This window comes from Rutidosis leptorrhynchoides, chromosome 2 (genome assembly GCF_046630445.1).
Source record: "Rutidosis leptorrhynchoides isolate AG116_Rl617_1_P2 chromosome 2, CSIRO_AGI_Rlap_v1, whole genome shotgun sequence".
Classification (NCBI taxonomy): Eukaryota; Viridiplantae; Streptophyta; class Magnoliopsida; order Asterales; family Asteraceae; genus Rutidosis; species Rutidosis leptorrhynchoides.
The window spans coordinates 22,036,009-22,108,097 of NC_092334.1; the positions used below are offsets into that span (position 1 = coordinate 22,036,009).

Below are 72,089 nucleotides of genomic sequence, written 5' to 3' on the forward strand. Positions count from 1 at the left end.
ATTTGGGTACCAAAATTTGGAGATATGAGAGAAATGGTACTTAGAGAAGCTCATAAAACCAGATACTCAATACATCCTGGAACGGGGAAGATGTACAAGGATCTTAAGAAACATTTTTGGTGGCCAGGTATGAAAGCCGATATTGCTAAATATGTAGGAGAATGTTTGACGTGTTCTAAGGTCAAAGCTGAACATCAGAAACCATCAGGTCTATTACAACAACCTAAAATCCCGGAATGGAAATGGGAAAACATTACCATGGATTTCATTACTAAATTGCCAAGGACTGCAAGTGGTTATGATACTATTTGGGAAATAGTTGATCGTCTCACCAAGTCAGCACACTTCCTGCCAATAAGAGAAGATGACAAGATGGAGAAGTTAGCACGACTGTATTTGAAGGAAGTCATCTCCAGACATGGAATACCAATCTCAATTATCTCTGATAGAGATGGCAGATTTATTTCAAGATTCTGGCAGACATTACAGCAAGCATTGGGAACTCGTCTAGACATGAGTACTACCTATCATCCACAAACTGATGGGCAGAGCGAAAGGACGATACAAACACTTGAAGACATGCTACGAGCTTGTGTTATTGATTTCGAAAACAGTTGGGATCGACATCTACCGTTAGCAGAATTTTCCTACAACAACGGCTACCATTCAAGCATTGAGATGGCGCCGTTTGAAGCACTTTATGGTAGAAAGTGCAGGTCTCCAATTTGTTGGAGTGAAGTGGGGGATAGACAGATTACGGGTCCGGAGATAATACAAGAAACTACCGAGAAAATCATCCAAATTCAACAAATATTGAAAACCGCCCAGAGTCGACAAAAGAGCTACGCGGACAGTAAAAGAAAAGATATAGAGTTTGAAATTGTAGAAATGGTCATGCTTAAGGTTTCACCTTGGAAAGGCGTTATTCGATTTGGTAAACGGTGGAAACTAAATCCAAGGTACATTGGACCATTCAAGATTATAGATCGTGTCGGACCAGTAGCTTACCAACTGGAGCTACCTCAACAACTCGCGGCTGTACATAACACTTTCCACATCTTAAATTTGAAGAAATGTTTTGCTAAATAAGATCTCACTATTCCGTTGGACGAAATCCAAATCAATGAAAAACTTCAATTCATTGAAGAACCCGTCGAAATAATGGATCGTGAGGTTAAGAGACTTAAACAAAATAAGATACCGATTGTTAAGGTTCGATGGAATGCTCGTAGAGGACCCAAGTTCACCTGGGAGTGTGAAGATCAGATGAAGAAGAAATACCCGCATTTATTTCCAGAAGATACGTCAACACCTCCAACTGCTTAAAATTTCGGGACGAAATTTATTTAACGGGTAGGTACTGTAGTGACCCGAACTTTTCCTTGTTTATATATATATTAAATGAAATTGTTATTTACATGATTAAGTGTTTCCAACATGTTAAGCAATCAAACTTGTTAAGACTTGATTAATTGAAATAGGTTTCATATAGACAATTGACCACCCAAGTTGACCGGTGATTCACGAACGTTAAAACTTGTAAAAACTATATGATGACATATATATGATTATATATATAGTTACCATGATATTATGATAAGTAAGTATCTCATTAGGTATTTTAACAATGAGTTATATACATAAAATTGAGTTTATTGAATTAAGAAACTCGAAACGGTATATATAACGATTATCGTTATAACAACGTCTTACTAAATACTTATGAATCATACTAAGATATTGATACACTATGTTTAATCATGATAAATGATAAGTAAACATGTCATTAAGTGTATTAACAATGAACTACATATGTAAAAACAAGACTACTAACTTAATGATTTCGAAACGAGACATATATGTAACGATTATCGTTGTAACAACATTTAACTGTATATATATCATACTAAGATATATTAATATATCATAATATCATTATAATGTAATAATTTAACATCTCATTAGATATAATAAACATTGGGTTAACAACATTTAACATGATCGTTAACTTAAAGGTTTCAAATCAACATTTACATGTAACGACTAACGATGACTTAACGACTCAGTTAAAATGTATATACATGTAGTGTTTTAATATGTATTCATACACTTTTGAAAGACTTCAAGACACTTATCAAAATACTTCTACTTAACAAAAATGCTTACAATTACATCCTCGTTCAGTTTCATCAACAATTCTACTCGTATGCACCCGTATTCGTACTCGTACAATACACAGCTTTTAGATGTATGTACTATTGGTATATACACTCCAATGATCAGCTCTTAGCAGCCCATGTAAGTCACCTAACCCATGTGGGAACCATCATTTGGCAACTAGCATGAAATATCTCATAAAATTACAAAAATATGAGTAATCATTCATGACTTATTTACATGAAAATAAAATTACATATCCTTTATATCTAATCCATACACCAAAGACCAAAAACACCTACAAACACTTTTATTCTTCAATTTTCTTCATCTAATTGATCTCTCTCAAGTTCTATCTTCAAGTTCTAAGTGTTCTTCATAAATTCCAAAAGTTCTAGTTTCATAAAATCAAGAATACTTCCAAGATTGCAAGTTTACTTCCAAGTTTTCTAAATCCATTCCAAGTAATCATCCAAGATCAAGAAACCTTTGTTACTTACAGTAGGTTATCTTTCTAATACAAGTTAATAATCATATTCAAACTTTAATTCAATTTCTATAACTATAACAATCTTATTTCGAGTGGAAATCTTACTTGAAATTGTTTTCGTGTCATGATTCTGCTTCAAGAACTTTCAAGCCATCCAAGGATCCTTTGAAGCTAGATCTATTTTTCTCATTTATAGTAGGTTTATCCAAGGAACTTGAAGTAGTAATTATGTTCATAACATCATTCGATTCATACATATAAAGCTATCTTATTCGAAGGTTTACACTTGTAATCACTAGAACATAGTTTAGTTAATTCTAAACTTGTTCGCAAATAAAAGTTAATCCTTCTAACTTGACTTTTAAAATCAACTAAACACATGTTCTATATCTATATGATATGCTAACTTAATGATTTAAAACCTGGAAACACGAAAAACACCGTAAAATCGTATTTACGCCGTCGTAGTAACACCGCGGGCTATTTTGGGTTAGTTAATTAAAAACTATGATAAACTTTGATTTAAAAGTTGTTATTCTGAGAAAATGATTTTTATTATGAACATGAAACTATATCCAAAAATTATGGTTAAACTCAAAGTGGAAGTATGTTTTCTAAAATGGTCATCTAGAAGTCGTTCTTTCGACTGAAATGACTACCTTTACAAAAGTGACTTGTAACTTATTTTTCTGACTATAAACCTATACTTTTTCTATTTAGATTCATAAAATAGAGTTCAATATGAAACCATAGCAATTTGATTCACTCAAAACGGATTTAAAATGAAGAAGTTATGGGTAAAACAAGATTGGATAATTTTTCTCATTTTAGCTACGTGAAAATTGGTAACAAATCTATTCCAACCATAACTTAATCAACTTGTATTGTATATTATGTAATCTTGAGATACCATAGACACGTATACAATGTTTCGACCTATCATGTCGACACATCTATATATATTTTGGAACAACCATAGACACTCTATATGTGAATGTTGGAGTTAGCTATACAGGGTTGAGGTTGATTCCAAAATATATATAGTTTGAGTTGTGATCAATACTGAGATACGTATACACTGGGTCGTGGATTGATTCAAGATAATATTTATCGATTTATTTCTGTACATCTAACTGTGGACAACTAGTTGTAGGTTATTAACGAGGACAGCTGACTTAATAAACTTAAAACATCAAAATATATTAAAAGTGTTGTAAATATATTTTGAACATACTTTGATATATATGTATATATTGTTATAGGTTCGTGAATCAACCAGTGGCCAAGTCTTACTTCCCGACGAAGTAAAATCTGTGAAAGTGAGTTATAGTCCCACTTTTAAAATCTAATATTTTTGGGATGAGAATACATGCAGGTTTTATAAATGATTTACAAAATAGACACAAGTACGTGAAACTACATTCTATGGTTGAATTATCGAAATCGAATATGCCCCTTTTTATTAAGTCTGGTAATCTAAGAATTAGGGAACAGACACCCTAATTGACGCGAATCCTAAAGATAGATCTATTGGGCCTAACAAACCCCATCCAAAGTACCGGATGCTTTAGTACTTCGAAATTTATATCATATCCGAAGGGTGTCCCGGAATGATGGGGATATTCTTATAATGCATCTTGTTAATGTCGGTTACCAGGTGTTCACCATATGAATGATTTTTATCTCTATGTATGGGATGTGTATTGAAATATGAAATCTTGTGGTCTATTGTTACGATTTGATATATATAGGTTAAACCTATAACTCACCAACATTTTTGTTGACGTTTAAAGCATGTTTATTCTCAGGTGAATACTAAGAGCTTCCGCTGTTGCATACTAAAATAAGGACAAGATTTGGAGCCCATGTTTGTATGATATTGTGTAAAAACTGCATTCAAGAAACTGATTTCGATGTAACATATTTGTATTGTAAACCATTATGTAATGGTCGTGTGTAAACAGGATATTTTAGATTATCATTATTTGATAATCTACGTAAAGCTTTTTAAACCTTTATTTATGAAATAAAGGTTATGGTTTGTTTTAAAAATGAATGCAGTCTTTGAAATACGTCTCATATAGAGGTCAAAACCTCGCAACGAAATCAATTAATATGGAACGTTTTTAATCAATGAATTGAATCAAAGTTTGTATATGAGTATTACCTTGATTTAGAATGATATCTTACTATAAACAACAAGGATTTCTTGAGGTTGGATGATCACTTTACAAGATTGGAAGTGAGCTAGTAAACTTGGAAGTATTCTTGATTTTATGAAACTAGAACTTGTAGAATTTATGAAGAACACTTAGAACTTGAAGATGGAACTTGAGAGAGATCAATTAGATGAAGAAAATTGAAGAATGAAAGTATTTGTAGGAGTTTTTGGTCGTTGGTATATGAATTAGATATAAAGGATGTGTAATTTTGTTTACATGTAAATAAGTCATGAATGATTACTCATATTTTTGTAATTTTATGAGATATTTCATGCTAGTTGCCAAATGATGGTTCCCACATGTGTTAGGTGACTCACATGGACTGCTAAGAGCTGATCATTGGAGTGTATATACCAATAGTACATACATCTAAAAGCTGTGTATTGTACGAGCACGAATACAGGTGCATACGAGTAGAATTGTTGATGAAACTGAACGAGGATGTAATTGTAAGAATTTTTGTTAAGTAGAAGTATTTTGATAAGTGTCTTGAAGTCTTTAAAAAGTGTATGAATACATATTAAAACACTACATGTATATACATTTTAACTGAGTCGTTAAGTCATCGTTAGTCGTTACATGTAAATGTTGATTTGAAACCTTTAAGTTAACGATCATGTTAAATGTTGTTAACCCAATGTTTATTATATCTAATGAGATGTTAAATTATTACATTATAATGATATTATGATATATTAATATATCTTAGTATGATATATATACAGTTAAATGTTGTTACAACGATAATCGTTACATATATGTCTCGTTTCGAAATCATTAAGTTAGTAGTCTTGTTTTTACATATGTAGTTCATTGTTAATACACTTAATGACATGTTTACTTATCATTTATCATGATTAAACATAGTGTATCAATATCTTAGTATGATTCATAAGTATTTAGTAAGACGTTGTTATAACGATAATCGTTATATATACCGTTTCGAGTTTCTTAATTCAATAAACTCAATTTTATGTATATAACTCATTGTTAAAATACCTAATGAGATACTTACTTATCATAATATCATGGTAACTATATATATAATCATATATATGTCATCATATAGTTTTTACAAGTTTTAACGTTCGTGAATCACCGGTCAACTTGGGTGGTCAATTGTCTATATGAAACCTATTTCAATTAATCAAGTCTTAACAAGTTTGATTGCTTAACATGTTGGAAACACTTAATCATGTAAATATAAATTTCATTTAATATATATAAACATGGAAAAGTTCGGGTCACTACACGTTAAGGATAGACAACCAAATATTTTAGAAGACTTACCAGGGGATATGATTGATGAAATCTTGTCTAAAGTCGGTCAGAATTCATCGGCACAATTATTTATGGCGAAATTAGTTGTAGGACATTTGAAAGACGTTCCAGGCATGCCTTGGTTTATAAAAGGCTTTCCTTTAATAGATGGTTTATATCACATTGGGGAGAACCTAAGTTACGCCGTGTTTTCTTTAAGGCATTAAGTGCGGGAAACCCTACTGCAACTTTCCACTACGGGTTGAGAGCCTATTTTGACTCCACATATCCCAACATAGGACTTCGTTCTTTAGAAAGAGCTTCAAACATGCAACATAAAGAAGCATGTTATGTTTACAGGTTAGTGATGTTCGCTTCTCACCAAATTGAGAAAAAGAACATTGGGTTGCAACTTCTAAATAAAACATTCCCACAAGTGACGGATTCAGTAGTTGAAGTGAGAAATAAGGTTTTTAGATTGTTACGGGGCTGTTGGGCATTACGTAACCCTCTTCCTTTTGATGACGTTACAACATGCTGCCTAGCCAACGGCCATAACTGTTATTTTCCACAAGACCAAGGATGGGAAATAGTATTAGTAAAACCCGAATGCATGACTTGCTTCTGGACCTATGAATTACGTATCTTTATTGCCTTCGCGGAACGACTTGCGTTAAACTAGAATTGTCTTTGCAATTGCCTTGTATCAAAGTTATTGTGTGCTATATTTCATGCTATATGTAAAATAGCGGTATTGTACGTTTGTAATTTATTGTATAAAGTTTGAACGTGAAATTTATTGTAATCAGTTTTTCATATAGAATTGTAGTAGTTGAATTGTATGTTAGCTACTAAGTATGAACTTAACGGGTAGGTACTACCCGAATTAAAACTTATAAAACGCTAATATGAAGAAAAAGCTTTTATAAATAAGTTCATATTATGCTACGAAATACTATTGACTACTCTTAATATTCTATATGATTAACTCAATTCTTTTGGCTATTTTTGAAGGAAATTTCACCGACGACTCGTCAGAACTTAAACATGAGCGAGGAAGACTTCCGTACTTTTCTTGATGCGAACATAGCTGCAGTGCAGGCCGCAATGCAAAATAACAACAATAACTCCGGATCTAGCAGTGGAATTAATTCCACAAGGAATCGTGTAGGATGCTCCTACAAAGAATTCACTGCCTGTAAACCTCTAGAATTCGATGGAACCGAAGGACCAATTGGATTGAAGCGGTGGACCGAGAAGGTTGAATCAGTGTTTGCCATAAGTAAGTGCACTGAAGAATACAAAGTAAAGTACACTACTTATACCTTCACAGGTACTGCGTTAACATGGTGGAACACCTATCTCGAGCAGGTGGGACAAGATGCTGCTTACGCACTACCGTGGTTAGCATTCAAGCACTTGATGAACGAGCAGTATCGTCCTAGAAACCAAGTCAATAAGCTCAAGGTAGAGCTTAGAGGATTACGAATGCAAGGTTTCGACATCACCAAGCACGAACGGCGATTCACAGAGTTGTGCCTATTGTGTCCTAGAGCATTCGAAGATGAAGAAGAGAAGATCGACGCATTTATAAAAGGGTTATCAGAAAGAATTCAAGAAGATGTGAGTTCACACGAACCCGCCTCCATATAAAAGGCAAGTCGAATAGCTCACAAACTCATAAATCAGATTGAAGAAAGGATTAAAGAACATGCGGCCAAAGATACCAACACAAAACAAGTCAAGAGAAAGTGGGAAGAAACCAGTGGCAAGGGTCACCAATACAACAACGACAACAATCACAATCACAATCGCAACAACTATCCCAACAACCGTAACATCAACCACAACAACAAAAATCGCAACCCCAACAATAACTATAACAACCGATTCAACAACAACAACAACCACAACAACAAACATCCCAACAATAATAACAAAAGGCAGAAGCCATGCCAGAGGTGTGAAGGATACCATCCGACTAGGTTCTGCCCGACAACGTGTACTAAGTGTAAAAGAAGTGGTCATGGCGCGATGAAGTGTGAAGTCTACGGACCGGTGATTAACAAAAATAATGCAACAAATAATGTCGGGACAAATAATGCCGCCTTTATTTGTTATGGATGTGGGAAACCGGGCCACGTCAAGAGTAATTGCCCAAACCAAGGGAATACAAATGGGCAAAGTCATGGAAGAGTCTTCAACATCAATGCGGCAGAAGCGCGGGAAGACCCAGAGCTTGTTACGGGTACGTTTCTTATTGATGAAAAACCTGGCTATGTTTTATTTGATTCGGCTGCGGATAGAAGCTATATGAGTAGAGATTTTTGTGCTAAATTAAGTTGCCCAGTGACGCCTTTGGATGATAAATTTTTACTCGAATTAGCAAACGGTAAATTAATTACAGCATATATTATATGTCGGAATCGAGAAATTAAACTGGTTAGCGAAACGTTTAAGATTGATTTGATACCAGTAGAGTTAGAGAGTTTTGATGTGATAATTGGCATGGACTGGTTGAAAGAGGTGAAAGCAGAGATCGTTTGTTACAAAAATGCGATTCGTATTGTACGCGAAAAAGGAAAACCTTTAATGGTGTACGGAGAAAAGAGCAACACGAAGTTAAATCTTATTAGTAGTTTGAAGGCGCAAAAACTAATAAGAAAAGGTTGCTATGTCATTCTAGCACACATCGAGGAAGTCAAACCTGAAGAAAAGAACATCAGTGATGTTCCCATCGCAAAAGAATTTCCTGATGTATTTCCGAAAGAATTACCGGGACTACCTCCACACCGATCCGTTGAATTTTAAAAAGATCTTGTACCGGGAGCTGCACCAATAGCTCGTGCTCCATACAGACTCGCACTCAGCGAAATGAAGGAACTCCAGAGTCAATTACAAGAAATTTTAGAGCGTGGTTTCATTCGACCAAGCACATCACCGTGGGGAGCACCTGTTTTGTTTGTCAAGAAGAAAGATGGTACATTCAGGTTGTACATAGACTACTGATATGAACAAACTTACCATCAAGAACCGTTACCCACTACCGAGAATCGATGACTTATTTGATCAACTACAAGGCTCGTTGGTTTATTCGAAGATCGATTTACAATCCGGATATCATCAAATGCGGGTGAAGGAGGATGATATTCCGAAGACTGCTTTCAGAACGCGTTACGGTCATTATGAGTTTATGGTTATGCCGTTTGAGTTGACTAATGCACCAGCTGTGTTCATGTACCTCATGAAATGAGTGTGTGGACCATATCTTGGCAAGTTTGTCATTGTCTTCATCGATGACATACTTATTTACTCTAAAAATGATCAAGAGCACGAAGAACAATTGAGAAAAGTGCTAGAATTGTTAAGAAAAGAAAAACTGTATGCCAAGTTTTCAAAGTGTGCATTTTGGTTAAAAGAAGTTCAATTCCTCGGTCACATAGTGAGCAAAGAAGGTATTCAGGTTGATCTAGCAAAGATTAAAACCGTTGAAAAGTGGGAAAAACCCAGACGCAGATACGCCAATTTTTAGGATTGGCTGGTTACTACAGAAGATTCATCCAAGATTTTTCCAAAATAGCAAAACCCTTGACTGCATTAACGCATAAAGGAAAGAAATTTGAATGGAAGGATGAGCAGGAGAAAGCGTTTCAATTGTTGAAGAAAAAGTTAACTACGGCACCTATATTGTCATTGCCTGAAGGGAATGATGATTTTGTGATATATTGTGACGCCTCAAAGTAAGGTCTCGGTTGTGTATTAATGCAACGAACGAAGGTAATTGCTTATGCGTCTAGACAATTGAAGATTCATGAGTAGAATTATACGACACATGATTTGAAATTAGGCGCGGTTGTTTTTGCATTAAAGACTTGAATACACTACTTATATGGGGTCAAAAGTATCATATATACTGACCACAAAAGTCTCCAACATATATTAGATCAGAAATAGTTGAACATGAGGCAACGTAGGTGGATTGAACTGTTGAACGATTACGACTTTGAGATTCGATATCACCCGGGGAAGGCAAATGTGGTAGCCGACGCTTTGAGTAGAAAGGACAGAGAACCTATGCGGGTAAAAGCTATGAATATAATTATTCGTAATAACCTTACTACTCAAATAAAGGAGGCGCAGCAGGGAGTTTTAAAACAAGGAAATTTGAAGAATGAAATACCTAAAGGATCGGAGAAACATCTTAATATTCGGGAAGACGGAACCCGATATAGAGCTGAAAGAATTTGGGTACCAAAGTTTGGAGATCTGAGAGAAATGGTACTTAAGGAAGCACATAAGACCAGATATTTAATACATCCCGGAGCGGGGAAGATGTACAAATATCTCAAGAAACACTTTTGGTAGCCGAGTATGAAAGCCGATATTGTTAAATACATAGGAGAATGTTTGACATGTTCTAAAGTCAAAGCTGAACATCAGAAACCATCAGGTCTACTTCAACAACCTGAAATCCCGGAATGGAAATGAGAAAACATTACCATGGATTTCATTACTAAATTGCCAAGGACTGCAAGTGGTTATGATACTATTTGGGTAATAGTCGATCGTCTCACCAAATCAGCACACTTTTTGCCAATGAGAGAAGATGATAAAATGGAGAAGTTGACACGTTTATACTTGAAGGAAGTCATCTCTAGACATGGAATACCCGTCTCTATTATCTCTGATAGGGATGGCAAATTTGTTTCACGATTCTGGCAGACGTTACATCAAGCATTGGGGACTCGTCTAGACATGAGTACTGTTTATCACCCACAAACTGATGGGCAAAGTGAAAGGACGATACAGACCCTTGAAGACATGTTACGAGCATGTGTCATTGATTTCAGAAACAGTTGAGATCGACATCTACCGTTAGCAGAATTTTCCTACAATAACAATTACCATTTGAGTATTGAGATGGCGCCGTTTGAGGCACTTTATGGTAGAAAGTGCAGGTCTCCGATTTGTTGGAGTGAAGTGGGGGATAGACATATTACGGGTCCAGAAATTCTCCAAGAAACTACATAGAAAATCATTCAAATTCAACAATGGTTGAAAACTGCCCAAAGTAGACAAAAGAGCTACGCGGACAGTAAAAGAAAAGATATAGAATTTGAAATTGGTGACATGGTCTTGCTTAAGGTATCACCTTGGAAAGGTGTTATTCGATTTGGTAAACGGGGGAAACTGAATCCAAGGTACACTAGACCATTCAAGATTATAGATCGTGTCGGACCAGTAGCTTATCGATTTGAATTACCTCAACAACTCGTTGGCGTACATGATACTTTTCACGTATCGAATCTGAAGAAATGCTTAGCCAAAGAAGATCTCACTATCCCTTTAGACGAAATACAAATCAATGAAAAACTTCAATTCATTGAAGAACCCGTCGAAATAATGGATCGTGAGGTTAAAAGACTTAAGCAAAACAAGATACCAATTGTTAAGGTTCGATGGAATGCTCGTAGAGGACCTGAGTTCACCTGGGAATGTGAAGATCAGATGAAGAAGAAATACCCGCACCTATTTCCAGAAGATACGTCAACACCTCCAACAGCTTGAAATTTCGGGACGAAATTTATTTAACGGGTAGGTACTGTAGTGACCCAAACTTTTCCATGATTATATATTATATGAGAATAATATTTACATGAATAAATGTTTCCAACATGTTAAGCAATCAAACTTGTTAAGACTTGATTAATTGAAATAGGTTTCATGTAGACAATTGACCACCCAAATTGACCGGCGATTCACGAACGTTAAAACTTGTAAAAGCTATATGATGATGATGATGATATATATATATATATATATATATATATATATATATATATATATATATATATATATATATATATATATATATATATATAGTTAACATGATATTATGATAAGTAAGTATCTCATTAGGTATATTAACAATGAGTTATATACATAATAATGAGACTACTAAGTTAAGAAACTCGAAACGATATATAACGATTATCGTTATAACAACGTCTTACTAAATACATATGTATCATATTAAGATATTGTTACACTATATTTAATATGATAAAATTATAATTATATATATCATTAAGTATGTTAACAATGAACTACATATGTAAAACAAGACTACTAACTTAAGAATTTTGAAACGAGACTTATATGTAACGATTATCGTTGTAACGACATTTTAATGTATATATATCATATTAAGATATATTCATACATTATAATATCATGATAATGTAATAATTTAACATCTCATTAGATATAATAAACCATGGGTTAACAACATTAAATGAGATCGTTAACTTAAAGGTTTCAAAACAACACTTACATGTAACGACTAACGATGACTTAACGACTCAGTTAAAATGTATATACATGTAGTATATTAAGATGTATTAGTATACTTTTGAAAGACTTCAAGACATATATCAAAGTACTTCTACTTAACAAAAATGCTTACAATTGCATTCTCATTCATTTTCATCAACAATTCTACTCGTATACACTCGTATTCGTACTCGTACAATACACAGCTCCTAGATGTATATACTATTGGTATATACACATAAAAATCTGCTCCTTAGCAGTCCTAAATGATTAATAACATGTGGGACTCAAAGCTTTGTCATCTAATACCAAATATCTAACTAGAAAACAAGTTACATGTTTTATATCATGAATTATTAAACTAAAATACAAACTAGAATTTCCTTTAAATCCCATCCGTGATTCACGACCAAAAACACCTACAAACACTTCCATTCTTCAATTTTCTTCATATAATTAATCTCTCTCAAGTTCTACCTTCAAGTTCTAATTATTCTTCATAAATTCTTTAAGTTCTAGTTTCATAAAATCAAGAATACTTTCAAGTTGCAAGTATACTTCCAAGCTTTCTAATCCATTCCAAGTAATCATCTAAGATCAAGGAACCTTTGTTACTTACAGTAGGTTATCATTCTAATTCAAGGTAATACTCATATTCAAACTTTGATTCAATTTCTATAACTATAACTATCTTAATTCGAGTAGAAAATCTTACTTGAATTTGTTTTCGTGTCATGATTCTACTTCAAGAACCTTCAAGCCATCCAAGATCCTTTGAAGCTAGATCATTTCTTGTCACTTCCAGTAGGTTTACCTACTAAATTTGAGGTAGTAATGATGTTCATAACATCATTCGATTCATATATATATAACTATCATATTCGAAGATCTAAACTTGTAATCACTAGAACATAGTTTAGTTAATTCTAAACTTGTTTGCAAACAAAGTTAATCCTTCTAACTTGACTTTTAAAATCAACTAAACACATGTTCTATATCTATATGATATGCTAACTTAATGATTTAAAACCTGGAAACACGAGGGCTGTTTTGGGTTAGATAATTAAAAACTATGATAAACTTTGATTTAAAAGTTGTTCTTCTGGGAAAATAATTTTTCTTATGAACATGAAACTATATCCAAAAATCATGGTTAAACTCAAAGTGGAAGTATGTTTTTCAAAATGGTCATCAAGACGTCGTTCTTTCGACTGAAATGACTACCTCTTACAAAATTGACTTGTAACCTGTATTTTCGACTATAAACTTATACTTTTCTGTTTATTTTCATAAATTTCAGTTCATTATGAAACCATAGCAACTTGAATCACTCAAAACGAATTTAAAACGAAGAAGTTATGGGTAAAATAAAATTGGATAATTTTTCTTGTTGTAGCCACGTGAAATTTGTAACAAATCCATAATAACCATAACTTAACTAACTTATATTGTACTCTAACATATTATGTAACCTTGATAGACCATAGACACGTATGCAATATTTTGACATATCATATTGACGTCATCTATATATATTATTTGGAACAACCATAGACACTCTATATGCGGTAATGATCGAGTTAGCTATACAGGGTTGAGGTTGATTCCAAAATAATATATATACTTTGAGTTGTGATCGAGTCTGAGACTTGTATGCACTGGGTCGTGGATTGATTCGAGATAATATATATTGATTTATTTCTGTACTACTAACTATGGACAATTATTTGTGGACTACAAACGTTGGACTATCAACTTAACAAACTTAAATCGTTAAAACATAATAAAATATGGTATAATTATATTTCGATCATACTTTGATATATATATATATATATATATATATATATATATATATATATATATATATATATATATATATATATATATATATATATGTTATAGATTCGTGAATCGACCAGTGGCCAAGTGTTATTTTCCGATGAAGTGATAATCTGTGAAAGTGAGTTATAGTCCCATTTTTACTATCTAATATTTTGGGATGAGAATACATGCAGTTTTGTAAATGTTTTACAAAATAGACACAAGTACTTGAAATTACATTCTATGTTGGATTATGAATACCGAATATCACCCTTTTAGCTTGGTAACCTAAGAATTAGGGAACAGACACCCTAATTGACGCGAATCTTAAAGGTAGATCTACGAGCACTAACTCCCCCCATACTGGAAAATGGTATGCTTTAGTACTTCGAGTTATTAATACAGATGGATTTCTATTTTGGGGATATTCTGTATGCATTTTGTTAATGTCGGTTACTAGGTGTTCAACATATGAATGGTTTTTATGCAGTTTGCATGTTATTGAAAAATGAAAATGGAAATCTTGTGGTCTATTATTACGATTTGATAAATATATAGGTTAAACCTATAACTCACCAAAATTTTTGTTGACTTATAAGCATGTTTATTCTCAGGTGATTATTAAGAGCTTCCGCTGTTGCATGCTAATTTAAAGACAAGAATTGGAGTCAGCATGCTTGTAATATATTGCTTAAAAACTGCATTCGGAGATTTAAATTGATGTGTAATATTGTTGTAAACCAATATGTAATATTCGTGTGTAAAACCTTATCTTTTAGATTATCATTACTTGATAATCTACGTTATGGTTTTTGAACCTTTATTGATAAAATAAAGGTTATGGTTTGTTTTAAATAAAACGAATGCAGTCTTTGAAAAACGTCTCATATAGAGGTCAAACCTCGCAACGAAATCAATTAATATGAAACGTTTGTAATCGATATGAACGGGACATTTCACAAACCCTTCTGGTTGTCTCATATACACTTCCTCTTCCAAATCACCATTCAAGAATGCTGTTTTGACATCCATTTGATGGATCACTATATCATACGTAGCAGCAAGTGCTATCAATAATCTAATCGTAGTGATACGAGCAACAGGAGCATATGTAGTGAAATAATCAGTGCCCTTCTTTTGTTCAAAGCCTTGGATAACCAATCTAGCTTTAAACTTGTCAATTGTACCATCGACTTTCATTTTCTTCTTGAAGATCCACTTGTTTCCCAAATGTTTGCATCCCGGTGGTAAATCTGTTAATACCCAAGTATTATTCTCCAAAATAGAACTCATCCCGTCTTGAATTGCTTCATTCCAAAAAGCAACATCACGAGATTTCATAGCCTCATCAAAGGTTCTAGGATCATCATTTATACTATAACAAAATGAAAATTGTGATTTAACACAATCTCTCGATCCTTCAACTAAATTGTAAAATAACATCTCCACGACCAAGAACAGGAGTGACTGATTCGTTCCCCATGTGAAGCACATCATCATCAGGTTGAAATGTCATAAACCAACAACGATCTTTACATGCATGACATGTGGCCCCGGAATCAATCCACCACGCAATGTTATCATCCTGCACATAAAATGCTTCAGAAATATGTGATACATAATTCTGAACAGAATTTACAAAACAATCAAAATTCTGACCTTGGTTAGGAACTTGGTCCTTAGACCCGTTTCCCGAACCCGAACCGCTTACTCTATCCTTGTTCTTTCCAACACGACATTCTTTCTTAAAGTGACGAGGTTTGCCACAAATCCAACAAGATTTCTTATCCTTCTTATTGGAACCATCGTTTTTACCTTGAAACTTACGTTTCTTTTCATTAAACTTTTTGTTGTTTTTGTTCCCACGTTTACCATCCTCAATCATGTTAACACCCTCTTGAACTCGTATTGATTCCTCAATACGTAGGGTGCCTTCCAATTAAGTCAAGGATAATTCTTCTTTCTTATGTTTCAACATGTGTTTGAAAGTCTGCCATGATGGTGGCAGTTTGTCTATTATTGAAGACACTGAAATGGATTCATCCATTTTCAAATTATGTTGTGTAAATTGTCCCAAAATTCGAAGAATGTCGTGGAATTGTTCCATAACATGCCTTAAATCCACCATTTTGTAATAATTGAAATTACTCACAAGAAACTTCTTACTTGAAGAATCTTCGGCCATGTATTTGGATTCAAGTGAATCGCATAATTCCTTTGCAGTTTCTACAGATTGGTAAACATCAAAAAGAGCATCAGACATACCATTTAGAATGTGGCCACGACATATGAAGTCATCGTTATCCCACTTGTTTCCTCTCCTGATTTGATCCACAGTTGCATCATCAGGAAGTTCTGGCATGGGGGTGGGTAGAACATTAACAACCTTCAACGTTGTTAACAGAAATCGCATCTTCTGCTTCCATCTTCTAAAATTAACTCCTTCAAATTTCTCTAGTTTTCCAAACTTGCTTGTCATCTCTTTCACCGTTTCCCCATACATGATTACAAACAGAATACTTTATAGATTTGTTAGAAAATGGGTATGAATTGACTGCCTGGATTAGTTCTTGAATCGTGTGTTCACTATCTCTATAAAGTATTTCGACCCAACGATTGCCTCGGTTGCACAAAATCTTTACAGGGATAAGACAAGAACACAATTAGTGGTTTTGGCAATGAAATCACCAATCAAATTATCTGAGAGATTGTGTGTGTTTTCTGTTGGTTAGAATGAATGCAGAATGAACCAAGAAACGTTCATAAAACTGTTATAGAAAACAGTTAGAAAACGAAAGGGTGTATCCCTTCATTTTTGGCGGGAAAATCGGTTATACCGAAAAGGTTTAACTATTGGAACGCACCTTTTCTAAATAACGAATAGTGCAAGGGGCAGCCCCCTTGACCCCCACAATTACGCGTCAGTTAGTAGCCAACTCTTACGGGCGTGTACTCCACACTCTCCGAACCCGTTGTTAAGTAAAACTAGCTAACTCTTGCAATCTTGCATTCAAGTAAATCGCAACTAACTAAAATGCATGTTGGATGACACTAAAATCACCAACAATTGGTATATATAATAAATAAATAAATTGTCATTGTATATTATTGTTATTATATCGGTTACTGGTTATTGTTATTCATGTTTCAAGATAAATTTCTTCTTTCCATTCAACCCAACTATCTCCTTTTTCATTCAACTAAATCGGTATCTTTTGAAGTAAATTAAAAGAGATCATTCATACTTCAAGACATAGAACAGAGACCTTTACTAAAAAAATTAAGACATAAAATAAAGATTTGAACACCATATAAGATACATTTTAAATTCACATTGATATAAAAGTGATGAAATTTATATTGTTATGAGCTTTAACGTCACATTGTATCCCACACTAATTTCTCTGTTAAAATTATATCATGATTCAAGCTTAGTTTATAACTTAAAGTTATTATTTGGACCTTATTTGTGGTTTTCTAGATGTTTTTGGTTAACAAAGTTAATGAAGTTAAGACCGGAGGATTGCACATGATTACAAAGTTAAAGCTAAAGGACTGCTGGCAGTATTATTCAGAAGATGGAGGACTTGGATGTTAATGCTTCTAATTGGACTTAAAGACATGGTGGACTGATAAGAGTTTTGGGCTTGCTCATTGCTAATGGGCTTATGGTTGTCAAAGCATGTGTTGGTTGACTATACCTGACAAACGGGTCGAGATGGGTCGAGGATCAAATAGGTTTGGGTCGAAATGAGTCATGGGTCAAAATGGGTCAAATTTAAAATGAGTCGAACAGGTTGGGTCGAGACCCGGGTCGGGTTGGGTCGAGACCCGGGTCGGGTTGGGTCGAGACCCGGGTCTATTGGGTCGACTTTTTTCCTATTTAATAATATATGCTTCCATAGTCACAGCCATCAAACCACTAAACTTTATAATCAATAGTATTTCTTATAAGCTTGAATTAACGCGTTTTACATTTCGAGTTAATTTTGAATTAATCTAGCACACTAAACTACAAACAGAGATTAACTATACGACGAACCACCGAGGCATTTGCCTGAGTGGTATCGCGGTGGTGTTTAACACCCTCGCCGGGTAAGAGGTCCAGGGTTCGAACCTGGCTTCTGAATGACCAAATTAAACATGGACTGAAATAGGCTCCATTGAGGTCAGCCTAAAGGGAAGGTTTTACCGACCCGATCCGGGACTAAGGTCCGGCCCGCCTGCCCCTCGGGATGGTTTAAGGGTTCGGATCCCTGTGATCGTGGTTCGGGTTTCCTGCCCGAACGTGTGTGTGTGTGTGCAAATGATGACTAGGCTTCGGTCCGGACTGATGCAATCTTGCCGTTCAAAAAAAAAAAAAAAAAAAAAAAAAAAAAAAAAAAACTATACGACGAATACTAATTACAATTCAAGAGTCAAGCTTGGTCACATCTTCACAAGACCTTTTATAAACTTCTAGTCTAAACTATTAAACAGAGTATTCGGTAATATTATAAAAATATATGTGTCATTTTGGTTTAAAGAGGAACAATGGCAAAAACAAGATCAAGTTTTAATCATTAGGCAGCAACCAGTAAAATGACAAGTATACACTACCTTTGACTTTTAAAAGTCAAAACTAGTGATTTTTATAACATTGGAAGCAAAATCATTTAGTATATTTCCGCATACGCATTTTAAATGACCAGTATGAACAAATTTAACTTTTTAAAGTCAAAAAGTAGCGATAGAAACCCACCTCTTTAAAACTCTGATGACAAATTCGATTCAAATGAATATAATTTTGATCTAAAGTCTGATGATCGTGTGATTAAGAATTTTAGATCGTTTAGGGTTTTTTACTTTTTTGAGCAGCGATCGTGTGAAGTATCAATCCCCCAGATTCAATTTCAGTGAGACCCGTTTGGGTCCAGGCCTTGACCCATTAATCTTTTAAAAAAGCTTGGGCTGTGGTGGGCTTTAAAATTTGGACCTCCTTCCTTTTGTTGCTATTATTTTCTTGGACCCATATGGGTCTTCAATTAAACTCATTGGACCTTTTTTTGAGGTTATGGGTCTTGTTTGACAGACGTATGGTTGACCCGGTGCACATCTTCATTCTCTCTCGATCTTGTTACTTTGATATGATTCATTATCTGGATAATTTCAGTTGTGTTCTGAAAGATTAAGAAGTAGTCCGATTCTTCGTAAGTTCTGTAATAATCGTGGTTGAGAGATTATTGTTTGCAAACTGGTTATAGTTGTTAATCGTTTGATTATTTAATAATAAAGTTTGAACTCCTGTGATTAGAGGTTTATTAAATAATTTACAGTCTATGCTACACTTATTATCTATGCTACACTTTGGAATATTTGGAGATTGCGAAACAGTATATCTTTAAAGATTCGAGTTTTCGGAAGTGTCACGTTACTGATAGCATTGTAGCCTCAAGCTTCAATTGGATATTTGCCCGATACCGCAATAAGAAGTGCAATTGGAATCAGTTGATCCAATCGCGTTTATTTTCCTTGTAATTCTTGTATTATTATTTTTTTGTATTTCTTTTTGTTTTTGTCTAGCGTTCTTTGCTAGTTTTTTAATAATATTTCAGCTCTTATCATTGCAAATTAACAATGTGAAACATTCTGGGTAGACCCTCTTAGTCCTACTAACATTCCAATTAATTTAGAACCAATTCAATGTAATATTATCGCACTTAAGTGTAAAGTTTGAGCAATAAAAAGTGCAAAACTAATAATAGTGAACATACACTTAATGAATTATTATGTATTATATACTTTGAACACAAATACAATTATCGTTTCAATAATATGAATAGGATAGGAACGAGCAACATAACGAAGTCAAAAATCAAATATTTAATATATCCGTGTAAACTTAAGAACACAACATAACAAAGTCAAGAATCAATCAGTATAGTAAAATTTGTCATTAAACAAAATTCTAGCCTCAAAAGCCAAAACCAAAAGGACCAGTGAAGTGTTACATGGGGCAGCTGTATAATGCAGGAAAAACCCTACTTTCTTAACCCTAATCAATCTTTACTGAAGAATAAATAAGCCTAGTGAACCACAAGCATGCATAGAAACCGATTGTACCCGTCAACACGAAAAATGCATATGACGCAATCAACATATACCCAAAATACAAAATACCCGAAACAAGCTTAGTAATGTTTAGTTTTGTGAAGAAATAGAATGTTGCATACATGAATAAGTAAAAAGCTGAAGAACCAGATGTTAAATATGATCTCCACCACCATTGGTAGTCCTCACTACACAGCTGGAAATAGCATAACACAATTGTGATCTCGGCACACGTTATGATTAAAATGATGAACACCATGAACAAGAAACCGAAAATGTAGTAGAATTGATGTAACCAGATTGAGGTTAGAATGAAAAATAGCTCAATGAATACTGCACCAAATGGAAGTATGCCACCAATCATGATCGAGAAGAACGGGTTCATGTACCACGTTTGTTCTGGGATTTGTCTCGGGATTTTGTTTGTTTTCACCGGATCTTCGGTTCCCGGCCTTTTGTAACCGATATAACTGCCAACGAAAACAAGGGGTACTGAGATCCCGAACCATAAGACCACCAAAGCGAACATGGTACCGAATGGTACTGCTCCTGAAGACTTTTCACCCCAAATGAGCGTGTTTAGTACAAAGAATACGCAAAAAGCAATTCCCGGGAACATGAAAACGGTTTTTAGGGTGGTTTTTTTCCGTTCGGTTCCTTTGAATGTTTTATAAAGACGAGCTGTCGCATAACCGCAAAAGATTCCCATTAGAACCCAAAGTAGAAGAAGTGCAGTCATGAGCCCGCCTCGGTTTGCAGGAGATAAAAACCCGAGGAGCGCGAAAACCATGGTTAATAAAACCATACCAAGAAACTGGACCCCGGTTCCGACATATACGCATAGTAAATCCGAGTTGACCGGGGGTCGGAATACGTCTCCGTGAACAAGCTTCCATCCTGTTTCGTCTTGGGCTTCTTCTTGTGTTTCTAAATGGTTGTACTTTGAGATATCGCGGTAAAGTGTTCTTAACATGATCATAGCAACCATACCAGATAAGAATAGAACGATCATAAGCGAGTTGACAATTGAAAACCAGTGAATTTGATCATCACCCATAAGCAAATAGGTGTCCCATCTTGATGCCCATTTAACATCGCTCTCCTGCACGTTTGATGAAGCACGCAATAACAACATAAGAAGCAAAGATTGTAGTTCACATGTCTAAGGGTGTGTTTGATAAAATTGAATAATTAAGCGTTGAATGATTCATAATTTAATTGATTCAAAGGTTCTTAATGAAGTTGGTTTTGAATGACAATAACCTGTTTGATAATCGTTTTAAATGAACAACGAAAATTATGTAAAATTACCTTATTAACTTTTTGCATTAATATAAAAACATCAGTTGTTTAATAAGTGTTCTTGATATAATTTAAAGAGGATATTACCTAAAAAATTTGTGCTTAATGGTTAAAAGAGTATTTCAACTCTGAATGGTCGGCACTGAATGTTGAATTGAATCATTCAGCATCACTTCAGATGTTGGAAACAAACACACTGAATGGTAAATGACTCAGCATTTCTATTAAGAATTAATCAAACGCACCCCAAGTCCTAGAAGTGTCAATTTGGACAATTTAATTATTGATGCAGAATTTTAGGTTATGTTTTATTTCTAAGAGTTGAAACAGCAAAATAAAGAAGACTTAGAAGGAAACCGGTCAGATGGGTTGAACGGGTTATAAGCTGGCCAATGTGTGTTTTGAATGCACAAAACCTTTTACATTTTATTCAAAGAACAGAGCATCAGTAATCTTATTTGAAATATATGTTATGGGTCAACCAGTCCAGTTCCGAACCATTTCAACCCACATCAAAACTACCAAATTGGGCTTGTTATCCAACCCACCCAACCTGCTCATTTTTCCACCTCTACTTCTAAGTCTCCCTGATTAAAAGCTATTACCTGGAACTCAACATCATAAGTGAAGATGATTTCATTCTTAGCAGCAACTTCCTGTGGATGATCAGAGCTTGTGACCAGGCGTTTTGCATGGGGGTCACACGTAGTTAGACGGGTTGTATCACTCCATTGGTCATCGTATTTATGATTGATACTGTCAACAGATAATGTTCAAACAGGTTACTTACATTTAATGTTATTCGTAAAATCGGATATATGACAGAAAAAAGTAATTACCTAAAAGCTTTAACTTCAAAACCGACAATTCTTGCAGAGTTTGTTTGTGTATCTCGGTGATACCTGACTACGAATGCCAAGTGGTTATTGATAAAATACGTTTCGTCCTTGGTCTGCAGAATATACTCCATAACAAATAAATTAGCTTGTGAGCAGTTAAAATGAACAGGCGGAAATACTAAAACATTAAGTGAAGCTTCTAGAAATTACGTCTGCATTTACTTGTCGGCCGACATAATATCCATGTTGATATATGGTTTGGGAATCATATTCTGCCATTGTTACTGGAACAACCAAAGGTAGATTATCTAAAATCCTGTCGAAATACTTGTAGCATTTAGCGAGATGAAGATCAATAGTTTTGCATGACATTCATGATAAGATAATATTGAATTTTTCCAATTGGGACTTACATGTTGACCCGATATTCATCGTCTATCTTCTCCTTGAATTCATTGGCTGTTTTCTCACTTAGTGTTATCCGACATACGACATTGCACATCATCGGAACTCTCATTTGAAACTGCATTGTACGGTTTTGTAATTATTTAGCTGCACAAGATAGTATCAGTGTTCTAAAAGCGTTGACTAATTTAGGCATCTGCAATTTCTTTAGTTTGTAATTGCATAATAAGAGATTAATTGAAGTCCTAAGTTTTTGCATTTGAGAACTTTTAATAAATACACAACATAGAACTAAACTTTTCACCAATATATTAGGGAATTTGTATTACACTACATAGCCTAACTATTTATCATCATCAATAATCAATAAAAAATAGAATAAAATAGAATAAAAACTAGGCAGTTTTGTTTTACCTCATAGGGAGAATTTTCAATGCGATCACCGCGAAGAACTTCCCCAAGATTCTCAGCACTATCAACTATTTCATCAGGGCGGCAATAAGGGATCGAATAGTAAGAATACGGAAGCTGAGTTTTCGTAGAAGCCAATTTGTTTACTTTTACCTTCAAACTATCACCCTGTTTAATAAACCAAACAAATTTCTATTACACTTAACAAAATACAATCAATTATTAAAATACTAGTACTATCAATCATCAAGAACACTACTTCCATTTTTCATCAAATTTTCCTAGACAATAATTAATAATCACAAACAAGAGATATCTAACAGAATTACTATCATGAATTAACATAACTAAAACAGAACAATAGCAATTCCCAGACACTAAGACACACTTATATCATACATCATGTGTGTGTGTGTGTGTTTTTATATTATATATATCTCACCTAAACATTTTATAAAATTTTTAAGCAGTGAATTCGAAAAATTTACATTTTGATGAATGCATATATGTATTTATGACGCAGACCTTCGATTTTATCGAGACTTTTCAATAAAAGTATGTTTAAAAAAACTTAATCAAACACTTACATATAGATATAGAAATGTTAATTTTGTGATATTGTTCACTTAAACACAAACACACGCAGTACTTATTGTGAATCCAGCTATATAGTATAGTAGTATAAATTATAGCTCTTGCCTTGATGAAATCCTGTGGAGCAACACCAGGGAGGTAGAATGAGTGTGCATAGACGATGAATAACAGAAGAAAAACGAATAGTGATAAGTGATGAAAATGCAACCCTAATTGTAATTGATCAGCCATAGAATTGAGCTCAAACTTTGAAGATATTATGTATCTATATATCATGAATTATGTGTGTACTTCACATGCATTATGTTTCTCTACTTCTATAGTTATATATAGATATATATATATATATACAGAAAGTTTTTTACCATGGCAAATGCCTGCAAACGAAATCGGGGATCACAAAGAAGAGAGTTAAAAGGTTTTGACCGTTGGATCCTTTTTGTTTATATTGTTGTGATCGACAAATAGCTGCACCTCTGAGTTCTGCCAATAACATTGTTAACTTAATAAAACTGCAAGTCATTATATAACATTGGCTAGCAGGAAAAAAACAACTTTTTAAACAGAGAACTAAGGTAGAAAAAAGACTTTTTACCTTTTAAGTTTTTCCTACATTTAAATTAAAAATACTAATTACGCCCTTTTAGTATTTAGTATTATAATCACACTTATATATATATGTTAGTTATACCTAATAGTAACCTAATACCTAATCCAATTACAAAAAGTATTGACATCACTTTCAATCACATGGCTTGATAGCAAAGCGGGTTACCTCTTAAAATTGGTCATAACTGAAACAGATAAAAGATATTGCTTCCCAATGTAACTCCGGCCAACAAGTAGAATAAAAATATAAAAAATAAAACATGAGACGCCATGAAAATGGTAGGATCAAATTTCCATTAACTTTAAATCATGCACATTCAATTTAGGCTAGAAGTGACAGTCAGGTCGTCAATAAATCGACGCTTGTTGTTGACTCAATTAATAGGAGCCATAATACTGATATACTAGCCTAAGTGCATATATTAGCATATATTAGTTGTAGCTTACAACATACAAAAGCATTCCAAGTATACATATGATTCTGTTAATGTACAAGCACAGGATGCAAAAAACTTGCAATAAATATCAACTAATAATCTAAAATACACTAGTAAACTCCAATAATCACTAATCAGCATCAGCAGTAAAATCTGGTTCTGGAGGTTTCTGTAACTTCATCAACTCTCTAGCACTCTTTAATTCCCGGTTCCGGTGGACCCCGCGAAGAGCATTGGCCGCAAATTTTGAAGCCAAAAAAGTAGCCCCAAGGCTGTAGGAAGTTCCACTGCCACCTATTTTACGTGCGGCTAATTCAGCTTCCTCCTCGTTCTTTCGTTGTATCTTTCTCTTGGAATATCTCCGCCAAGCGGCCTGAATAAAACACGCCGCCCAAGTCCGCCACTGTTGCGAGTAAAATCGGAAAGTGTGTTGTACTTGTCTGCTGTGAAGCCGTCTAAATTGACCAGCAACAAATTTCAGTTCGTCGGCTGGTAACGCAAATGCCTCCACTTCTCTCAACGCTTTGACGGTTCTGGTGGAAGATGGGAGGTTAACGCCGGATTTAGGGTCAAGGGCCCACGTTAAAAGCTCCTCACCGCAAAAGTCACCTTCTTTTAGAAAACCGCTGTTGAAGAAACCACTTCTTCCTCCATCAGTGGTTGCACTTTCGAGGCGACCGCGGATAATGAAGAGCATTTCGTCGACAGGATCTCCTTCTCGGACGATGTATGTGTTGTTGGTGTATAAGCATGGCTTCAGTCGTTCACAAATGGCGTCAAGCAGCCTCTCATCCATGTTCTCAAACAAAGGAACCTGCAAAGCCATTGGAACATATTTTTACCTATATTATTTTTATAGCAAAATATCACGAATGGTCCCTGTGGTTTGTACTGGATTACACTGATGGTCCCTGTTCTTTTTTTCATCAAGGACGGTCCTTGCGATTTGCATGTGAATCACCGGTGTTGCCTGTGATTTTCAATACAAACCACAGGGACCATCCGTGATATTTTGTCTTTTTTTACCAAATAACTGAAGTATTACTGTATTATGTACAGAAAGTGAATTACCCTTTTGACCAAACCGAGACAAAGATGGCGCTTGATGTCCCTTCTAAGGTCCTTAGGTAAATTCTGAACCAAATTTTCCTCGTCCACTCCACGCGTTTCCAACCACTTGTACTGATCGTAGCGTCTAACACGTTCACGAAGATCTTGTGGAAGTAACCGGTGATGCATCCATTGCTCTGAGTCACGCCTCTTGATTCTCATTTCTTCAAGTCGGATCGTAAGAGATTGAAGATACGTCTGTTACAAATAAACGGTGTAACTCACAAAAACAAATCAGTATTGAAACAAATGTAACCAATTTAGGAAAAAAAATAAAAAAAATTAAGTTTCACGAGCCCGTGATTACTGTGCATTTTATTTACCAAAAAAAGGAGGAATTTCAAGTAGAAAAGGCAAGAGTTAATACCTATATTCTGACCCATAAACCCTCCTGCTCATTTAACCCCCTTTTTAGGGAGGCTATAAAATTGGTGACAATGAAACTATTTCATGTTAAGATGTAAACCGGTAAGTGATAGTGTGTAGTGTCGTTACCTGCATATTGCCAATCAACAGCGCAAAGAGGATGAGGCCGAATATCGCTAAAGCGATGGAAAATATAGACTCTCCAGGATATGTGCTGGTTTGAAGCCCCTGCCCCAGAGTGCTGTCAAACAAAACAGAAGTCTCAGCAAGTAGAGGTGGCAACTCAGCCTACGTACTTATGTACTGGTCCATTTGGGTTGCAGTTTATTCAAAATAGTCAAATCCAACAATTAGCTTGAAGTGAAATGAGTCTTCAAAGTATATTATTACCATATCATCAATTGTTCACTCGATATATTGATTATTAATTGTTTACCAGTGGAGCTAGTGAACATATTTTGAAAAACTGGAAGTGGAATTATGTTACCTCAGATTCTGTAGCCCCCACCATAAGCAGTAGCAATATTTGGACACAAACTTTGTAGATGAGACAATGCCCGATGAAAGAGCCTGCTCAAAAATCCCAAAATCAAATGGTGGTTTATCACCATCTGTGGAACAAGCAGTCGTTAAAACTGAGTTGCTGACATTGCTCCACTTATCATAACCGGCCAGGTTGTCATTTCCACAGTACAAGAAATTTGTATCATAGTTGCTCTTTCTACAAGCTCTCTGCCAACATGTATCATTACGTTCTACAGACAATACATACCAGAAGGCCCCAACTATCTGAAAAAATAAAAAATAATAATAATAATCAATGACTTAACATTTACCTTAACCAGTTAGGGGTGGAAATTAAAGAAGGCAGTCTCGCCAATTTCTTATTAATGGGTCAATTCCAGTTATGTGATAATTTTTAACACGTCCAGACGTTTAAAGATAAAAAGTTCGTTAAGAAAACAGATCAAATGAGTTATAATCGTTCAAAGTGTATTTTGAACGCATAGAAACTTTAAAATCATTATATTAGATGTTGGATTATATTGTTATTGTAGTAATATGATATGTGCATTCACTTTATAATTCAATTTTTTTTTTTTTTAAAAAAAAAAAAAAAAAAAAATTCAAGTTTGTGAAGAAAAAATTCTTTGGCTGAATCCAACCAGTATACCAGAAATGTTAACTGTTTTGATCCGTTTAACACCCAACCCACCCATTTTGTCACCTCTAACATGCTAAAAGGTAACTTACATGACTGGCAAGCATGTACAGCAACAAATAGTAAGCAGCACCAGCCCATGCAGTTTCAACAAATACACCAGCAGTTCTTTTCAGTTCTGATGTCAAAGGTACCATTCGAGCAAATCTGGGAGCATACTGAAGTAACACAATAACAAGTAAAGCTTGTTTTGTAGCCAATACATCTGAACCTCTAGACCTTTGCAAAAATCTCCAAACGACAATCTGCAAAATTATATATAATGTTAGACTACAATCGAATTTCGCATATGATCATGCATATTCCTTATTACTAGAGGTGAAAAATTGGGACGACTGTGTAGCGTGTCAAAAAGGGTATCGGTTGAGAAAAAAAAAATCATGTGTCGGTCAAATTTCTGATACAGTTCGGGTTGGGTCGGCCTACAGGTACTTTTATGTATATTTACTAAATCTTTTCTTATATTACATACAGCTTTAACTATGGTCACAAATAACTAAGTTTCTTGTTGATCTTCGGATCCGTTTACTTGTATTATCGTTTTTTCACCAAAAAATTAATAATAAGTAAGCTTCTAGAATAATACTGTAACTAAGTTTTTGTATAAAATAAAATTTGAAGATTGTGCATATTATAATGAGACTTCGGACAACTCTTAACTTGTTTGACATGTTCAAGCCATTTGGAGTATTTGACCCTTACCTTTAGCAAATTTTTTTCAGTGATTTTAAATGAAAGAAAGCACAATTTAACCCATTTATATGTTAACGGACAGAGATTGCCACCTCTTATTTTGACAGTCTGTCCCTCCAGGAATAGAACACAATGTGAACCACACAATACATAATATATGGGTCAGGACATTCCACCTTTACTAGATAAGATAAAACCCAACAGAGTAAATAATCTCACTACCAGCAGCAGAAATGAAGTCACAAATTTTTTATATATTTATTTATTAAAGAGAGATATAATAAAATGCTAGCTAACCTGGGGAAGGGGCACCACAGCAAGGAAATCAATAATAAAATACCAGCGAAGGTATCTCTTAGCAATTTGGGCAGGATCTATCACAAGTTCACCACGGCCAAAAACCCGAGATGACGGAGCAATGTAGGCGGTTCGAAATTGAAGAGCCATATGAATAAGATAAAATACATCAACAAGGGTCCGTAGGGTGGTGGTTGTGATTGCCAACTTTCGGTCTATACCAAGACACGTTTTTGATTCATCAAAAACTGGAAGAAAAAAGAAAAGTGGGTCTATGGATACAGCCAGAATACAAGAGATAACAAAGTAACTATTCCATTTTAGTAGAAATTTATCTTGTGGGTCTAAGATCTTGTTCTCTGAAACTTTCAAATCTTCTGGGAAAACAGCCCGAGAAACCCCAAACCCGAGTGATCTACCGATGGATTTGAGTCCTTCTGACCCTTTTCTAATTCCATTTTTGAAAGATTTAGAAGGGGTAGCAGATGCACGAGTTGGTCGCTTTATACCCTCGAATCCACATTTGTTCATTGCAAATCCAGAAGCTGGTGATGATGAATCCAAATCGTCCAACCTTTGAAAGCAAAGTTAAGGAATTAATTGCATCATAAAGTGAATAAGCTAAAATGTAAATATATAAAAGAGAAATAGAATTCTAGCTTAACTGTGAGGACATAGGGTACTACTGGAATAGCAAGGGATCAGGAAATGAAGAAAAAGAATCATGTTAATAAAATTAACACGTTAACAGCTAATTCACATACATGGACACATAAAACATGTTATTAACCTGTAAAATCTACATGTCGTGATATGGGAATAAGAAGGGTCGGGTTAAATTAGAGGTGGTAATTTCGACTCGTTTACTTTGAACTGGGTGATTTAATATTACATATTACTTCTGTCATGTATAATGTGTAAAACTATCAAAATGTAGCAAAATAGACTAAAATGCAAGATTTATGGCTATAGCAGTACATTTTACCAAATTGCTTTACTCATACACATAAAATAGTATTGTAATAATACATGTTTTGTAATCATTTAGGCTATTTAAAGCCTGTACAAAAAAATTAACACATTTTGGTGTGTTAACCATCCTGCAAAATATTCAATTGAAGTTAAAAGGAATTACCTTGCAAACCTCTCCCTCTGGCCACCGACATATTGGGATTTTGATACATGATCGAACATTATTCCAAAATTAACAATTAAATCCCAACTGCATAATGGTAAAAAAGATAAATTCCAATAGCAATGATGTCTTCCAAGGCTTATCCACCAATTACTTCATAACATACTGTTTCAACTGTCTTTTCGGGCTTATTAAGAATAGATTGCAACTACATAATTTATAATTTATATACATTATTATGTACATTTTAGTTTATTAGTTTCTACATAAGATGTTCTCCCACTATCTTCTGATAGATTGCTTTGTCTGCATCCCTCCTCTCATTCACCAAATTATCATTTAACATATTACGTATGTGATTACAGTGGGGCTATGAAGATATATTTATAAAATAAATGGAAATCTAAGGCAAACATATTAACTCAAAGGATAGAGGGAACAATTAAATATGATATACAATAATGCAAGCGTCATCAAATACATTATGGGCACTTGGGCAGTCATCTACAAGACTGCAAATAAAGAAAACTTTCACTTTGAGCTTTCAGATCATTTTATATTTATTATTTATATTTATATCTCCTAAATTCAAAAGTAATACTCCGTAAATCATCATTATATATTTAGTAACCTCTCTATCGTTTCGAAGCTTTATTACTAACTCCCAATGCATTCTAACCACTAAGTGAGAACACCCACATTTCATTACTACAGAAGAATCGTACGCATTCGATAATAACAATCGTACAACTTCTAGTAATTTATCACAACCGAACACAACACATTCAGTATCTTAATAACAATTATATAATATATTAGAAAATTTCTCTCCTTTTTTTTTTTTTTTTTTTTTTTTGAAAGGCAACAGTCGGCATCTAATACACAACAAGGTTGTAAGAAACGAAAATACAGCTAGGCCTAGAACCTTTTTATCATTATACCCTAATTTGTTAATTTCAGTAAATTAAAAAGTATTGGCTCTAAGATTGAACCTAAAACCTCATACACATCTGACCTAGAAAGCAATAAAGCAACAGTAATAACTGAAGTCAGATACAGTCAACATCAATCGCATTAAATTAAATAATTACATTAAATATAAAATTATAATAACTTTAAAAAAAGAAAGATCGAGGACATAAATACTTACTATAGTCAAAGTAGAAGGTATTTTGCTGAATTAAACCATTGCCGTCACCGGAAAGATGAAGATTGTTCCGTAGGGATGAATGAATAAATATTAATAATATATGGCGATTAGGTATGCATATAAATTGAAACGAGTTTAAGATGGAAACTTAATGTTTTAGGATTTTGTGGAATAAAAAAGTGGAAAGGATAAAAATATGCTCCGTATGTGAAAATGGTAATGGAGGTCTGATTGAACCAAGCTGGTTGCTGTCGGGAGTGGAAGTGGGCGGTGTAGAATGTCGAATATAACCTTGAAGTTTGGAAGTAAGTCTAGTTTACCCCCTCCTCAAGTCTTTATTTAATTTTAAATAAAATAAGTATAAGTAATTATAAGTATCTACATTCTTATTCTTATTTCTTATATTCACAAATCACAATTAACAATAATTAGTAGAGGCCTCGAGCCAACTACGTTGAGTCAAATAGCTAGGCCGGAAAAATGATTTTCTAAAAGAAAAAAAATCACTATAGGATAAAATAACTGACGTCATGCTGACGCTAACATGACGTTAGCCGGTGAGTATTCCTTAATGCTCGGCTAATATACTTATTAGGAATGGTAAAAGTAACTTTAATCCTACTAATTCCTTATATATAACTCAATGTTATCATGATTAAATATCGATATTAAATTTAAATAAATTGGTATTAAATATGAATACTTATATTTTTATTATTTCGACAAAATTATGATATTAAACATCACCACCTGCACCTCAAATCTCGGCGTAATAAGCTTACACTTAATACTAAAACTGTTGGGACAAAATCCTATCAATTTAGATACGAATTTCGCTGTCAATTAAATAAACGCATTTAGGTTTGATCGTTAAACGATTAAGGGTGATTTGTGTAATTAATTGTAAGTAACATTGTATGAGGTATAAATACAATGTTACACCTCACAAATCACCAACCCCAAAACCTTAGTCATTTTGAGAGAACACCTTTGTGTGTGTTTGCTCTCAATCCCCCATCCCCACCAATTGTTCAAGAAAGCTTTTGGAATCAATCCAATCTTGGTATTGATTCCACCTACAATCCATTGTAACGAACATCTGATTAATATTACATGTTTATTGTTTAGATCTATGTTTGTTTATCAATTTCATCAGACACCATCGCACACACATGTCTACTACTTTGATTGATCATCAAAACAACTTATAAACACGAAATCGAAGCTCAAATCGTGCACCGACAGTGGTATCAGAGCAAAAGAGCTAAGGCTCGTCAATCCATAGCTTGATTTCGTGTTGAATTTGCAGAAAACTCGATTTGGATCTCGAGTTTGACTTTTATTGACTTTTTTGTGTTCTTAAGATTTAGGACGAATTAAAGAAATCTAAAAACACAGAAAGTTTCATCATCATCAAGTGATACTACGTGCAAAATTTCATGATTTAATTCGATCATTTGATGTGTTTTTAAGAAAAAAATTTTTTGGAAAAATTGAAACGAAAATCGATTTGTTTTTAGTTTTTGTGATTTTTATAGGGAAATCTGAAAATGGAGATTTGTTTAGGATTATAAACCGCAGCTTTCTACAATTTTTCGTGGCTTAATTCCGTGTTTTGAGTCATCTTCACCATTCGACCACCATAAACCACCGCTAACCACCACCGGAATCACCCAAAAACACCTTAGAACGTAACCGCACGGATACACATTCAATCCGTACGGTTTAAGGACGTAACCGGACGGATACAAGCATCCGTATCATGCATCCGTACGGTTTCATAGAATAAAAAAAATTTCAGCAATATTTAACGAAGAAGAAGGATTCTCGTCAATTTTTTAACGAAAAAGGACTGAGGGTGAAAGGATTCCGTTAAATATAGGGGCTGTCAGTTAAAATATAGGGGACTGTCTGGGAAAAAAGTTTTGTTTCACAAGGACTGATTGTGTACATTTGCTGCTGACTTTCAAACAACACTACTGGATAAAATAGTTGGGGGGTGTTCTGCCATTTCTCCAAAGTTGTTTATTTTTCACCCTTTACCCCAAATTTTGAGATTTTTTTTGTTTGTAAACTCCTAGTTTTAGTTTTTAATATTTTTGCCACCAAATAGTCATTTTTAATCAGTTTTCGCACTAGTTTCAAATTTAAACTCCGTTTTTACCCGAAACTTCGTTTTTGATCAGTTTTTCACACTGTTTCGGAATTTAAAGTCTGTTCTCAATCGAAACATCATTTTTAAGCAGTTTGTCGCGCTGATTTCAAATTTAAAGTAAGATTTTGACCAAAAAGTCAACTCTTTGACCATAAGTCAAACTTTGAATATTTTTCGAAATTTCGCGAATCTTTCGGATTGTCAGATTTTCACAGGGTTTATACATTGAAATTGTGGGACGCAATGGATCAAACGATTAGAGAAAATGCATCTGTTAAGGAAGCAAAGGCAGATGTTTGTGTTACAAGACTCAAGATAGAACGTTGCGAAAAGGTCGAACTCATTCCTAAACCTTCTTTAATTGATAATGAACACCATTTAAAGACCAAAATGGTGCCCACTGGGGTTTCTACCGATAAATCGAAAACTGATTTTTCAAATGAAAGATACAGACAACCTATTCCGGTTATAGTTGTAAATCCAAATGAGGTTGATCTAAGTCAGGTTGATTTTGACAAACTTTTTGGTGATAAAAATCTTTTTGAGGAAATGTCAACCTCGAAGAGGTATATAACAGTAAAGTACAACTCTACTGTCAAACCTCCCTCAAGGTATCTCAAAGTGCCTTCGACCACACCTAATAATGTTTCTGTAGGTGCTCAAACGTCTACCTTAGATGTTGAGTCGAATGTCTTATATCGTGAAGGTCTAGCACATGAACTTAAGGACTTTAGTGATTCATTCTTGACCAGTGATAATGCTAAAAATGAACATATATTTCATAGCATTATTCCTCAAGAAAGACAAGCTTTTAGTTGCAATTGTTCTATTTACAAGTGCTATTCGTTTAAATAATAAAAGGTGAAGACAAAAGACAGATTCGACGAATTGAAGACGCAAACGACCAAAAAGCTCAAAAGTACAAAAGACAATCAAAGAGGTTCCAATTATTGATAAGAAACGTCTCGAAATTACAAGAGTACAAGATTCAAAACGCAAAGTACAAGATATTAAATTGTACGCAAGGACGTTCGAAAATCCGGAACCGGGACCAGAGTCAACTCTCAACGCTCGACGCAACGGACTAAAAATTACAAGTCAACTATGCACATAAATATAATATAATATTTAAATAATTCTTATAATTATTTAATATATTATATTTATATTTAAACCGTCGGTAAACAAAGAGCCAAACTCCTCTGAGCTGTAAAAGTAAACTCCGCGACTCGCGGAGTTTGAAGGCCAAAAAGGCCGCGAGTCGCGGAGCCCCAAATTCAGAAACCCCCTATAAAGCTCGCGCATTCTGATCGTAAAATATCATCTTTTTTTTTCTTCTTCTCCTCATACGTAAAATATATATATATATAATTTATATTTTAATTTTAATTATAATTCTAATAATAAAGGTATGTTAGCGAATGTTGTAAGGGTGTAAGTCGAAATTCTGTCCGTGTAACGCTACGCTATTTTTAATCATTGTAAGTTATGTTCAACCTTTTTACATTAATGTCTCGTAGCTAAGTTATTATTATGCTTATTTAAAACGAAGTAATCATGATGTTGGGCTAATTACTAAAATTGGGTAATTGGGCTTTGTACCATAATTGGGGTTTGGACAAAAGAACGACACTTGTGAAAATTAGACTATGGGCTATTAATGGGCTTTATATTTGTTTAACTAAATGATAGTTTGTTAATGTTAATATAAAGATTTACAATTGGGCGTCCCTATAAATTACCATATACATTCAATCGGACACGATGGGCGGGGTATTTATATGTACGAATAATCGTTCATTTAACCGGACACGGGAATGGATTAATAGCCACTAGAATAATTAAAACAGGGGTGAAATTATGTACAAGGACACTTGGTATAATTGATAACAAAATATTAAAACCTTGGGTTACACTCAGTCGTCATCCTGGTGTAATTATTAAACAAAGTATTAAAATCTTGTTACAGTTTAAATCCCCAATTAGTTGGAATATTTAACTTCGGGTATAAGGATAATTTGACGAGGACACTCGCACTTTATATTTATGACTGATGGACTGTTATGGACAAAAACCAGACGGACATATTAAATAATCCAGGACAAAGGACAATTAACCCATGGGCATAAAACAAAAATCAACACGTCAAACATCATGATTACGGAAGTTTAAATAAGCATAATTCTTTTATTTCATATTTAATTTCCTTTATTTTATATTTAATTGCACTTCTAAATATCGCATTTTTATTATTATTGTATTTAATTGCACTTTTAATTATCGCACTTTTTAATTATCGCAAGTTTATTTTATCGCACTTTTATTATTCGCAATTTCATTATCGTTATTTACTTTATGCTTTAATTTAAGTCTTGTATTCATTTTTAATATTTTACATTTGGTTTTAACTGCGACTAAAGTTTTAAAATCGACAAACCGGTCATTAAACGGTAAAAACCCCCCTTTATAATAATAATATTACTTATATATATATATATATTTGTGTTTTTATAAAAGTGAATTAATATAGCGTTGAGCTTTGTTTAAAAAAGATTCCCTGTGGAACGAACCGGACTTACTAAAAACTACACTACTGTACGATTAGGTACACTGCCTATAAGTGTTGTAGCAAGGTTTAAGTATATCCGTTCTTTAAATAAATAAATATCTTGTGTAAAAATGTATCGTATTTAATAGTATTTCCTGCTAAAATTAATAAGTATTTTATATACCCCTCGTGAAACATCAAGTATTTTTGGCGCCGCTGCCGGGGAACTTTCTAAACGCCGGAAGCGCAACGCTAATATAAAAAAAAAAAAACGTTTTAAATATTCGAAAATATAAAAAGAAAAACAAAAATATAAGTATTTTTAAGATTTTGTTAAATATTTAAGTTTTATAAGTTTCTTTATTTTTATTTTAGTTTATAAAAATATAAGTTTTATTTAAATATCTTTTATTTATATAAAAACATAAAACTAATATAAAAAAAATAAATAAATAAATAAATAAAAACGCGTCGAAGATTAAACCTGTCATCTAAATTTCTGAACCCCGCGAGTCGCGGGGTTTGAAGCTTTGAATACCGCAAGTCGCGGAGGGGACCTGACACACGAACAGGAAGCCCTAATCCTGCACTTATTACGGATTATTACTAATTATTATTATTATTAACCCTAATTATTATTATTATTATAATTAAGTTTATTTTTAATTTAAGTTTTTTTAATTTAAATTTTAGTTAAATTAGTTTAATTAAATTGTAAAATTAGTAGTTTTATTAAATAAATAATATAAAAATAATATTTTTATAAAAATTGTAATTTTTACAACTTTTTGTATATTTTTATATTTTGTCCCTTTTTAATCGTTGTAGCGTAATATTTGTATTTTTTCGCTCATATTTAATTTTAAACTTAGTTTTTGCCATAGTCATTTTTACTCCTAGATTTTTAGGCTTTGCCGTAGAATTCCTTAAGTGCTTTTTCTTTAGACTAAGATTTAGGTACTTTAGAATTTTGCGACGCCTTTTTAAATTTTAGTTTCTTTTTAAGTTATTTCCATTTGGGATTTAGTTTTTCCTGTAAGCTTTAATATTTTTAGACGACTTTTACCTATGTATCAATTATCATTCCAATTAGTAATTTCAATTTGCGATTATAATTTTAAGTTAGTTGTAGTAATAAGGTTAGGTTAGTCAAGTATTTTTAAGTTTTATAAGTTTCTTTTATTTTTTTCGTCACCTTTTATTTTTCAACCATTTTTCTTTTTCGACCTTTTTCGACGAACTCTTTTTCTTTCTTATTTCTCGCTATTCTAGTTTTAGGACATAGATTTTTATTCTACTTCTTATCTAAATTTCTTAAAATTACGAAAATTTATTTTGAGTGGTTAAATTGATAGACATCAAAATTTTCTGGTTCGTAGTAATAGTTGGATTTGTACGTGGACCGGGTTATTGGAGCCAAACAGTCCTCAATTATATTGAGACCAAACGAATCCTGCCCCTCTGCTGCATCTTTTGGCTATTCGAAACGTGGGCAAAATCAGAAAAGTCTATTGATTGGATAACTTATTATAATTTTTCTTTCCTTTTTAAAACTAATAGGATATTCAGTGAATGCACCGAGCAAGACGTTCACCACCTTTTGTACGTTCACCACCTGTAACTAGATCAAGACATTTAGTAAATATAACCGCCGTTGATTTTTCTTTAGAATCGTCATCCAGTAGACCAAGTACTTCAGTTCAAATTTCCGATAATCTATTTTTTGAACCCGACCTCACAATTGAGAATCCGGAAAATATTCAGGAACGGTTCGTAGATCCTGAACCATTAAACTTTCCTCCGGAGCCACCAATCATTCAAACAGAGATTGTTGAGGAACGAACCATTAAATCAGAATCATCTAGTGATACCGATTCAACAAATTCAATTATGGAGAATCTGGAACCTTTAAGTATGGAAGACCGAATGAGACCTAAACGCACTGGCCAAGGTCACGCAATTACTCATCCAGACATTAATGCGCCAGATTATGAAATCAAAGGACAAATTCTACACATGGTGACTAATCAATGCCAATTTAGTGGTGCGCCGAAGGAAGATCCAAATGAACATCTACGTACCTTTAATAGGATCTGCACACTATTTAAAATCCAAGAAGTGGAGGATGAACAGATATATCTCATGTTATTTCCCTGGACTTTAAAGGGAGAAGCCAAAGATTGGTTGGAATCGTTACCTGAAGGGGCGATTGATACATGGGACGTTTTAGTTGACAAATTTCTTAAACAATTCTTTCCTGCATCTAAAGCCGTAAGACTTCAAGCAGAAATTGTTACGTTTACACAGAAACCAAATGAAACTCTATATGAGGCGTGGACAAGATATGGAAAGTTGTTAAGAGGATGTCCGCAACATGGTTTAGACACCTGTCAAATAGTACAAATATTCTACCAAGGATGCGACATCACTACAAGAAAAGACATAGATATAGCAGCTGGTGGTTCTATTATGAAGAAAACCGAAACTGATGCTTACAAAATTATTGATAATACTGCTTCCCACTCACATGAGTGGCACCAAGAAAAAGACATCGTTAGATCATCTAAAGCAGCTAGAGCCGATTCTAGCCATGACTTAGATTCCATTTCCGCAAAGATAGATGTTGTGGAAAGACGAATGGAAAAGATGACTAAGGATATTCACTCAATACGAATTAGTTGTGAGCAGTGTGGAGGACCACATTTGACAAAAGATTGTCTCAGTATTGAATTAACAATGGAACAAAGAGAGAATATTTCATACATAAACCAAAGGCCTGGAAATAATTATCAGAATAATTATCAACCGCCAAGACCGATTTACAATCAAAACCAGAATTATAACAGAAATATTCCATACAACAACCAACAAGGTCCTAGCAATCAACAAGTATCCAATAATACTTACAACCAGCAAAGACCTAATTTTCAAAACAAACCACCACAACAAACCGATGATAAAAAGCCGAATTTAGAAGATATGATGACGAAGCTAGTTGAAACTCAAACGCAGTTTTTCACATCTCAGAAACAAACCAATGAACAAAATGCTCAAGCATTTAGAAATCAACAAGCTTCTATTCAAAATCTGGAACAAGAAGTGAGTAACCTAGCAAGGTTAATAGGTGAAAGAAAACCGGGAAGTCTACCTAGTGATACAAATGCTAACCCCCGGAGTGAAACAGCTAAAGCTATTACCACAAGAAGTGGTACAACACTTAAACCACCGGAAATACCTGTAACTTCTGATGAAACTATTCCTACTCCATAAGAACCACAACCTGATCAAGATAAGGAAAAAGAACCGGTAGTTGAAAAGGTTAATGAAGATAACACAGTTAAGGATAAACCTTATGTTAAACCGTATCAACCACCACTTCCTTATCCGAGTAAAATGAAGAAAGAGAAACTTGAAGCCGAGCAATCCAAATTCTTGGATATGTTTAAACAGATAAATGTAAATCTTCCTTTCATTGATGTGATTTCAGGAATGCCTAGATATGCTAAATTCTTGAAAGATCTAATCTCAAATAGAAAGAAAATGGAAGAACTCTCGGCTGTTACTATGAATGCTAATTGTTCAGCAGTGCTGTTGAATAAGATACCAGAAAAATTATCTGATCCAGGAAGTTTCACAATTCCATATTTTCTGGGTAGTCTTAGTTCAATAGAAGCATTGGCAGACTTAGGTGCTAGTATAAATCTAATGCCGTATTCACTATACGCTAAACTAGACCTTGGAGAATTGAAACCAACCAGAATAAGCATACAACTAGCCGATAGATCAATAAAATATCCTAGAGGGATAATGGAGAACATGCTAGTTAAAGTTGGTACTTTAGTATTTCCAGTAGATTTTGTTGTTCTGGACATGGAAGAAGATTCTCAAGTTCCTCTCATATTAGGAAGACCATTCTTAAACACGGCTAAAGCAATGATAGACGTGTTCGGTAAGAAACTGACCCTAAGTATAGAGGATGAGAGTGTTACCTTTTCAGTTGATAGAGCAATGCAACAACCACAATCTGCAGATGATACATGTTATTATATTCAAACTATAGATGCACATGCAGAATTATTCGAAGAATTTCCAGAATTACAAGGAACAGGAGAATGTTCTTTAGGAGAAGGTAATGAACCAATTGATGAAGCTGAAATGTTAGCTACACTAATAGCTAATGGATATGAACCAACAACAGAAGAAATTCAAATGCTAAAAGAAGAAGACAGATATCGATACAAATCATCGATAGAAGAACCTCCGAAATTAGAGTTAAAGCCACTTCCAAACCATTTGGAATACGCTTATTTACATGGTGAATCTGAATTACCTGTAATAATATCATCTTCTCTTACTGAAAATGAGAAATCACAACTCATTTCTGTGTTAAAAGCTCATAAACCAGCCATTGCATGGAAGATTCATGATATTAAAGGAATAAGTCCTTCGTATTGCACACATAAAATCCTTATGGAAGAAGGTCATAAAACGTATGTGCAACGCCAACGAAGACTAAATCCTAATATGCAAGATGTAGTTAAGAAAGAGATTATTAAACTGCTAGATGCAGGTCTAATTTATCCAATCTCTGATAGTCCATGGGTAAGTCCAGTTCAATGCGTGCCTAAGAAGGGTGGCATGACTGTCATTACAAATGAGAAAAATGAGCTTATTCCTACTAGAACTGTAACAGGATGGCGTGTGTGTATTGATTATAGAAAATTAAATGACGGCACCAGAAAAGATCACTTTCCCTTACCTTTCATAGATCAAATGTTGGAAAGATTAGCCAGAAATAGTTACTATTGTTTTCTAGATGGATTTTCCGGATATTTTCAAATTCCAATAGCACCCGAAGATCAAGAGAAAACCACATTCACGTGCCCTTATGGTACTTTTGCTTACAAACGCATGCCATTTGGACTTTGTAACGCCCCTGCAACCTTTCAAAGGTGTATGATGGCGATTTTTCACGACATGATAGAAGAATGCATGGAAGTATTCATGGATGACTTTTCAGTCTTCGGTGATACATTTAAATCATGTATAGTTAATCTGGAACGAATTCTAATTAGATGTGAACAATCAAATCTAGTTCTTAATTGGGAGAAATGCCATTTCATGGTTAAAGAAGGCATCGTTCTTGGACATAAAATTTCAAAAGAAGGAATTGAAGTGGATAGAGCTTAAGTAGATGTAATTGCTAAACTTCCACATCCCACCAATGTTAGAGGAGTTAGGAGTTTTCTAGGGCATGCCGGTTTTTACCGACGTTTCATAAAAGATTTTTCTAAAATTGCCACTCCTATGAATAAACTCCTAGAAAAGGATGCGCCATTCATCTTTTCAGATGAGTGTATCAAATATTTTAATATTCTTAAAGAGAAACTCACTAATGCGCCGATCATGATAACACCAAATTGGAATCTACCATTTGAACTAATGTGCGATGCAAGTGATTTTGCAATGGGAGCCGTTTTAGGACAAAGGATTGAAAAACGATTTCAACCTATATATTATGCTAGTAAGACATTACAAGGAGCACAAACGAACTATACAACTACTGAAAAAGAACTCCTTGCTATTGTCTTTGCTTTTGACAAATTTCGATCATATCTCGTTCTAGCAAAAACGGTGGTCTATACCGACCATTCTGCTCTTAGATACCTATTTTCAAAACAAGATGCTAAACCAATATTAATCCGTTGGATCTTACTCTTACAAGAGTTTGATATTGAAATCCGAGATAAAAGAGGAGCAGAAAATCTCGCCGCTGATCATCTTTCTCGTCTTGAAAATCCCGATTTAGAAGTTCTAAATGAATCAGCCATAAAAGACAACTTTCCTGATGAATATCTATTGAAAATAGATTATAAAGAAATCCCATGGTTTGCAGACTATGCAAACTACTTAGTTTGTGGATTCCTTGAAAAAGGATTATCGTACCAAAGACGAAAGAAATTCTTCAGTGATATAAAACACTATTTTTGGGAAGATCCACATCTGTTTAAAAGTTGCCCCGATGGAATAATACGCCGATGTGTATTTGGAGATGAAGCTAGTAAAATATTAAACCATTGTCACACAGGACCAACAGGAGGGCATTATGGGCCTCAACTAACAGCAAGAAAAGTTTATGAAGCTGGATTCTATTGGCCTACAATTTACAAAGACGCACACCTTCTTTGCAAATCCTGTGATGCTTGTCAAAGGGCCGGAAAAATAAGTCAACGTGATGAAATGCCACAAAATATCATCCAAGTATGTGAAGTATTTGACATTTGGGGTATTGACTTTATGGGTCCATTTCCAAAATCTCATAATAATCTATATATACTCGTAGCCATTGATTATGTATCTAAATGGGTGGAAGCACAAGCTCTCCCAACTAACGATGCACGAGTTGTAGTCAACTTTTTAAAACGTCTTTTTGCAAGGTTTGGAACACCGAAAGCTTTAATAAGTGATCGGGGTACTCATTTCTGTAATAATCAACTTGAGAAAGTTCTTAAAAGATATGGAGTAACTCATAAAATCTCCACCGCATATCATCCACAAACAAGTGGACAAGTTGAAAATACCAACCGAGCTTTAAAACGTATTCTAGAGAAAACCGTAGGATCAAATCCGAAGGAATGGTCCGTTAAATTGGAGGATGCACTCTGGGCTTTTAGAACAGCCTACAAAACTCCAATTGGAACCACACCTTTTAGACTTGTTTATGGAAAAGCATGTCATCTTCCAGTAGAAATTGAACACAAAGCATTTTGGGCTTTGAAAACATGTAATCTTGATTTACATGAAGCCGGACGTCTACGATTAAGTCAACTAAACGAATTAGAAGAATTAAGACATGAAGCATACGAAAATTCGTTAATCTATAAAGAAAGAACGAAGAAATGGCACGATAAAAGAATCAGAAGTTCAAAAGAATTTAAAGAAGGAGACAGAGTTCTTCTTTTCAATTCACGATTCAAGCTGTTTCCTGGAAAATTGAAATCAAGATGGTCTGGACCATTCATAGTCAAAAGAGTTTTCCCATACGGAACGATAGAATTGATAAATTCAAATGGGATTGAATTTAAAGTTAATGGTCACAGAGTTAAACATTACATACATGGTCCGATGGAAGTCGACAACGAAGTTAATCACAATTTCGACACCACAGCTAACTAAGTGTGGGGAGAATCAAGTCTTTAAAGGATAATATGTATTTCTGTTAGAGTTAGATTGTCTGTTTTCGTGTAGTTCTCGAAAATGGAACCCGAATGGTCTTTCCCTAGCAGACCCTAAAGAACTAGTCTTCTCCCCCCATTCTGAATTTTTATTTTTTTTAGGTTTTTACAAAATGAAGACTGCCTGTGAACTAAACCATGGTCTAATGCTACACGCTTTGATCACTAAAAGAAATAATGACATACTACCAAGTGAAATAGTATCAGTAATCAGAGAAAGAATGGACGGAGTTAGAAAAGAATCCAGATGCGAAGATAATAAATTACAATTTGGTAAAGGAAAATCAAAATCCGCAGCGAAAAGAAGAGCACGACACCTAGAAAGATGTCACAAATGCGGAAAATGGTCACATGGAGGTAAATGTTCAAATAATCAAACCTATTCAAATACCGAATTTGTTACTTTATGCAGAGACGGACCATTCATATGTTTAGAAGAAAAGACACTGAATGCTCGAGGTTACGCCTATGTAGCTATGGAAAACCAATTAAACCGACTATCTTATGAATGGGATAGATCATATAACTAAGAATACTATCTCACAGGTAAGTCTGTACAGTTTTTATTTTTTATTTATTTTTATTTTTAACCTTTTGATAATAAACGCTAATTTGTTCGCTATAAAGTATTAAATTGGTATTAAATAAAATTAGGTTTGGCGACCGAAATTATTGATATCATTTAAAAATTTATTACATCACTGCGAAATTTAACGTTTATTCTTAAGGTATAAATATCTTTAAACAATCAACTCAAAATATTACAAAAATTCGTCATGAGTTAAATTAGGTCTTGGAACCGAAATTACTTTACCGAAAAGAGGGGCGCATATTTTTGATAATATTTGATTGATTAAAGTAGGATAAAAAGACAAAAAGATTTTTAATTTTATTTTTACCATGTTTTTAAAATTAATATTTAAATCTTAAATTAATATTGTAAACTTTGTAAAAAAATATATATTTAAAATTGTAAATATTTGAAAAAATTAATATAAGTTTGGTATGAATTTATAAATTTTTAAATTAAGTTTGGTGTGAATTTTTAATTTTTAAAAAATATGAATTTTTAATTTTATGCATTTCAAATTTTAAGTTTGGTGTGAATTTTTAATATTAATTTTGAATTTTATATTTAAGTTGTGTGAATTTAAAAACAAAAATTTACTTTATCTCATTAAGTTAAAAATATGATTTTTAAATTCGTCGTAAGTTGAAGACTAGGTCTTTAAACCGAAATTGCTTTACCCGAGGGAGGGACGAGAACTTTTATTATCATTATTTTTAATCTTATTGAATTAAAGTATGCCAAAAACATTGAAAAAACCCAAAAATCTTAGCTTTTAAAACAATCGCTACAAAAAGACAAATTTTAAAATTTTGTCGAGGGACGGACTAGGACATCGATCCGAAACGACCTCGTCCTAAATAACAAGGGAAACAAAATTTTAAAAATTAAGTACTTAATTGTTTTATAAGTTAATGATTATATAAAAAAAAAAAATTGTAAACTCCGCGACTCGCGGATTTTGAAGGGGAAATCTCCGCGAGTCGCGGGAGGACCAATTTACAGAAAAAAAATAAAACGCAAGAACAGCTCAAACCACACACCACAACTCAAAAATACTGCGAAAACTGCACGAAAAAACCCGAAAAATACACCCCAAAATCACAATTTTTAACCGTTAATCACCAAATCTTTTACTAAAATCATGTTGAGAAGGATGCTATCTAGGAATTACTCAAGAAAAACGGTAAATTTCTACACCTAAACACCATTTAATCCGAAATTAGTGTTCTTGAGCCATTTTTTTCCCCAATTTAATTTTGATGCTTTTTAGTGTAATTATGCTTAAATTGTTTATGTATTATGCTTGTATAACCTAGATTGATGCTGTTTAACATGATTAGAAGCCTTAAACTTCAAATTTTGAGTAATCTAGGGTTTGTGTTCTTGAGCAAATTTGGGGCTTTTTGATATAAACAGGTTATGGCCGATTTTTGTCATGAATTGTTGCTAAATTGAGTAGTGTAACATGTCTAGGTAGTTAAATGATCCAAACTTTGAGCCTAAACATGATTTTGAGAATTAAAGTGGACTTTTTCTAGTCTAAAATTCATGAACTTGATTTTTGAAAGATAATGCCATTTGAAACTTGTTTAATTGCTAGTAATGATTATTTTGACATGTTATTTGAGTTGAATGCTTATGAACTTGGCGAACATTTTCGTATATGCTTATTTGAAAAAGTGTAGATTTTATGAAAATATGAAAATGAGCTTAAGTTTGATATAAATTGATAATGTCATTGTAATTATTTTGATTGATGATTTTGCTGACACTAATGCATATTTGGATGCACAAAAAATTGTGTTTGATGTATTTTGCAGACTGAAAGGGGTGAATCTTCATCCCAAGCCCGCAATGCTCCTGCTGAGAATGTGGAACAACAGGAGGTGGATAAGTACTACAAGCAGGATATACCTCATCCAGTCATGACCTTTTCCCATATGCACTTGGAAGAGTTGCACCCGAACCTGAGATTTGACAGACTTTGGATAGATTATCCAAAATACCAAAGGGGTTTGCATACTCTTCATTCTAAGGTTGTTGAGGTACCGAGGGTTATAGAATGGGGACCCTTAGAAGCTGTAGAATTGGCCGGGCCAATTAGGGAATTACTTGTACAGAGGTATGGTAATTCTTCTTTTAATGACTGGGTATGTTTATTCACCATGCGTAGACCTGTATATAAAGTATGGTGTGAAGAATTGTTGTGTAGTATAGAGTTGAATGATCGGGTAGCTAGTTTAACCGATCGTTCTTTTATTAGATTTTTGTTAGGCGGTTCGATGCGCCACATGTCTTTACTGGACATGGCTCAGGCTTTACGTATATATACGCCTGAGGAGTTAGCGTCTGCCGATTGTAGAGGATTGATACTAAACGGTAGAAAGATAGATGAAAATTTTGATACACACGGTGTGTGGAGTCAAATGACAAGCCATCACCGTTTCAAAGGGGGAAATTACTCTTATTTGGATATAGATAGAGCCGAATTAAGAGTGATTCATAGGTTTTTAGCTAATTCGATTACACAAAGGGGTAAGAACAAGGAAAAAGTAAATGAACAGGATTTGTTTTACCATATGTGTATTCGAGACCCACAAAGCGCTGTAAGTATACCGTATTGTGTGGGTTATTATTTATCAGCTATGGTTCGGGGGATGCGACCGCATAGCATAATAGGAGGTGGTATTTTTATTACTTTGATTGGTGAATTTCTCGGTGTGGATATAAGTCGGGGGGGATTATTAGTAGAAGAACCGGAACCCCGCGATACTATAGGTTTAAATGTATACCATGGTGCGAAAGTTTTGAAGAGGCGAAATAACGCCGCAGTACAATACCATGGTAGACATCCACAGGTGGAGAGAAACCAACAGCAAGGTAATGTAGGAGGGGGGAATGAGATGCAAGAAATGCAAAAGTTTATAGCTTCTCAGGAATACGAAAATGCTAGACAGAGAGCATTTGAAGATTGGCAAGTTCATCAGAACCAAATCATAGCTCATTGCCAACATATAGGTAGAAACTATATTCCTACACCGAAACCCATCTTCCCTCCCTGGTCTATAGAGATGCAGCCACCGTATCCTACGTATGACCCTGCCGAAGCATTCTATAGCACCTATGGTTATGCCTGGAACCCCTATTGGTACCAGTATCATCCCTAGTATACTTAGTTTTATTTATTTTGTAATTTGTAATTATTGATACGTTTAATACTTTTGTTAATATTGTAATCATTTTTATAATTATCTAACTTTTATTCTTAGATTTTAATAATTTTTGAATGTGGGGTAATATACCAAACTTCAAAAATATGTATATATGTTTGCAGTTTATCTTATGTACACAACAGGGTAAAACAACGCATTTTCAAAGACTGGCATTAAGTTCAGCAAAAGCAACTAATTTTGACGACAAGATGCAAAATATATGTGAAATAACAACAAGACGGAATGAACAAATGATGTGCACCATTTATCATTCAGCAAACAAACGCCAATATATTTGGAAACTTTGGTAAAAATTTAATCATTTTCACACAAATCACCCTCAATAATTTAAATTGTTACTGATTTCTTGCAAATGAGGGCATTGCAAGATCTTAAGTGTGGGAAGGGGTTAAATTCTTTCGGATTTTAAAATTTTTTACTTTATACACTTGGTTACCATTAAAAATACTAGTAAAGCAGTAGTTGTATTAGAATCTAGTGCTCTCTGATAAAAAAGAACAGCCCTAGTCTTATATACTAACTACCCAATTCTAGTAAAAATTTTCAAAATTTTCAATTAAATGAACTCAAAATCATGTTTATACATATTTATGAACGATAAAACTAGATTTTAACACCGAAATTATTGTTACCTCGGAAAGGAAATAAATTGAGAAACAAACTAAAATGTTAAAATTCATTTAAAATGGAATAGAGGACGATAAAAAGGAAAATAAAAGCCAAGTGTGGGAAAATTTACCAAGTTATCTTAAACATATGTCACATATATCTGTAACAAATAACTGAAAATACTTTTGCTTTGGACTAAACTAAACTGTTTTACCCGATGAAAGAAAAGAAAAGATGGATCTATACGATGAATCAATTCCATCATTAAAAGGAAGTAAAGTCTTCCGAAAAAGACACGCGCTTCTTGATTTAGGTCATGAAGTTGTCGTCCAGACCAGCTGTAGGTTGACGAAAAATCTAGAAAAGTCATCACTAAAATCAGCAGGAAATCCACGGACCTCAGCATTAAACAGGGTCGCCAAGTGGTCAGATTTATCCTAACCATGAGAAGGATTTATCTCATGCAATGGGGGGGGCACCATGCAAATTAGCTGGATAAGACTAATGAATCAGATCCCCAGAAAGGATAATCTCCTTAAAGATTAAAAATCAGCTTTTAAGACTGATATTACTCAATCCTAGAGATTGACCTTAAAGATTGAGAATTCAAACTCATGGAATTCAATGATATCTAAACTTGAGCTTGAACGAGAAAATATTTTGATCAAAATTACAAACCGATTTGTTTTCTGAAAACCCTATTTTCAATGCGTTCATTACCATTGAACGTAAAATCCTAGGAATTCACCTGGAATTCATTAGGTCACCTGAACCAAATCGGGTGTCAACCGTAAGAACGGTGGTTGCTTAGTGGTCAAAGACAGGACCTTGTGCCATACCGAAAAATTATAAGGGTGAGCTTTACTATTGCTCCTACCAAGGATAGTAATTGCGTCCAACACGTTATAGACCATAATTAAAAGCATGTCAGGAGACATTGCCTTAACAGTTGCTTGTTCAACGCTTTTCTTTCAACCGGACGGTAGTTTACCGAAAGGTAATATACGGGACAAGTAAACTGGACGTGTTGCTTTCCAAATACAAGGTTAGCAAGTGGGTGACACAAAACCGCAAGTTTTGAGCTAAAATTTTCAAATCTGAAACCCACCAAACCCACAAAAATATTTTGCAAACACCGGTAAAGGGTTATTCCGGAAAACTTATCTAGGGTAAAAACTAGATTTAATTTTCAAAAGATCAAATGTTTTCATAAAGATCCAATTTTCTTAATGGATCTAAATTTTTATAGTCATGTGGGACTGTAAACCATATCGTTACTACCATTGTTTATACCGTTGTATAGAAAATCACTGATGTACAAAGTGTGAAGAATAAAGAAGTGATTCTAGTATTTCAAGACGATATTGCTTGAGGACAAGCAACGCTCAAGTGTGGGAATATTTGATAATGCTAAAAACGAACATATATTTCATAGCATTATTCCTCAAGAAAGACAAGCTTTTAGTTGCAATTGTTCTATTTACAAGTGATATTCGTTTAAATAATAAAAGGTGAAGACAAAAGACAGATTCGACGAATTGAAGACGCAAACGACCAAAAAGCTCAAAAGTACAAAAGACAATCAAAGAGGTTCCAATTATTGATAAGAAACGTCTCGAAATTACAAGAGTACAAGATTCAAAACGCAAAGTACAAGATATTAAATTGTACGCAAGGACGTTCGAAAATCCGGAACCGGGACCAGAGTCAACTCTCAACGCTCGACGCAACGGACTAAAAATTACAAGTCAACTATGCATATAAATATAATATAATATTTAAATAATTCTTATAATTATTTAATATATTATATTTATATTTAAACCGTCGGTAAACAAAGAGCCAAACTCCTCTGAGCTGTAAAAGTAAACTCCGCGACTCGCGGAGTTTGAAGGCCAAAAAGGCCGCGAGTCGCGGAGCCCCAAATTCAGAAACCCCCTATAAAGCTCGCGCATTCTGATCGTAAAATATCATCTTTTTTTTTCTTCTTCTCCTCATACGTAAAATATATATATATATAATTTATATTTTAATTTTAATTATAATTCTAATAATAAAGGTATGTTAGCGAATGTTGTAAGGGTGTAAGTCGAAATTCTGTCCGTGTAACGCTACGCTATTTTTAATCATTGTAAGTTATGTTCAACCTTTTTACATTAATGTCTCGTAGCTAAGTTATTATTATGCTTATTTAAAACGAAGTAATCATGATGTTGGGCTAATTACTAAAATTGGGTAATTGGGCTTTGTACCATAATTGGGGTTTGGACAAAAGAACGACACTTGTGAAAATTAGACTATGGGCTATTAATGGGCTTTATATTTGTTTAACTAAATGATAGTTTGTTAATGTTAATATAAAGATTTACAATTGGGCGTCCCTATAAATTACCATATACATTCAATCGGACACGATGGGCGGGGTATTTATATGTACGAATAATCGTTCATTTAACCGGACACGGGAATGGATTAATAGCCACTAGAATAATTAAAACAGGGGTGAAATTATGTACAAGGACACTTGGTATAATTGATAACAAAATATTAAAACCTTGGGTTACACTCAGTCGACATCCTGGTGTAATTATTAAACAAAGTATTAAAATCTTGTTACAGTTTAAATCCCCAATTAGTTGGAATATTTAACTTCGGGTATAAGGATAATTTGACGAGGACACTCGCACTTTATATTTATGACTGATGGACTGTTATGGACAAAAACCAGACGGACATATTAAATAATCCAGGACAAAGGACAATTAACCCATGGGCATAAAACAAAAATCAACACGTCAAACATCATGATTACGGAAGTTTAAATAAGCATAATTCTTTTATTTCATATTTAATTTCCTTTATTTTATATTTAATTGCACTTCTAAATATCGCATTTTTATTATTATTGTATTTAATTGCACTTTTAATTATCGTACTTTTTAATTATCGCAAGTTTATTTTATCGCACTTTTATTATTCGCAATTTCATTATCGTTATTTACTTTATGCTTTAATTTAAGTCTTGTATTCATTTTTAATATTTTACATTTGGTTTTAACTGCGACTAAAGTTTTAAAATCGACAAACCGGTCATTAAACGGTAAAAACCCCCCTTTATAATAATAATATTAACAAACCGGTCATTAAACGGTAAAAACCCCCCTTTATAATAATAATATTACTTATATATATATATATATTTGTGTTTTTATAAAAGTAAATTAATATAGCGTTGAGCTTTGTTTAAAAAAGATTCCCTGTGGAACGAACCGGACTTACTAAAAACTACACTACTGTACGATTAGGTACACTGCCTATAAGTGTTGTAGCAAGGTTTAAGTATATCCGTTCTCTAAATAAATAAATATCTTGTGTAAAAATGTATCGTATTTAATAGTATTTCCTGCTAAAATTAATAAGTATTTTATATACCCCTCGCGAAACATCAACCAGGTTTGACAATGTTGAACGTAGGTTAGAATCATCTAGGTCTAAATTACTAGATCACTTCTTAGAGTCTCAACCCAAGATTCTAGAAGTTAAGTTAGAACCTCACCCTAAGGAAGAATCTATCAAAATAGGAATTCAGAATGCTGATAAGGATTTAACTCAGTTTGTTGATAAGCTAGAACGAGATAACATAGATTTGCAGATTAAATGCGAGACTTATAAGAAAATTCTAGCAACGATTGAGAAGATTCCAGAAGTTCCTAAGATAGGCCCGACTTATGACTGTTCTAACTGTGTAGTTGTCTCTATAGATGACCTGGTAGCAGAAATTCAGGAGTTGAAATGTTCTATGAACCTACTTGAAAAGGAAAATCAAACTTTGCGTGATCAATGTGATTTTTTGAAAAATATGGACTTGCCCAATAGTACTATTTATGCTGAACCTGATAAGTCTATTATTGATAGGAAATATAAGATCCCAAATAATGATTCTATGATCGGTTCTTACAAAATGTGTCCCGAACTCAAAGCTGAACAAGCTTCCACTGACATTCCAAAATCAAAAGTGTCTGTTGGTACCAAAGTTACCGAGGCTGAGTTGCCCAATGCTTCAACCTCTACACCCAAGACAGTTGTAAAGCGGGTTACTTTCTCTGAGATAAAACCCAAACCTTGGTTATATCAACCCTTGATGTACTCGGATCCGATTTTGAGTAAAACATCAAAGACCATAGAGACCCCCAAATTGAAAGATCAAGGTTCTCCAAAGTCAACGATGACACCGAGAAAATCATCCTCGTTACCAAAGGAAACCCAGGTTACCCAAACCAAGAAATCTCTTTCCCCGAGCAAAAAGGTTTACTCCGGTTACAAGGCAAAACTAAATCGTCCGTTTCTGGAAGCTTCTTATGGGAAAAATGGGAAGATTACGGGATTTTATGATCAATATGGTTGGTTTCCACACAAACCTAAGAAACCTTCCATTGGATCAGGGAAAACCACACCTACCAAAATTGACTTTGTTTCTAAACCTAAAAGATATTCGATTTCTCAACAAGAGTCAAATAAGAAGTGGACAACCAAACCAAATTTATCACCACGTTTCACTTCTTCTACAAAATCAGTTAAGTACTCTTCGAAAGAGTTACTGAAGTTAAAGCGATGATCTCTGATTATGGCTAAAACTGATGATTTTAATTCTCCATTGATTCCATGAAAACTGTTTTTGAATGATACACCGTGTATCAAATCAAGGTGGAATTCAATGAGCATAAGTCAAATCGATAATACCTACAAATGGTATTCGAAATCGTTTTCAAAATGATTTGACTTCATTACGGCTTGTCCATATTTCAGTGGACAACTCGGTCTTCAAAAGTTTTTCAATCTTTTAAGTCTAGTTTGTAATTTTTATTATTTTATTTTAAAATATAAAAATCAAAAATACGTCTTTATTTTCTAAAATGAAAAATACAAAAATATTTTCTTTTGTTTATGGCTTTTGTACACATAACAATACAAAACCCGTTCTTTAGTGTTTTTCTTGCAAGCTGACTCGTCAATTCATCAGTTATCGAGGTTTTATGAAAACAGGAGGACCGACCTTGTTTAAAGGAGGAGTCAAATTGTCAAAGTCTATCCTTCTAAACATGTAAATGTTGAAGGGGAGTAGTGTAAGACCCTGTTTCTGTTTCTGATTTTGCAGTAGATCGGGACGCCGTCCAACCTTCGGGACGCCGTCCAGCAAAGAAGGACGGGACGCCGTCCAAGATTCGGGACGCCGTCCAAACTGTCTGTCGAGCCAGCTGTTTTAATTAATTAAAAAGGGGTAAAATGGTAAATTCACTTGGATGCCAGTTTGAAGCCTTCAAGGCTGGTTCCTTGGTCATTTGTGGATGATATTTCATCCTCACAAACACTCTCAACCTTATCTAGAGAGAGAGGAGGGTTTTAGAGAGAGAGAGGTGGATTTGGAGAAGAAGGAGTCGGATTCTCGCAAAAGCTCGGGTTCTAAAGTTGTTCATCTCGCTCCTAGCCACGTTGTGGTGGTATTGGTAAGCTCAAACTCCGAATTTCATTTGTTAGATTTGATGTTCAAGTTAGGGTTTTGAGCTAGATTGTTGTGAAACCCTTTTAGATGATGAAGTAGGTTCATGGTGACTTGTTAATCTTGTCACTTGGAGGGTTTTGGGTTGGTTGACGTTTTAGCCTTGATTAGGGTTTGATCTTGAGTTTAATCACTAGGGTTAGTGATTATGGAAGTATTGGAACACTTTTGGGTGTGTTTGGTTACCTAATTTTGAAATGGGTCGAATTAGGGTTTTGGTGTCAAAATGGGCAAGACGAGTGTTTAACACTTGTGTTCGGGTTTATTCGGTGTGTTAGGACCAATTTCACTCGTGTTAGTGATTATTGGTTAGTTTGGACGCGGTTTGTGCTTGAAAGTGCATTTGGGTCGAATTTGCACTAAGTGTCATATGGGTTGAGTTGTAAGTCAACCCTAATTGTGTTGTTGTGTTTGTGATGATGGATTAGGTACTTTCCATTGGCGCGTGGCGGTTTATTTGGAAGCATTCATCAAGACGACTAGGTGAGTGTTAATATCCTATATGCATATGTATGTGTAGGATGGGTGCGGGTCGGGAGAAGGGGTTCTCGCTTGTAGAGCTCGCTTCTCGTATAGGTGGAATTATTGGACTTGTGTATAGGTCTAATTGGCACGGTTGTGCGTTTTGGTTGACCACATTGGCGAGGAGCACACTTTGTGTGTACGTTATTGAAATTTCCCGTTCTTATTCATTAAAAACGTTCCATATTAATTGATTTCGTTGCGAGGTTTTGACCTCTATATGAGACGTTTTTTCAAAGACTGCATTCATTTTTAAAACAAACCATAACCTTTATTTCATAAATAAAGGTTTAAAAAGCTTTAAGTAGATTATCAAATAATGATAATCTAAAATATCCTGTTTACACACGACCATTACATAATGATTTACAATACAAATATGTTACATCGAAATTAGTTTCTTGAATGCAGTTTTTACACAATATCATACAAACATGGACTCCATATCTTGTCCTTATTTTAGTATGCAACAGCGGAAGCTCTTAGTATTCACCTGAGAATAAACATGCTTTAAACGTCAACAAAAATGTTGGTGAGTTATATGTTTAACCTATATATATCAAATCGTAATAATAGACCACAAGATTTCATATTTCAGTACACATCCCATACATAGAGATAAAAATCATTCATATGGTGAACACCTGGTAACCGACATTAATAAGATACATATATAAGAATATCCCCATCATTCCGGGACACCCTTCGGATATGATATAAATTTTGAAGTACTAAAGCATCCGGTACTTTGGATGGGGTTTGTTAGGCCCAATAGATCTATCTTTAGGATTCGCGTCAATTAGGGTGTATGTTCCCTAATTCTTAGATTACCAGACTTAATAAAAAGGGGCATATTCGATTTCGATAATTCAACCATAGAATGTAGTTTCACGTACTTGTGTCTATTTTGTAAATCATTTATAAAACCTGCATGTATTCTCATCCCAAAAATATTAGATTTTAAAAGTGGGACTATAAATCACTTTCACAGATTTTTACTTCGTCGGGAAGTAAGACTTGGCCACTGGTTGATTCACGAACCTATAACAATATATACATATATATCAAAGTATGTTCAAAATATATTTACAATACTTTTAATACATTTTGATGTTTTAAGTTTATTAAGTCAGCTGTCCTAGTTAGTAACCTACAACTAGTTGTCCACAGTTAGATGTACAGAAATAAATCGATAAATATTATCTTGAATCAATCCACGACCCAGTGTATACGTATCTCAGTATTGATCACAACTTAAACTATATATATATTTTGGAATCAACCTCAACCCTGTATAGCTAACTCCAACATTCACATATAGAGTGTCTATGGTTGTTCCGCAATATATATATATATAGATGGGTCGACATGATAGGTTTATATGTGTCTATGGTATCTCAAGATTACATAATATACAATATAAGTTGATTAGGTTATGGTTGGAATAGATTTATTACTAACTTTCACGTAGGTAAAATGAGTAGTTTTTATCAATCTTGTTTTACTCGCCATTTCTTCGTTTCTAATCCGTTTTGAGTGATTCCAGTGGCCACGGTTTCGTATTGGACTTAACTTTATGAATCTAAATAGAAAAAGTATAAGTTTATAGTCGAAAATACAATTTACAAGTCGTTTTTGAAAGAGGTAGTCATTTCCGTCGAAAGAACGACATCTTGATGACCATTTTGAAAAACATACTTTCACTTTGAGTTTAACCATGATTTTTGGATATAGTTTCATGTTCATAAGAAAAATCATTTTCCAGAAGTATATCTTTTAAATCAAAGTTCTTCTTAGCTTTTAATTATCCCAACCAAAACAGCCCCCGGTTTTACTACGACGGCGTATATCCAGTTTTATGGTGTTTATCGTGTTTCCGGGTTTTAAATCATTAAGTTAGCATATCACATAGATATAGAACATGTGTTTAGTTGATTTTAAAAGTCTAGTTAGAAGGATTAACTTTATTTGCGAACAAGTTTAGAATTAACTAAACTATGTTCTAGTGATTACATGTTTATAACGTTGAATAAGACAGCTTTTTATGTATGAATCGAATGATGTTATGAACATCATTACTACCTCAAGTTCCTTGGATAAACCTACTGGAAATGAAAAAAAAGGATCTAGCTTCATGATAATGCTAAAAACGAACATATATTTCATAGCATTATTCCTCAAGAAAGACAAGCTTTTAGTTGCAATTGTTCTATTTACAAGTGATATTCGTTTAAATAATAAAAGGTGAAGACAAAAGACAGATTCGACGAATTGAAGACGCAAATGACCAAAAAGCTCAAAAGTACAAAAGACAATCAAAAAGGTTCCAATTATTGATAAGAAACGTCTCAAAATTACAAGAGTACAAGATTCAAAACGCAAAGTACAAGATATTAAATTGTACGCAAGGACGTTCGAAAATCCGGAACCGGGACCAGAGTCAACTCTTAACGCTCGACGCAACGGACTAAATATTACAAGTTAACTATGTATATAAATATAATATAATATATAATTAATTATATTAATTATATATATATTATATTTATAAATAAAAAACGTCGGCAGAGAAAGACTCCAAGGGACTGAGCTGTAATTTCATTCTCCGCGACTCGCGGAGTTTGAAGGCAAAAATGCCGCAAGTCGCGGAGCCCCAAAAGTCGACTTTTCCTATAAAAGCAACCGAATTCTGATCGCAAATCATCCATCTTTTTCTTCTTCTTATCATACGTAAATTATATATATATATTTATAATTTATATTTTAATTTTAATTATAATTCTAATAATAAGGTAATGTTAGCGAATATTGTAAGGGTGTAAGTCGAAATTCTGTCCGTGTAACGCTACGCTATTTTTAATCATTGTAAGTTATGTTCAACCTTTTTACATTAATGTCTCGTAGCTAAGTTATTATTATGCTTATTTAAAACGAAGTAATCATGATGTTGGGCTAATTACTAAAATTGGGTAATTGGGCTTTGTACCATAATTGGGGTTTGGACAAAAGAACGACACTTGTGGAAATTAGACTATGGGCTATTAATGGGCTTTATATTTGTTTAACTAAATGATAGTTTGTTAATGTTAATATAAAGATTTACAATTGGGCGTCCCTATAAATTACCATATACACTCAATCGGACACGATGGGCGGGGTATTTATATGTACGAATAATCGTTCATTTAACCGGACACGGGAATGGATTAATAGCCACTAGAATAATTAAAACAGGGGTGAAATTACATTCAAGGGTAATTGGTGTAATTGTTAACAAAGTAGTAAAACCTTGGTTTACACGCAGTCGATAACCTGGTGTATTCATTAAACAAAGTATTAAAACCTTGTTACAATTCGAATCCCCAATTAGTTGGAATATTTAACTTCGGGTATAAGAATAATTTGATGAGGACACTCGCACTTTATATTTATGACTGATGGACTGTTATGGACAAAAACCAGACGGACATATTAAATAATCCAGGACAAAGGACAATTAACCCATGGGCATAAAACTAAAATCAACACGTCGAACATCATGATTACGGAAGTTTAAATAAGCATAATTCTTTTATTTCATATTTAATTTCCTTTATTTTATATTTAATTGCACTTCTAATTATCGCACTTTTATTTATTGTTATTTAATCGCACTTTTAATTATCGTACTTTTTAATTATCGCAATTTTATTTTATCGCACTTTTATTGCAATTTCATTATCGTTATTTATTTTACGCTTTAAATTAAGTCTTTTATTTATTTAATATTTTACATTAGGTTTTAACTGCGACTAAAGTTTTAAAATCGACAAACCGGTCATTAAACGGTAAAAACCCCCCTTTATAATAATAATATTTCTTATATATATGTTTGTATTTTTATAAAAGTAAATTAATATAGCGTTGAGCTTTGTTTAAAAAAGATTCCTTGTGGAACGAACCGGACTTACTAAAAACTACACTACTGTACGATTAGGTACACTGCCTATAAGTGTTGTAGCAAGGTTTAAGTATATCCGTTCTCTAAATAAATAAATATCTTGTGTAAAAATGTATCGTATTTAATAGTATTTCGCACTAAAAATAATACTATTTTGTATACACCCCCTACGACATCAAGTATTTTTTGGCGCCGCTGCCGGGGAACTTTCTAAACGCCGGAAGCGCAACGCTAATATAAAAAAAAAAAAAAAATTTAGTTTACTTCTATTAAAAGTCGCTTTTGTAAAAATACGTTTTAAATATTCGAAAATATAAAAAGAAAAACAAAAATATAAGTATTTTTAAGATTTTGTTAAATATTTAAGTTTTATAAGTTTCTTTATTTTTATTTTAGTTTATAAAAATATAAGTTTTATTTAAATATCTTTTATTTATATAAAAACAGAAAACAGAAAATAAAAAAATAATAAATAAAGAAAAACGCGTCGAATTTAATAAGCTGTCATCTGAATTTCTGAACCCCGCGACTCGCGGGGATTTCTTTATAAATTACCGCAACTCGCGGAGTTTCTCTGACACCGACAGAAACCCTAAACTGCATTTATTACGGATTATTATTAATTATAATTATTATTAACCCTAATTATTATTAATATTATAATTAAGTTTTATTTTAATTTAAGTTTTATTTAATTTATATTTTACTTTATTAAGTTTAATTAAATTGTAAAATTAATAGTTTAATAAAATAAATAATATAAAAATAATATTTTTATAAAAATTGTAATTTTTACAACTTTTTGTATATTTTTATAGTTTGTCCCTTTTTAATCGTTGTAGCATAACTTTTGTATTTTTAGCTCATATTTAGTTTTAAACTTAGTTTTTGCTATAGTCATTTTTACTCCTAGATTTTTAGGCTTTGCCGTAGAATTCCTTAAGTGCTTTTTTTCTTTAAACTAAGATTTAGGTGCTTTAGAATTTTGCGACGCCTTTTTAAGTTTTAGTTTCTTTTTAAGTTATTTCCATTTGGGATTTAGTTTTTCCTGTAAGCTTTAATATTTTTAGACACCTTTTACTATGTATCAATTATCATTTCAATTAGTAATCTCAATTTGCGATTATAATTTTAAGTTAGTTGTAGTAATAAGGTTAGGTTAGTCAAGTATTTTTAAGTTTTATAAGTTTCTTTTATTTTTCCGTCACCTTTTATTTTTCAACCATTTTTTTTTCGACCTTTTTCGACGAACTCTTTTTCTTTCTTATTTCTCGCTATTCTAGTTTTAGGACATAGATTTTTATTCTACTTCTTATCTAAATTTCTTAAAATTACGAAAATTTATTTTGAGTGGTTAAATTGATAGACATCAAAATTTTCTGGTTCGTAGTAATAGTTGGATTTGTACGTGGACCGGGTTATTGGAGCCAAACAGTCCTCAATTATATTGAGACCAAACGAATCCTGCCCCTCTGCTGCATCTTTTGGCTATTCGAAACGTGGGCAAAATCAGAAAAGTCTATTGATTGGATAACTTATTATAATTTTTCTTTCCTTTTAAAAACTAATAGGATATTCAGTGAATGCACCGAGCAAGACGTTCATCACCTTTTGTACGTTCACCACCTGTAACTAGATCAAGACATTTAGCAAATATTACCGCCGTTGATTTTTCTTTAGAATCGTCATCCAGTCGACCAAGTACTTCAGTTCAAATTTCTGATAATCCATTTTTTGAACCCAACCTCACAATTGAGAATCCGGAGAATATTCAGGAACGGTTCGTAGATCCTGAACCATTAAACTTTCCTCCGGAACCACCAATCATTCAAACAGAGATTGTTGAGGAACGAACCATTAAATCAGAATCATCTAGTGATACCGATTCAACAAATTCAATTATGGAAAATCTGGAACCTTTAAGTATGGAAGACCGAATGAGAGCTAAACGCACTGGCCAAGGTCACGCAATTACTCATCCAGACATTAATGCACCAGATTATGAAATCAAAGGAAAATTCTACACATGGTGACTAATCAATGCCAATTTAGTGGTGCGCCTAAGGAAGATCCAAATGAACATCTACGTACCTTTAATAGGATCTGCACACTATTTAAAATCCGAGAAGTGGAGGATGAACAGATATATCTCATGTTATTTCCCTGGACTTTAAAGGGAGAAGCCAAAGATTGGTTGGAATCGTTACCTGAAGGGGCGATCGATACATGGGACGTTTTAGTTGACAAATTTCTTAAACAATTCTTTCCTGCATCTAAAGCCGTAAGACTTCAAGCAGAAATTGTTACGTTCACACAGAAGCCAAATGAAACTCTATATGAGGCATGGACTAGATATGGAAAGTTGTTAAGAGGATGTCCGCAACATGGTTTAGACACCTGTCAAATAGTACAAATATTCTACCAAGGATGCGACATCACTACAAGAAAAGACATTGATATAGCAGCTGGTGGTTCTATTATGAAGAAAACCGAAACTGATGCTTACAAAATTATTGATAATACTGCTTCCCACTCACATGAGTGGCACCAAGAAAAAGACATCATTAGATCATCTAAAGCAGCTAGAGCCGATTCTAGCCATGACTTAGATTCCATTTCCGCAAAGATAGATGCTGTGGAGAGACGAATGGAAAAGATGACTAAAGATATTCACTCAATACGAATTAGTTGTGAGCAGTGTGGAGGACCACATTTGACAAAAGATTGTCTCAGTATTGAATTAACAATGGAACAAAGAGAGAATATTTCATACATAAACCAAAGGCCTGGAAATAATTATCAGAATAATTATCAACCGCCAAGACCAATTTACAATCAAAACCAGAATTATAACCGAAATATTCCATACAACAACCAACAAGGTCCTAGCAATCAACAAGTATCCAATAATACTTATAATCAGCAAAGACCTAATTTTCAAAACAAACCACCACAACAAATCGATGATAAAAAGCCGAATTTAGAAGATATGATGACGAAGCTAGTTGAAACTCAAACGCAGTTTTTCACATCTCAGAAACAAACCAATGAACAAAATGCTCAAGCATTTAGAAATCAACAAGCTTCTATTCAAAATCTGGAACAAGAAGTAAGTAACCTAGCAAGGTTAATAGGTGAAAGAAAACCGGGAAGTCTACCTAGTGATACAAATGCTAACCCCCGGAATGAAACAGCTAAAGCCATTACCACAAGAAGTGGTACAACACTTAAACCACCTGAAATACCTGTAACTTCTGATGAAGCCATTCCTACTCCACAAGAACCACAACCTGATCAAGATAAGGAAAAAGAACCGGTAGTTGAAAGGGTTAATGAAGATAACACAGTTAAGGATAAACCTTATGTTAAACCATACCAACCACCACTTCCTTACCCGAGTAAAATGAAGAAAGAGAAACTTGAAGCCGAGCAATCCAAATTCTTGGATATGTTTAAACAGATAAATGTAAATCTTCCTTTCATTGATGTGATTTCAGGAATGCCTAGATATGCTAAATTCTTGAAAGATCTGATCACGAATAGAAAGAAAATGGAAGAACTCTCGGCTGTTACTATGAATGCTAATTGTTTAGCAGTGCTGTTGAATAAGATACCAGAAAAACTATCTGATCCAGGAAGTTTCACAATTCCATGTTTTCTGGGTAGTCTTAGTTCAATAGAAGCATTGGCAGACATAGGTGCTGATAAGGCTAAAAATGAACACATATTTCATTGCATTATCCCCCAAGAAAGACAAGATTTTAGTTGCAATTGTTCCATTTTCAAGTAATATTCGTTTATATTAAATAAGTGCGAAGACAAAAGGCGAAAACGACGAATTGAAGACAGAAAGGTCCAAAAAGCTAAAAAGTACAAGATTCAATTAAAAAGGTTCAAATTATTGATAAAGAACGTCTAAAAATGACAAGAGTACAAGTTACAAAACGCAAAGTACACGATATAAAATTGTACGAAAGGACGTTTGAAAATCCGGAACCGGGACATGAGTCAACTCTCAACGCTCGACGCAACGGTGTAAAAATTACGAGTCAACTATGCACAAGAATAAAATATAATATTAAAATAATTCATAATAAGAATAATATTAAATAATAAAAAGTTGTTAATTGAGCATAGTTCAGGGGTCGTAAATGAAAATTCAATTTCAAAATTCGCCTATAAAAGGCAGTGTATTCGATCAATTTTAGGGACACCTTTTACATCTTTTTCTTTTCTTATATCTTTCTCTATCGTAATATTAATATAAATATTATAATAATAATTTTAATTTTAATCTTAAATTATAATAATAATAAGATTATGATAGAGAATGTTTTGAGTGTATAAGTCGAAATTCTGTCCGTGTAACGCTACGCTATTTTTAATCATTGTAAGTTATGTTCAACCTTTTTACATTAATGTCTCGTAGCTAAGTTATTATTATGCTTATTTAATCCGAAGTAATCATGATGTTGGGCTAATTACTAAAATTGGGTAATTGGGCTTTGTACCATAATTGGGGTTTGGACAAAAGAACGACACTTGTGGAAATTAGACTATGGGCTATTAATGGGCTTTATATTTGTTTAACTAAATGATAGTTTGTTAATGTTAATATAAAGATTTACAATTGGGCGTCCCTATAAATTACCATATACACTCGATCGGACACGATGGGCGGGGTATTTATATGTACGAATAATCGTTCATTTAACCGGACAAGGGAATGGATTAATAGCCACTAGAATAATTAAAACAGGGGTGAAAATTATGTACAAGGACACTTGGTATAATTGATAATAAAATATTAAAACCTTGGGTTACACTCAGTCGATATCCTGGTGTAATTATTAAACAAAGTATTAAAATCTTGTTACAGTTTAAGTCCCCAATTAGTTGGAATATTTAACTTCGGGTATAAGGATAATTTGACGAGGACACTCGCACTTTATATTTATGACTGATGGACTGTTATGGACAAAAACCAGACGGACATATTAAATAATCCAGGACAAAGGACAATTAACCCATGGGCATAAAACTAAAATCAACACGTCAAACATCATGATTACGGAAGTTTAAATAAGCATAATTCTTTTATTTCCTTTATTTTATATTTAATTGCACTTCTAATATTCGCATTTTTATTGTTATTGTATTTAATTGCACTTTTAATTATCGTACTTTTTAATTATCGCAAGTTTATTTTATCGCACTTTTATTATTCGCAATTTCATTATCGTTATTTACTTTATGCTTTAATTTAAGTCTTGTATTTATTTTTAATATTTTACATTTGGTTTTAACTGCGACTAAAGTTTTAAAATCGACAAACCGGTCATTAAACGGTAAAAACCCCCTTTATAATAATAATATTACTTATATATATATATATTTGTATTTTTACAATTATTGTGTGTAAAAAAATATAGTGTTATACTTCACGAGCTCCCTGTGGAACGAACCGGACTTACTAAAAACTATACTATAATACGATTAGGTACACTGCCTATAAGTGTTGTAGCAAGGTTTAAGTATATCCACTCGATAAATAAATAAATAAATAACTTGTGTAAAATTGTAGCATATTTAATAGTATTTGGCACTAAAAATAATACTATTTTGTATACACCCCCTACGACATCAAGTATTTTTGGCGCCGCTGCCGGGGAGCGCCGAAGCGAAACGCTATATAAAAAAAAAGGAATCTAGACAACTAGTTACCTTATTTTAAGATATATTCGAAAAAAAAAAAAAAAATTTTAAAAAGAAAAAAAAATCACGTTTTTAAAAAAAAAAAAATTTAAAAAAGAAAAAAAAAATCTCGTTTTTTAAAAAAAAAAAATTAAAAAAAAAATTTACACTAAAAAAAAAAAATTTTTTACGAAAAAATAAGGTTTTTTTTAGTGTTTGCCCCCCCTTCGATTAGTTTTTTACCCCATTCAATTAGTTTCGCCCCCTCTCGAGTCGGAGTCAAGTTCCGCCACTGTTTGTAGTTATTCAATCAAACAATATTTTAAACCAATAATTGGTTGTTTCTATTAAAAAAAAAAATCACAAAAAGGGATTTCAATTGGCTTGTTCCAATTGTGGGTTATCTCGGCCAACATAAAGTAGAAAGCAAGTAAGAAGCAATTTGGTGACAATTTTTGATTTCTAATTCTTTAAATTGTCTACATTTAAATTCGTACAATTTGGTGACACCCTATGGCCAACTACTCCCAAAAATCTACCGTAAAAAAAAAATTAAAAAAAAATAAAAGAGTGATAGGATCAGTAGGCTAGCTAGTTCACTGGGACTTGTGACTACCTACACAAAATTCAATGAATCACACACAAAAACCAATATTCAACCCCATGTGATTTACAAGTTCAAAGCATTCAAAGAAAGATTCTGCCAACCCATTTTTGCCTACTCCGTAATATTTTCTTTTTATTAGTTGTAAGTATTGTACTAAAAAAAAAAAAATTTAAAAAAAAAAAAAAAATTTTAAGTTTTATTACCTTTAGATTTTTAGAATCTAGTTACAACTTTTAGTATTAAGTATAGTTTTTGCCTTAGTATTTATTTTTACTTCTAGAATTTTTAGGCTTTGCCGTAAAATCCCTTAAGTGCTTTTTCTTTAGACTAAGATTTAGGTGCCTTAAAATTTTGCGACGCTATTTTTCGTGCTACTTTCTTATTTTTATTTATCTTTCGACGCCGTTTACCTATGTATCAATTACAATTCCAATTAGTGATCTCTATTTGTAGTTTTAATTTTAAGATAGTGATAGTTATAAGGTTGGATTAACCGCGTGTTTACAAACCACTCTTCGTCTTTTTCATTTTTCGACACTTTTCGACGCGCAATCTTTTTCTCTCTTATTTCTCGCCATTCTAGTTTTTAGGACTTAGAATTTTTTCTACTTCTTCTCTAAATTTCTTAAAATTACGAAAATTTATTTTAAGTGGTTAAATTGATAGACATCAAAATTTTCTGGTTCGTAGTAATAGTTGGATTTGTACGTGGACCGGGTTATTGGAGCCAAACAGTCCTCAATTATATTGAGACCAAACTAATCCTGCCCCTCTGCTGCATCTTTTGGCTATTCGAAACGTGGGCAAAATCAGAAAAGTCTATTAATTGGATAACTTATTATAATTTTTCTTTCCTTTTAAAAACTAATAGGATATTCAGTGAATGCACCGAGCAAGACGTTCACCACCTTTTGTACGTTCACCACCTGTAACTCGATCAAGACATCTAGCAAATATTGTCGCCGTTGATTTTTCTTTAGAATCCTCATCCAGTCGACCAAGTACTCCAATTCAAATCTCCGATAATCCATTTTTTGAACCCAACCTCACAATTGAGAATCCAGAGAATATTCAGGAACGGTTCGTAGATCCTGAACCATTAAACTTTCCTCCGGAACCACCAATCATTCAAACAGAGATTGTTGAGGAACGAACCATTAAATCAGAATCCTCTAGTGATTCCGATTCAACAAATTCAATTATGGAGAATCTGGAACCTTTAAGTATGGAAGACCGAATGAGAGCTAAACGCACTGGCCAAGGTCACGCAATTACTCATCCAGACATTAATGCGCCAAATTATGAAATCAAAGGACAAATTCTACACATGGTGACTAATCAATGCCAATTTAGTGGTGCGCCGAAGGAAGATCCAAATGAACATCTACGTACCTTTAATAGGATCTGCACACTATTTAAAATCCGAGAAGTGGAGGATGAACAGATATATCTCATGTTATTTCCCTGGACTTTAAAGGGAGAAGCCAAAGATTGGTTGGAATCGTTACCTGAAGGGGCGATCGATACATGGGATGTTTTAGTTGACAAATTTCTTAAACAATTCTTTCCTGCATCTAAAGCCGTAAGACTTCAAGCAAAAATTGTTACGTTCACACAGAAACCAAATGAAACTTTATATGAGGCGTGGACAAGATATGGAAAGTTGTTAAGAGGATGTCCGCAACATGGTTTAGACACCTGTCAAATAGTATAAATATTCTACCAAGGATGCGACATCACTACAAGAAAAGACATAGATATAGCAGCTGGTGGTTCTATTATGAAGAAAACCGAAACTGATGCTTACAAAATTATTGATAACACTGCTTCCCACTCACATGAGTGGCACCAAGAAAAAGATATCGTTAGATCATCTAAAGCAGCTAGAGCCGATTCTAGCCATGACTTAGATTCCATTTCCGCAAAGATAGATGCTGTGGAGAGACGAATGGAAAAGATGACTAAGGATATTCACTCAATACGAATTAGTTGTGAGCAGTGTGGAGGACCACATTTGACAAAAGATTGTCTCAGTATTGAATTAACAATGGAACAAAAAGAGAATATTTCATACATAAACCAAAGGCCTGGAAATAATTATCAGAATAATTATCAACCGCCAAGACCGATTTACAATCAAAACCAGAATTATAACCGAAATATTCCATACAACAACCAACAAGGTCCTAGCAATCAACAAGTATCCAATAATAATTACAATCAGCAAAGACCAAATTTTCAAAACAAACCACCACAACAAACCTATGATAAAAAGCCGAATTTAGAAGATATGATGACGAAGCTAGTTGAAACTCAAACGCAGTTTTTCACCTCTCAGAAACAAACCAATGAACAAAATGCTCAAGCATTTAGAAATCAACAAGCTTCTATTCAAAATCTGGAACAAGAAGTAAGTAACCTAGCAAGGTTAATAGGTGAAAGAAAACCGGGAAGTCTACCTAGTGATACAAATGCTAACCCCCGGAATGAAACAGCTAAAGCCATTACCACAAGAAGTGGTACAACACTTAAACCACCGGAAATACCTGTAACTTCTAATGAAACTATTCCTACTCCACAAGAACCACAACCTGATCAAGATAAGGAAAAAGAACCGGTAGTTGAAAAGGTTAATGAAGATAACACAGTTAAGGATAAACCTTATGTTAAACCATACCAACCACCACTTCCTTACCCGAGTAAAATGAAGAAAGAGAAACTTGAAGCCGAGCAATCCAAATTCTTGGATATGTTTAAACAGATAAATGTAAATCTTCCTTTCATTGATGTGATTTCAGGAATGCCTAGATATGCTAAATTCTTGAAAGATCTGATCACGAATAGAAAGAAAATGGAAGAACTCTCGGCTGTTACTATGAATGCTAATTGTTCAGCAGTACTGTTGAATAAGATACCAGTAAAACTATCTGATCCAGGAAGTTTCACAATTCCATGTTTTCTGGGTAGTCTTAGTTCAATAGAAGCATTAGCAGATTTAGGTGCTAGTATAAATTTAATGCCGTATTCACTATACGCTAAACTAGACCTTGGAGAATTGAAACCAACAAGAATAGGCATACAACTAGCCGATCGATCAATAAAATATCCTAGAGGGATAATGGAGAACATGCTAGTTAAAGTTGGTACTTTAGTATTTCCAGTAGATTTTGTTGTTTTGGACATGGAAGAAGATTCTCAAGTTCCTCTCATATTAGGAAGACCATTCTTAAACACGGCTAAAGCAATGATAGACGTGTTCGGTAAGAAACTGACCCTAAGTATAGAGGATGAGAGTGTTACCTTTTCAGTTGATAGAGCAATGCAACAACCACAATCTGCAGATGATACATGTTATTATATTCAAACTATAGATGCACATGCAGAATTATTAGAAGAATTTCCAGAATTACAAGGAACAGGAGAATGTTCTTTAGGAGAAGGTAATGAACCAATTGATGAAGCTGAAATGTTAGCTACACTTATAGCTAATGGATATGAACCAACAACAGAAGAAATTCAAATGCTAAAAGAAGAAGACAAATATCGATACAAATCATCGATAGAAGAACCTCCGAAATTAGAGTTAAAGCCACTTCCAAACCATTTGGAATACGCTTATTTACATGGTGAATCTGAATTACCTGTAATAATATCGTCTTCTCTTACTGAAAATGAGAAATTACAACTCATTTCTGTGTTGAAAGCTCATAAACTAGCCATTGCATGGAAGATTCATGATATTAAAGGAATAAGTCCTTCGTATTGCACACATAAAATCCTTATGTAAGAAGGTCATAAAACGTATGTGCAACGCCAACGAAGACTAAATCCTAATATGCAAGATGTTGTTAAGAAGGAAATTATTAAACTGTTAGATGCAGGTTTAATTTATCCAATTTCTGATAGTCCATGGGTAAGCCCAGTTCAATGCGTACCTAAGAAGGGTGGCATGACTGTCATTACAAATGAGAAAAATGAGCTTATTCCTACTAGAACTGTAACAGGATGGCGTGTGTGTATTGATTATAGAAAATTAAATGACGTCACCAGAAAAGATCACTTTCCTTTACCTTTCATAGATCAAATGTTGGAAAGATTAGCTGGAAACAGATACTATTGTTTTCTAGATGGTTTTTCCGGATACTTTCAAATTCCAATAGCACCCGAAGATCAAGAGAAAACCACATTCACGTGCCCTTATGGTACTTTTGCTTACAAACGCATGCCATTTGGACTTTGTAACGCCCCTGCAACCTTTCAAAGGTGTATGATGGCGATTTTTCATGACATGATAGAAGAATGCATGGAAGTTTTCATGGATGACTTTTCAGTCTTCGGTGATACATTTGAATCATGTCTAGTTAATCTGGAACGAATGCTAATTAGATGCGAACAATCAAATCTAGTTCTTAATTGGGAGAAATGCCATTTCATGGTTAAAGAAGGCATCGTTCTTGGTCATAAAATTTCAAAAGAAGGAATTGAAGTGGATAGAGCTAAAGTAGATGTAATTTCTAAACTTCCACATCCCACCAATGTTAGAGGAGTTAGGAGTTTTCTAGGGTATGCCGGTTTTTACCGACGTTTCATAAAAGATTTTTCTAAAATTGCCACTCCTATGAATAAACTCCTAGAAAAGGATGCGCCATTCATCTTTTCAGATGAGTGTATCAAATCTTTTAATATTCTTAAAGAGAAACTCACTAATGCGCCGATCATGATAACACCAAATTGGAATCTACCATTTGAACTAATGTGCGATGCAAGTGATTTTGCAATGGGAGCCGTTTTAGGACAAAGGATTGAAAAACGATTTCAACCTATATATTATGCTAGTAAGACATTACAAGGAGCACAAATGAACTATACAACTACTGAAAAAGAACTCCTTGCTATTGTCTTTGCTTTTGACAAATTTCGATCATATCTCGTTCTAGCAAAAACGGTGGTCTATACCGACCATTCTGCTCTTAGATACCTATTTTCAAAACAAGATGCTAAACCAAGATTAATCCGTTGGATCTTACTCTTACAAGAGTTTGATATTGAAATCCGAGATAAAAGAGGAGCAGAAAATCTCGCCGCTGATCATCTTTCTCTTCTTTAAAATCCCGAATTAGAAGTTCTAAATGAATCAGCCATACAAGACAACTTTCCTGATGAATATCTATTGAAGATAGATTATAAAGAAATTCCATGGTTTGCAGACTATGCAAACTACTTAGTTTGTGGATTCCTTGAAAAAGGATTATCGTACCAAAGACGAAAGAAATTCTTCAGTGATATAAAACACTATTTCTGGGAAGATCCACATCTGTTTAAAAGTTGTCCCGATGGAATAATACGACGATGTGTATTTGGAGATGAAGCTAGTAAAATATTAAACCATTGTCACACAGGACCAACAGGAGGGCATTATGGGCCTCAACTAACAGCTAGAAAAGTTTATGAAGCTAGATTCTATTGGCCTACAATTTACAAAGACACACACCTTCTTTGCAAATCCTGTGATGCTTGTCAAAGGGCCAGAAAAATAAGTCAACGTGATGAAATGCCACAAAATGTCATCCAAGTATGTGAAGTATTTGACATTTGGGGTATTGACTTTATGGGTCCATTTCCAAAATCTCATAATAATCTATATATACTCGTAGCCATTGATTATGTATCTAAATGGGCGGAAGCACAAGCTCTCCCAACTAACGATGCACGAGTTGTAGTCAACTTTTTAAAACGTCTTTTTGCAAGGTTTGGAACACCGAAAGCTTTAATAAGTGATCGGGGAACTCATTTTTGTAATAATCAACTTGAGAAAGTTCTCAAACGTTATGGAGTAACTTATAAAATCTCAACCGCATATCATCCACAAACAAGTGGACAAGTTGAAAATACCAACCGAGCTTTAAAACGTATTCTAGAGAAAACCGTAGGATCAAATCCGAAGGAATGGTCCATTAAATTGGAGGATGCACTCTGGGCTTTTAGAACAACCTACAAAACTCCAATTGGAACCACACCTTTTAGACTTGTTTATGGAAAAGCATGTCATCTTCCAGTTGAAATTGAACACAAAGCATTTTGGGCTTTGAAATCATGTAATCTTGATTTACATGAAGCTGGACGTCTACGATTAAGTCAACTAAACGAATTAGAAGAATTAAGACATGAAGCATACGAAAATTCGTTAATCTATAAAGAAAGAACGAAGAAATGGCATGATAAAAGAATCAGAAGTTTAAAAGAATTTAAAGAAGGAGACAGAGTTCTTCTTTTCAATTCACGATTCAAGCTATTTCCTGGAAAATTGAAATCAAGATGGTCTGGACCATTCATAGTCAAAAGAGTTTTCCCATACGGAACGATAGAATTAATAAATTCAAATGGGATTGAATTTAAAGTTAATGGTCACAGAGTTAAACACTACATAGATAGTCCGATGGAATTCGACAATGAAGTTAATCACAATTTCGATACCACAGCTAACTAAGTGTGGGGAGAATCAAGTCTTTAAAGGATAATATGTATTTCTGTTAGAGTTAGATTGTCTGTTTTCATGTAGTTCTCGAAAATGGAACCCGAATGGTCTTTCCCTAGCAGACCCTAAAGAACTAGTCTTCTCCCCCCATTCTGAATTTTTATTTTTTTTAGGAAATGAAGACTGCCTGTGAACTAAACCATGGTCTAATGCTACACGCTTTGATCACTAAACGTAATAATGATATACTCCCGAGTGAATTAGTATCAGTAATCAGAGAAAGAATGGACGGAGTTAGAAAAGAATCCAGATGTGAAGATAATAAGTTACAATTTGGTAAAGGAAAATCAAAATCCGCAGCGAAAAGAAGAGCACGACACCTAGAACGATGTCACAAATGCGGAAAATGGTCACATGGAGGTAAATGTTCAAATAATCAAACCTATTCAAATACCGAATTTGTTACTTTATGTAGAGACGGACCGTTCATATGTTTAGAAGAAAAGACACTGAATGCTCGAGGTTACGCCTATGTAGCTATGGAAAACCAATTAAACCGACTATCTTATGAATGGGATAGATCATATAACTAAGAATACTATCTCACAGGTAAGTCTGTACAGTTTTTATTTTTTATTTATTTTTATTTTTAACCTTTTGATAATAAACGCTAATTTGTTCGCTAAAAAGTATTAAATTGGTATTGAATAAAATTAGGTTTGGCGACCGAAATTATTGATATCATTCAAAAATTTATTACATCACTGCAAAATTTAACGTTTATTCTTAAGGTATAAATATCTTTAATCAATCAACCCAAAATATTTCAAAAATTCGTCATGAGTTAAATTAGGTCTTGGAACCGAAATTACTTTACCGAAAAGAGGGGCGCATATTTTTGATAATATTTGATTGATTAAAGTGGGATAAAAAGCCAAAAAGATTTTTAATTTTATTTTTACCATATTTTTAAAATTAATATTTAAATCTTAAATTAATATTGTAAACTTTGTAAAAACAATATATTTAAAATTGTAAATATTTGAAAAATTAATATAAGTTTGGTGTGAATTTATAATATGAATTTTTAAATTAAGTTTGGTGTGAATTTTTAATTTTTAAAATATGAATTTTTTAATTTTATGCATTTCAAATTTTAAGTTTGGTGTGAATTTTTAATATTAATTTTGAATTTTATATTTAAATTGTGTGAATTTAAAAACAAAAATTTACTTTATCTCATTAAGTTAAAAATATAATTTTTAAAATTCGTCGTAAGTTGAAGACTAGGTCATTAAACCGAAATTGCTTTACCCGAGGGAGGGACGAGAACTTTTATTATCATTATTTTTAATCTTATTGATTTAAAGTATGCCAAAAAAATTAAAAAATCCAAAAATCTAAGCTTTTAAAACAATTGCTTGAAAATGACAAATTTTAAAATTTTGTCGAGGGACGGACTAGGGCATCGTTCCGAAACGACCTCGTCCTAAATAACAAGAGAAACAAATTTTTAAAATTAATTAATATTTTTTTTTATAAGTTAAAGATTTCTAAAAAAAAAAAATCCAATATGTTTGGAAACTTTGGTAAAATTTAATCATTTTTCTACGCAAATCACCCTCAATAATTTAATTTGTTACTGATTTTTGCAAATGAGGGCATTGCAAGATCTTAAGTGTGGGAAGGGGTTAAATTCTTTCGGATTTTAAATTTTTTTTTACTTTATACACTTGGTTACCATTAAAAATACTAGTAAAGCAGTAGTTGTATTAGAATCTAGTGCTCTCTGATAATAAAGAACAGCCCTAGTCTTATATACTGACTACTCAATTCTAGTAAAATTTTTAAAATTTTTCAATTAAATGAACTCAAAATCATGTTTATACATATTTATGAACGATAAAACTAGGTTTTAACACCGAAATTATTGTTACCTCGGAAAGGACATAAATTGAGAAACAACTAAAATGTTAGAATTCATTTAAGAATGGAAT

At 33.6% G+C, this 72,089-nt stretch overlaps 3 protein-coding genes across 5 annotated transcripts; all 3 read right to left on the reverse strand.

The window, feature by feature from the left end:
• Positions 1–16,225: 16,225 nt before the first annotated feature.
• Positions 16,226–16,789, reverse strand: LOC139887691 (uncharacterized). The gene has a single exon (XM_071870758.1). It carries the CDS (start codon positions 16,787–16,789, stop codon positions 16,226–16,228), a length of 564 nt encoding a protein of 187 aa, XP_071726859.1.
• Positions 16,790–20,251: 3,462 nt separating this feature from the next.
• On the reverse strand, positions 20,252–24,423 carry LOC139887692 (transmembrane 9 superfamily member 9-like). The gene is made up of 8 exons (XM_071870759.1): positions 24,305–24,423; positions 24,033–24,192; positions 23,337–23,501; positions 22,931–23,040; positions 22,728–22,833; positions 22,518–22,630; positions 22,284–22,434; positions 20,252–21,478 (listed from the first exon to the last, which is right to left on the reverse strand). The coding sequence occupies exons 1-8, from the start codon at positions 24,421–24,423 to the stop codon at positions 20,321–20,323; spliced, it is 2,082 nt and encodes a 693-aa protein (XP_071726860.1). The 3' UTR covers positions 20,252–20,320.
• A 411-nt stretch (positions 24,424–24,834) lies between these two features.
• On the reverse strand, positions 24,835–31,136 carry LOC139890623 (probable cyclic nucleotide-gated ion channel 5). Of its 3 annotated transcripts, XM_071873521.1 has the most exons (8): positions 30,947–31,136; positions 29,797–29,883; positions 28,662–29,235; positions 27,704–27,916; positions 26,937–27,238; positions 26,579–26,690; positions 26,045–26,281; positions 24,835–25,787 (listed from the first exon to the last, which is right to left on the reverse strand). In XM_071873521.1, exons 2-8 carry the CDS (start codon positions 29,853–29,855, stop codon positions 25,104–25,106), a joined length of 2,181 nt encoding a protein of 726 aa, XP_071729622.1. In that variant the 5' UTR covers positions 29,856–29,883; positions 30,947–31,136; the 3' UTR covers positions 24,835–25,103. The 3 variants fall into 3 exon arrangements, with proteins under 3 accessions (XP_071729622.1, XP_071729624.1, XP_071729623.1); XM_071873523.1 differs by lacking the exon at positions 29,797–29,883; XM_071873522.1 differs by lacking the exon at positions 30,947–31,136 and having other exon boundaries at positions 29,797–30,589.
• Between the last annotated feature and the right edge of the window lie 40,953 nt (positions 31,137–72,089).

Bases quoted from the DNA above. Each gene is read 5' to 3' on its own strand.
- LOC139887692 (XM_071870759.1), bottom strand. From the start codon at position 24,423: ATGTTATTGGCAGAACTCAGAGGTGCAGCTATTTGTCGATCACAACAA. The intron at 24,193-24,304 runs GCATTTGCCATG...CATGATATATAG, and splicing joins ATCCCCGATTTCGTTTGCAG to ATACATAATATCTTCAAAGT. The intron at 23,041-23,336 runs GTAAAACAAAAC...CGTACAATGCAG, and splicing joins TTGAAAATTCTCCCTATGAG to TTTCAAATGAGAGTTCCGAT.
- LOC139887691 (XM_071870758.1), bottom strand. From the start codon at position 16,789: ATGTATGGGGAAACGGTGAAAGAGATGACAAGCAAGTTTGGAAAACTA.
- LOC139890623 (XM_071873521.1), bottom strand. From the start codon at position 29,855: ATGTTCGATCATGTATCAAAATCCCAATATGTCGGTGGCCAGAGGGAG. The intron at 27,239-27,703 runs GTAAGTTACCTT...TTATTTTTTCAG, and splicing joins TGTACATGCTTGCCAGTCAT to ATAGTTGGGGCCTTCTGGTA. The intron at 25,788-26,044 runs GTAATTCACTTT...ATGGCTTTGCAG, and splicing joins GTCTCGGTTTGGTCAAAAGG to GTTCCTTTGTTTGAGAACAT.